This window comes from Microcaecilia unicolor, chromosome 3 (assembly GCF_901765095.1).
Source record: "Microcaecilia unicolor chromosome 3, aMicUni1.1, whole genome shotgun sequence".
NCBI lineage: Eukaryota > Metazoa > Chordata > Amphibia > Gymnophiona > Siphonopidae > Microcaecilia > Microcaecilia unicolor.
Window position 1 is genome coordinate 213,222,439 of NC_044033.1, and position 71,552 is coordinate 213,293,990.

General features: G+C 45.3%; 2 protein-coding genes across 5 annotated transcripts; both read right to left on the bottom strand.

Annotated features, from left to right (window-relative positions):
* Positions 1 to 404: 404 nt before the first annotated feature.
* LOC115466273 (myb-related transcription factor, partner of profilin-like) lies at positions 405 to 25,410 on the bottom strand. Of its 2 annotated transcripts, XM_030197427.1 has the most exons (11): positions 25,344 to 25,410; positions 24,984 to 25,182; positions 21,487 to 21,588; positions 21,233 to 21,346; positions 16,886 to 17,356; positions 16,130 to 16,210; positions 15,495 to 16,028; positions 13,809 to 13,865; positions 13,623 to 13,723; positions 6,128 to 6,248; positions 405 to 2,285 (listed from the first exon to the last, which is right to left on the bottom strand). In XM_030197427.1, exons 3-9 carry the CDS (start codon positions 21,578 to 21,580, stop codon positions 13,671 to 13,673), a joined length of 1,404 nt encoding a protein of 467 aa, XP_030053287.1. In that variant the 5' UTR covers positions 21,581 to 21,588; positions 24,984 to 25,182; positions 25,344 to 25,410; the 3' UTR covers positions 405 to 2,285; positions 6,128 to 6,248; positions 13,623 to 13,670. The 2 variants fall into 2 exon arrangements, with proteins under 2 accessions (XP_030053287.1, XP_030053288.1); XM_030197428.1 differs by lacking the exons at positions 24,984 to 25,182; positions 25,344 to 25,410 and adding an exon at positions 24,434 to 24,508.
* A 12,787-nt stretch (positions 25,411 to 38,197) lies between these two features.
* On the bottom strand, positions 38,198 to 56,477 carry LOC115464954 (zinc finger protein OZF-like). 3 transcript variants are annotated; one of them, XM_030195346.1, is made up of 7 exons: positions 56,246 to 56,477; positions 53,242 to 53,368; positions 47,980 to 48,093; positions 46,933 to 47,046; positions 45,444 to 45,548; positions 44,301 to 44,408; positions 38,198 to 39,959 (listed from the first exon to the last, which is right to left on the bottom strand). In XM_030195346.1, the coding sequence occupies exons 1-7, from the start codon at positions 56,267 to 56,269 to the stop codon at positions 38,797 to 38,799; spliced, it is 1,755 nt and encodes a 584-aa protein (XP_030051206.1). In that variant the 5' UTR covers positions 56,270 to 56,477; the 3' UTR covers positions 38,198 to 38,796. The 3 variants fall into 3 exon arrangements, with proteins under 3 accessions (XP_030051206.1, XP_030051205.1, XP_030051208.1); XM_030195345.1 differs by having other exon boundaries at positions 45,423 to 45,548; XM_030195348.1 differs by lacking the exon at positions 46,933 to 47,046 and having other exon boundaries at positions 45,423 to 45,548.
* Between the last annotated feature and the right edge of the window lie 15,075 nt (positions 56,478 to 71,552).

Genomic DNA, 71,552 nt, shown 5'->3' on the forward strand with positions numbered 1-71,552 from the left:
TCGCGTAGGCGCCTAACTTGCGTCAATTCGGAGTTACCACCCGGCTACTGCGTGGCCCGTGTGGTAATTTAATTTTTTACGTTGCATCCGCTAAGCGCACCAGAAAATATATTTCATTTTCTGGCACGTGCCGAAAATTGGACGGTAACTCTGACTTGATCCATGTAGGCGATTACCACACGGTTAATGCGAGAGACCTTACCGCTAAGTCAATGGCTGGCTGTAAGGTCTCAGACCCAAAATGGACGAATGCCAATGTTTATTTTGCCGCAAATCCATTTTTGGCAAAAATGTTTAAAAAAAAAAAAAAAAAAAGGCCCTATTTACAGGTGCACTGAAAAATGGATCTGCGCGCATCCGTAACATGTACCTACACTACCGCAGCCCATTTTTCAGTGCATCAAAGTTTTCAAGGTATTTAAAAAGCTAGTCCACAATTCCAAAGCTACATGAGTACAGGAATTGTGAGCTTGGGCTTTTATCCCTTTCTATGACGTCAGAGCACTTGTTGGTGTTAATTTTATGTCTCTTATAATACTCTTTAACTGTCTTTTTTTCTCTCAGAAATTTATGCTGGATTTTTGATGTTTTCTTTTTTCTCTACTCCTATACGTATATACTCCTTCCTATTCAAGTTCCTTGATGGCATGATCATCAGTTAGGTGTGTTCAGTTTTAGTCAACTTTCATCGTTCTGAGACTGCCGCAGGAGGTCCTGGCAGCCATTTTGAGATTGAAACCAATATAAACACGAACAACTAGAGACTGCTCCTGCTTATGTTGGTTCCAATCTCAAAATGGCTGCCGGGACCTCCCACAGCAGTCTTATGAGGCAGGACGTCCCAGCAACCATGCTCCTACTTATGTTGGCTCCAATCTCAAAATGGCTGCCGAGACCTTCCATGGCAGTCTTGCAAGTGTGCCACAGGAAGTACCGGCAACTATTTTGATTGAGGAACTGGAGGGGACAAGGGCAAATGGGGACTGCTCTTGCCTGGAAGAGACCACTAGACAATGTAAAGGTATGCCCAGTGAGGGCCCTTGGGTGGTGGGAAGGTGGAGGGGTTGTGGTGGTGGCAGCTGGCCTGGGAGTAACCGCTCTCTAAATGGGTGGGAGAGGCCCCATTTTCAGCCAAAACCATATGGCAAATTTTGGCTGCTGATGTGGTTTTGTTTGAAACCGAGAACCCCAGTTTTGTTCGCCCTCTAGCGTCAGATGCCTTTTGCAGCTTTTTCTTCTACATTTCAGTTCTAGTTGTGTCCTCTCTATAATCAAATACATGGTTTATAGCATAATAATAGTACATTATCTTCAGGAGCCCAGCCTACAATTTTTAGTCCTCTCAACTTTTTCAGTGGTTTCTGTGGTTTATCTGATCTCCAGTGTGGATTCCTTTATGCATTTTGATGTCGAGTGTAAAAGTTTTTATCACATTTAAAAAATATATCATTTTTCTCTCAGGAACAATCTCTCCAAATGGAGTTTTGCACATTCCATTAACCTCAGTCTTAAGCCAGGGCATGGCCAATATAATCTCAGTCTCTCAAATTTACTGCTAACTCTTAGCACAGTACTTGCTGTGTTCCAAAGACAGCTTTCTTCTAGCGTTCATAAGACGTAAACATATATAGGCAACAAGAGCACTTGGAAATTCTTTTCAATCAAGACCGTGGCAGCCAAAAACCGTTGCTCAGTTTTATGAATTCTCAGGCTGCGTCTGTGCCTGAAACATTTGCCACATTCAGAACATTTACATGGTTTTTCTCCAGTGTGGATTCTTTCATGTATTCTGAGATCAGATTTTTGATAGAAGCGTTTATCACACTCATATCTTTTCTCTCCTGTGTAAGTTCATGAATCCTCGTATTTTCTTTTCGTCTGACACATTTATCACATTTGAAACATTTATATGGCTTTTCTCCAGTGTGGACGCTTTCTTGTCTTTTTAAGTACACTTTTAGACTGAAGCTGTTACCATATTCAGAACATTTAAACAGTTTCTCTCAAGTGCGGATTCTTTCATGTGTTCTTAAGCTCCATTTTTGAGCAAAACGTTTATCACATTCAGAACACTGAAACAGTTTTTCTTGGGGGGCAATTTTTCATTCTTTCATGTTCTCTTAAGCTGTGTTTTACACTTAAGCTTTTATCGCATTCAGAACATTGTCTTGGGGAAATTTCTCCAAATGGGTCAGTTTTGCAGTGCAGTTCCTTTCATGTCCTCTTAAGTACTCGTTTAGACCGAAGCTTTTATCACATTCAGAACACTTAAACTGTCTTCTCCCCTGTGTGAGTTAAATTATATTGTGCAATTTAGTCAGATTATCGAAAACATTTTATCACATTCAGAACACTTAAGGTTCTTATTTTAAAAGCATCCCCAAGATTAAATGGCAGCATTCAAACCTCAGATAGCATGAAGCTAAGTATGTCCAGATGGTAAGTCGGCGGGGAGAGTGGTCTGGGCGGGCCCACAATGCAGACACGCATACCCCATTTCACATAGGGAATGCATGCCTGCACTGAAAAACATAAGCATCGGAACTTACACTTGACCTGAGGCATATCTAAGTGCCTGCTATACGGGGGCAGTTGTAAATCTAGACATCTGCCCCCCCCCCCCCCAATCACCTCCTCAATGTCTGCAGCCTCCCTGGCTACCACCACCCCTGATTCCAGGCATCCCCTGACAACAAAACACCCTCCAATTCCAACCCCCCCCCCCCCCCGACAAGGAAGACCTTTCCTGCGAAACAGCACTGCATGGCAAACCACCCTCCCCCCTATAGGAAAGCATCCACTACAAGGTACCCTCCCTCCCAAAAGAAATCCCCATCAGGCAGTATTAAACATCTTAAAAAAAAAAGGGGTCCCTCTTATCCCTCACCCTTGATACCACCCTGACCTTACCAGAGGTCCCTTAGGTCTAGAGGGGTGGGGGCAATACACAGTCACTCCCGTCAAGATGCTCTTCTTATCCAAAATAGCCACTGTGAGCTCTATCAATATTGTTGTGTTACCACTAGGGATTGGGCTTCCCAGATCCTAGGGACCCTGGTAAGGCCAGGGTAGGGATTGGGGGAGGGATCCTTTTGTAGGTTTTTAAAAATATTGTGCAGGGGGAGGAGTTTCTTGTGGTGGGCATTTCCAAATACATTGGGGGGGGGGGGGGGGAGGGTGTTGCACGAGATGCTGTTTTGTGAAGGAGGGAAGTCCTCATTGGGGGGCCTGTCTTCAGGGGAAGGAGGCTGATATTGGGTGTTGCTTGCATGGGGGGGGGGGGGGGGGGGGGAGGGGAAGGCATTGGTGCCACAGATGCAGCAGCAAATTTGAAAGTTGCTCCCACATCTATGTGAGAGGAAAAGTACATTCCCCCTCCTCCCACCCCCATATGCAGTCTTCTAACATCAGTTTCCTCTGGACATGGGGGGGGGGGGGGGGGGGGGGCTTGGGCGTGCAGCCCTACTCCTATTTCCAAGGGGCTTTATTTCCGGCAGAGTTAAAAAAAAAAAAGCATGAGAATGTAACACATCCTGAAATCAACATGTGAATTCCCATCTACAGGTCCTTTCTAAAATCTGCCTCCCCATGGTTTCTTTACCATGTAAGTCATTTCATTATATTGTAAGCTTGATGCAGTGCCGAAACATCACATTCAGAACATTTGAACGGTTTCAAATATTTCTCACATTCAATACGCTTAAACATCTTGTCTTGCCTGTGAATTTTTATATGGACTCTCAGGTTTGACCTCCTAGTAAACTTGTCCTCACATACAGTACATTGAAATGGTCTTCCCCCTGAGTGAATTTTTATGTACCTCTCTCACTCTGCCATGCAGGCAAAACCTCTCCCATACTGACTACATTTTAATGGTTTCTTTGGCAGGTGAACTTCTGTACCTTATGGGTTTTGGTTTCACAGGGGATCTTCTCACTCTCGATACCTGCATATTTTAACCCCTCTCTTTGGTACTGCTGGATACACGTGCGACTTGATCTCTCAGTCATTTTGCCCCAAGATTCAATCTTTCCTTAGTACTCATTAAAGTGTGAATCTGTGATGACGTTTTCCCAACTATCAGCACTTTGACATACAGGTGAAGGGCGCCCATCTTCTGACACAAATCGGTAGATGGGTGTCCTTCTCGCAAGGTCACCCAAATCGGCATAATCGAAAGCCGATTTTGGGCGCCCTCAACTGCTTTCCGTCACGGAGACAACCAAACTTCACGGGGGCATTGGCAGTGTAGTGAAGGCGGGACTGGGGCGTGCTTAGGAGATGGGCGTCCTCGGCCGATAATGGAAAAAACAAGGGCGTCCCTGACGAACACTTGGGCAACTTTATTTGGTCCATTTTTTTCATGACCAAGCATCAAAAAGGTGCCCGAACTGACCAGATGACCACCAGAGGGAATCGGGGATCACCTCCTCTTACTCCCCCAGTAGTCACTAACCCCCTCCCATCCTCAAAAAAAAATCTTTAAAAATACTTTTGTGCCAGCCTCTATGCCAGCCTCAAATGCCATACTCAGGTCCATCGCAGCAGTATGCAGGTACCTGGAGCAGTTGTAGTGGGTGAAGTGTACTTCAGGCAGGCGGACCCAGGCCTATCCCCCCCCCCTTACCTGTTACACTTGTGGTGGTAAATGTGAGCCCTCCAAAACCCACCAGAAACCCACTGTACCCACATGTAGGTGCCCCTCTTCATCTCTAAGGGCTATGGTAGTGGTGTACAGTTGTGAGGTTTTTTTTTTTTTTTGGGGGGGGGGGGGGTTGGGGGCTCAGCACACAAGGTAAGGGAGCTATGCACCTGGGACCCTTTTCTGAAGTCCACTGTACTGCCCCCTAGGATGCCCGGTTGGTGTCCTGGCATGTCAGGGGGACCAGTGCACTACGAATGCTGGCTCCTCCCATGACCAAATGGCTTGGATTTGGTCGTTTTTGAGATGGGTGTCCTCGGTTTCCATTATCGCCAAAAACTGGGGACGACCATCTCAAAAACGACCTAAGGATGACCATCTCTAAGGTCGACCTAAATTTCATGAGTTGGGCGTCCTTGTCTGTATTATCGAAACGAAAGATGGACGCCCATCTTGGTTCAATAATAAGGGTTGCCATGCCCCTTTATGGGGCCGTCCTGCGAGGACGCCCTCATGAAAATTTGGGCGCCCCGTTTGATTATGCCCCTCATAGTCTCTTTTCTTCGCTGAGTCTCTTGACTTTGTACAAGATTTGGGCAGTAGCTGGAATTTCTTTCTTGTTCAATACATTAAGGGCAATTCTGTAACTGGGTGCGCAGTCACATGAGCCTTACATGCGTAAGGGCTGCTTTAAGTGGCATTTATGTGCTATTCTATAAGGTAATGTGCAAATGTTATAGTGTAAAAGTGCAAGGGGGCGTTCTTGTAGGCAAAGCATGGGTGCAGCTTATAGAATACTATCAGTGACGTGGTTCGCATGATTCGCTTAGGCACATAAAATAATGAGTGGAGTGGAATAGTAGACGTGAATCGCTTGTTTACTCTTTCCAAAAATACTAGGACTAGGGGGCATGCAATGAAGCTACAAAATAGTATATTTAAAAAGAATCAGAGAAAAAGTTTCTTCACTCAACGTGTAATTAAACTCTGGAATTCGTTGCCATAGAATGTAGTAAAAGTGGTTAGCTTAGCAGGGTTTAAAAAAAGGTTTGAATGGCTTCCTAAAGGAAAAGTCCATAGACCATTATTAAAATGGACGTGGGGAAAATCCACTGCTTATTTCTAGGATAAGCAGCACAAAATATTTTGTACTTTTTTGGAATCTTGTGACCTGGATTGGCCACTGTTGGAAACAGGATGCTGGGCTTGATGGACCTTCGATCTGTCCCAGTATGGCAATACTTATGTAACAACCTACACCTGCCACTGACATGCGTAACTGGTCCCACCTAAATTTCGGTGTGCCCAAGTAGCTTTACGCAAGTCTCCTATAATGGCTAAGGTGCATCTAGACTCCATTACAGAACTGGTAAATGTTCAGCACACACCACCGAGGCACCTACTTATAGAACTGACCCCCCATGAGTTTGTCTCGCTCCTCTCTGGTTTCTCTCTATCACCTGGAATTGTTTGACTCTACTATACCTGCTTGTTAGTCAGCTGAAGGATCTGGGCTGTCCTTGGAGGGGGTCTTTGTGTGTCCATTTCTCTCTCTGCTGTCCAATGTACATTCTGCATCCCTCACTATTATTCTTGGATCCTTTATCTGTTGGGTAAAAATAAAAGTATGATCATTAACTTTACAGCTATGGAAAAGGGCACGTGGAGAAGACATTTTATAACAGGGCGTCCAGGTGAAATGGTTGGAAAGTGCTTATTTTAGAATGAATAGGGATTAGGTGCTGTCCTGAGTTTGCTTCAAAATGTGGGACTCCCCTTCCTACATAATAGTCATAGTGGGTCAGACCAATGGTCCGTCTAGACCGGTATCCTGCTTCCAGCAGTGGCCAATCCAGGTCACAAGTACCTGGCAGAAACCCAATTAGTAGCATTATATCTTGCTACCAATCCAGGGGCTTCCCCATGTCCATCTCAATAACAGACTATGGACTTTCCTCCAGGAACTTGACCACACCTTTTTTAAATGCAGATACACTAACCGCCGTTACTGCATCCTCCGGCAACGAGTTCCAGAGCGTAACTATTTTTTCAGTGAAAAAATATTTCCTCCTAAACGTTGCGCAAAACAGGAAGTTACGTTAGAAGGCAGGAGCTGGCAGAGAAGGGAAAGCTCTGGAACAGGCCTGTGGGGAAACAAAATGCAGGAACTGTGTGAGGGAAGGCGGGCAGTGCTGGAGGGAGGGTGGGCTGGAGCTGAAGGGGACAGAAGTGCTGGACCTGTGGGGGAGGGGTGTTGGAACTGAGGGGGGTGCAGCACTGGAGGAGAGCTGGAGAGAAGGGAGGAAGCTGAAGGGGACAGGTGCTGGAGCAGAGTGAGGGAGACAGGGTGAGATGCTGCATGTTAACGGTATATTGACACAGGTGGGGCAATGCCAGACATGGGATGAGGTATATGGACACAGAGGGACGATGCTAAACATGGCGGAGAATAGGAACATAGAAAGGAGATGCTGGATTTGGAGGGCAGAGGGACAGAGGAGTGATGCTGGACAAGGGGGAGAGGACAGGGACAGAGTGTTGATGATGAATGCAGGGAGATGCTGGACAGGGAAGTATAAGGGACACAGAGAAGAGATACGCTGAACATGCAGAAAGAAGAAGTGTCAAATGAGCAGGAAACCCTGGCAAGTTGAGAAGACAGAGGGAAACAGAAGAGCCTGGGACCAAACATGATTTGAAACATAAAATGACTAGAGAACAAAAGGTAGGAAAAAAAACCTATTATATATTTTGTAATTAGAATATGTCAGTTTGAAATGTGTCTGCTGCTAGAGCTGGTGTTAGATATGGCTAGGGCCCAAGCCAGAAATTTGGGTGGGGACCCCAAAGCCCAGTACCATCCCATGCCTTCTTCAGCTTCCAGAAGGCTTAGGGCTCTCTCTGGACAGGAGGCAGCTGTCCTAGCTGAACTCCCCTAACATGTGTGATCTTTATGTTTTGGTGTGGGTTCTTGGGGTTTTGGTTTATTATACGTTTATCATTTTTTGTTAGCTATTATGTAATTGGCTTTTGTGTTCTGTGTGTGTGACTGAGGTATTCTGTTAGCACAAATTTTCTACGTAGCATTCTGTAGTAATTCGGCTTGTTCAAGTTTCTCCAATAATGGAGGGGATACTTGCGAGGGGAAACAGGGGTTTTGTTGATCCTTGTTCTATATTGTTTGTGATTTATAAAACGACAGCTGTACAGAATATCGTTTCTTTTTATACTTCAATAAAATAATTAAATATAAAATCATAACTTTGAGGCTTCTGCAGACAGGATCAGATAGAGCTCACGGAGACAGGGACAAACTTTGTTCACGTGTCACAGAAGAAAATCCTGGAGAAGGACCACAATTGACTGGCAAAAGTACATACAAGAATGAAGTAGATATAGCACCGTTCATGGAAGAGAGTGTGTACGAACAACTTGAAAATCTAAAGGTGGAGAAAGCCATGAGACCGGACGGGATCCACCCCAGGATATTGAAGGAGCTCAGAGAGGTTCTGGTGGGTCCTCTTAAAGATTTGTTTAATGAATCCTTGGAGACGGGAGAGGTTCCGTGGGATTGGAGAATGGCGGATGTGGTCCCTCTTCACAAAAGTGGTGATAGGGAAGATGCTGGAAACTACAGGCCGGTAAGCCTCACTTCAGTTATTGGAAAAGTAATGGAAGCGATGCTGAAGGAAAGGATAGTGAATTTCCTGGAAGCCAATAAGTTGCAAGATCTGAGACAACATGGTTTTACCAAAGGTAAATCGTGCCAAACGAATCTCATTGAATTCTTTGACTGGGTGACAGGAGTATGAATCATGGACGTGCTACAGACGTAACCTACTTAGATTTCAGCAAAGCTTTTGACACGGTTCCCCCACAGGAGGCTCTTAAATAAACTTGACAGGCTGAAGATAGGACCCGAAATGGTGAACTGGATTAGGACCTGGGACCGGACGGGATCCACCCCAGGATATTGAGGGAGCTGAGAGAGGTTCTGGCGGGTCCTCTTAAAGATTTGTTTAATATATCCTTGGAGAAGGGAGAGGTTCCGTGGGATTGGAGAATGGCGGATATGGTCCCTCTTCAAAAAAGTGGTGATAGGGAAGAAGCTGGAAACTACAGGCCTCACTTTGGTTATTGGAAAAGTAATGGAAGCGATGCTAAATCAAAAGATAGTGAATTTGCTGGAAGCCAATAAGTTGCAAGATCCGAGACAACATGGTTTTGCCATAAGTAAATCGTGCCAAACGAATCTCATTGAATTCTTTGACTGGGTGACGGGAGAATTGGATCATGGACGTGCTATAGACGTAATCTACTTAAATTTCAGCAAAGCTTTTGACACAGTTCCCCACAGGAGGCTCTGGAATAAACTTGACAGGCTGAAAATAGGACCCAACGTGGTGAATTAGGAACTGGTTGATGCACAGACGCCAGAGGGTGGTGGTTAATGGAATTCGCTCTGATGAGGGAAAGGTGAGTAGTGGAGTGCCTCAGGGATCAGTGCTGGGGCCGATTCTGTTCAATATATTTGTGAGTGACATTGCTGAAGGATTAGAAGGTAAAGTTTGCCTTTTTGCAGATGATACTAAGATTTGTAACAGAGTGGACACCCAGGAGGGAGTGGAAAACATGAAAAAGGATCTGCAGAAGCTAGAAGAATGGACTACGGTCTGGCAATTAAAATTCAATGCGAAGAAATGCAAAGTGATGCACTTAGGGAGTAGAAATCCATGGGAGACGTATGTGTTAGGCGTTGAGAGTCTGATATGTAAGGACGGAGAGAGGGATCTCGGGGTGATAGTATCTGAGGATCTGAAGGCGACGAAACAGTGTGACAAGGTGGTGGCCGTAGCTAGAAGGTTGCTAGGCTGTACAGAGAGAGGTGTGAGCAGCAGAAGAAAGGAGGTGTTGATGCCCCTGTATAAGTCGTTGGTGAGGCCCCACCTGGAGTATTGTGTTCAGTTTTGGAGGCCGTATCTTGCTAAGGATGTAAAAAGAAATGAAGCGGTACAAAGAAAAGCTACAAAAATGGTATGGGATTTGTGGTACAAGATGTATGAGGAGAGACTTGCTGACCTGAACATGTATACTCTGGAGGAAAGAGAAATAGGGGTGATATGATACAGATGTTCAAATATTTGAAAGGTATTAATCCGCAAACGAACCTTTTCCGGAGGTGGGAAGGCGGTAGAACTAGAGGACATAAAATGAGATTGAAGGGGGGAAGACTCAAGAAAAATGTCAGGAAGTATTTTTTCACGGAGAGTGGTGGATACTTGGAATCCCTCCCGCGGGAGGTGGTGTAGATGAAAATGGTAACGGAGTTCAAAAATGCATGGGATAAATATAAAGGAATCCTGTTCAGAAAGAATGGATCCTCAGAAGCTTAGCGGAGATTGGGTGGCAGAGCCGGTGGTGGGAGGCGGGGCTAGTGCTGGGCAGACTTCTATGGTCTGTGCCCTGAAAATGACAGATACGAATCAAGGTCAGGTATACACATAAAGTAGCACATATGAGTTTATCTTGTTGGGCAGACTGGATGGACCGTACAGGTCTTTCTCTGCCGTCATCTACTATGTTACTATGTCATTCTCCAATCCGGAGCTCTTTCAAAGCTAGTGAGCTTGTCCTAGTGCAGACACTTAACAGCTGTCATAGCGCTTGGGGAGAGACAATCCCGCTGGGAAAACCAGAATACTCTTGACAGAAACGCCTGGTGTCTGGCCTCCCTGTTTTTCCAGGAAGCTTTTGGCCTGCCTATGTTCCAAGCCAAGTATTTTCCCCTCCACTGTTACTGCCATCAAAAGAAAACTGAATTTGGGTCCAGAAGTCTATAACACTAAGTGGTCTACTAATTAAAAAAAAAAAACAACCCAAATGTGTAGAAATGCCGTCTCTTCTGAACGAATCACCGACTACCTCAGTGTCCCCTGCTGAGATGGTGTTACGTCTCTATGCCTGTCATGGGGGGGGGGGGGGGGGGGGGGGGGGGGGGAGAAGGCAGTTAAAAACAGAGACTGGAACCCCATTCACTGTTCACCCAGTCCACAAATCTCCGTTACTACTTTCCCAGTCTACAAATCCTCCTAAAGCCACTGACCTTGTTTCAATGGGCTACGGTGCTGATACCTCACATCGATCAATACACAAAAGGCAGTTGACAAAACGGTGGACCCCCAGTGTGCTTGTTTAGGCAGTCGTACGCAGGAGTCTAATTAGGAAGCAAAAATGCTGCCTAGAAATAGAAACCCCGAGTTAGGGTTTTTGAACGGAATTTAAATCTTCTCGACCTGTTGACCCTGACTCAGCCTCTCGAAACGTTGGCCATCGTTGGTCACGGGTTGGCTTCAGTTACAATTGGAAAGAAGAAGCTCGACAGTTAAAGCTAAATACTTTTCACTGATCTCTTGCCAGTTTTGGAGTTTCTAATATTCAACAAGTTTGCTGTTTTCAATTTAAAAAGAAGGTTTTTTTGCCAATGATGAAGAAGTACTGTCCTTCATTGCACAGCCGGGAGCTTCTTGAGGCTTTTTCCTACTTTCATAACAGAATCCTTTTTGAATGGTTACAGTCTTCAAGAGAATCTCCTGTTCTTTGGTGTAGTATTTATATTTGGGACTCTCTACCCCTAACTATTTCTTTGTTTCTTCTTATATTATACCAATGTGATTGTTTTCTGAAGACCTCAGTCAGGAGGAGTGATGGACCATGCGTTTATTCCGCCAAACCCTTCTCCTTTCATCACTGGTTTTCGTTATTTTTAAAAAATCTTTTTCTCATTTTAATAATTCTTTGCTCTTTTTCTTCCTTGTATGTCAAACTCCCAAGATTTCATTTTATGGGTATTTTCAAAACATTTTTAAACGTTGGCAGGTGGTCGATGTGATTCAAGAAGGGTGGGAGGGAGGTAATTTGGAACAGAAGTTAAAACTTTAGAGAACAATTCTGCATTTTTACTTTGAATACAGTGACACGAGGATTAAACGCTGAGTTGGAATGGATAATATTAATACAGTCCCGTGTTCTGATTGGTGGACTAATGATCTCATATAAAACAGGTGCTCAGAAATGCCAACGCCATCTTTGCTGTCAAGAGAAGTTACTGCATTGGCAAGGACGGCTTGAGAGCTTTATAGGTAAACGCATTGTTAAGGTTTTTTTTTTTTGCTATACCACAAAATGGAGCTTATTTTTTTCATATGATTTTTCCAGTGGGGTGGATCCTTGATACAGCTGGATGGCAAAACACGATTTCATGTCGGACTTAAAATTCCCCCGGAGCCGACAACTTGTTTCAACTGAACAATAAAAATGTTTGAAAATGTTTTGAAAATACCCATAAAGTGAAACATTGGGAGTTTGACATACAAGGAAGAAAGAGAGCTAAGAATTATTAAAAAGATTAAAAAAAAAAAAAAAAAAAAGTAACGAAGACCAGTGATGATAGGAGAGGGGTTTGGTGGAATAAACGCACGATCCACCACTCCTCCTGACTGAGGTCTTCAGAAAACAATCACTGACTGAGTTTACACATAAGCACACATTGGCATAATTGACATTTTCAAGCTTATGTTAAAGACTTACCTTGTATTATAGTTGGTTATTATTATATTACTAGTAAAAAAAGCCCGTTTCTCATTGAAATGAAACGGGCACTAGCAAGGTAATGACCTTCTGCCATTAATGTTCTCCCCCCTCCTCCATCTCAGGACCCCCCTCCCCCGTCGTCGCAGCACCCCTCCCCCCCCTCGTCTTAGGACCTCCCCCCTCTATCCGGGCCCCCCTCTCCTCTGATGTCCGGGCCCCCCTCCTCCCATTTCCGCTGGCCAGCGCCTCCCTCCCCCCTCCTCTACCCCCCCCCCCGTCGTCGCAGCCCCCCTCCCCCCCCTCATCTTAGGACCCCCCCTCCCATTTCCGCCGGCCAGCGCCTCCCTCCCTCTGTCTCTGTGGCCTCCGACAGCAAGGAGGACATGTGCGGGTGCCCCAGCCCTTTGTACGTGGCAGCTACTGTTTAAAAAGTTTTACCTCCTGCTCGTCTGGCAACACTGAAGTGCATCAAGTACAGACTCCGCTTGTTTCAGCTGTTCCTCTGGTCTCGCTCTCATTTCCTGTTTGCAGAAGGGCAGGACCACAGGAACTGCAGAAACAGAAGCAAAACCAAAGGGAGGCATATTTTCAAAGCACTTAGCCTTCCAAAGTTCCATAGAAACCTATGTAACTTTGGAAGGCTAAGTGCTTTGAAAATATGCCTCAGAGTTCCCTCGAGGGCGGGGCAGTGATCAGGAGTGCGATTACGAACCCTACGAACACTACACGGCTTCACTGCCACGGAGTCAGCTTCAGAACGTTGGAGGTGCGAATTATTATATTAGATATCTCTGGTATTTGAATTCCACTGCTGTTAAATGTGTATATTTTTTGATACTGTTTCATGGTAGTCTATTATTAGGTTTCAATTTGCTGTTTCCAAGTTTACCTCATTTAATGTATATATGTTTATTCTTGGTTATTTTATTATTGTTATGCTGTTAACAAAATTTTAAGTTTCATGTTAAAACTGTACCTGCTGTACAACGCCTAGGCTGAATCTGTTCATTAAGGCGGTTAATAAAGCCCAATAAATAAATAAAATTCAGCCATTTTTAAGCAAGGCTAAACAGTAGCTGGAGCACACAGGAAACCCAAGTGCTAAATCTACCGCCAGCCCCCTTTCAGTGCGGTTTAGTAAAAGGATCCCTATATTTGATAATTATTATTATCTATAATAAGTATTTCCACACTGGCGTTATTCCTTCTTGGGAGACAGCAGTACCAGAACCTTACGGCCACTTTAAGTGCAGTCGTACGTCTTGCAAACAAGTCCAGAGTAATTAGACACAACAGATAAAAATTATTATATACATTATAAACAAACAGAGAAGTGCAAATGATGGCTATATGTTACATTTGTGTGCAAAAACTTTAAAAAGTCCAGTACCGTAGAAAAGAACAAAGGTTGGGACAATCCGCAACAACCCGGCGATCTTCATCTTGTTCCAAGCTCTCCATCCGATGGGACGTTTTGACTGACCTGTGGCTCTGCAAGTAGAAAGAACCGTTAAGAGATGCATATAAACAGCCAGCCAGTAGCACACTGCAGAGGTACGTAAGTCTGACACCTTACCTGCAGCTAGGGGGTTGGAGCTCTGACAGGGGGGAGCGGCTGTGGCTAAGGGGTTACCTATAAAGGTTAAAAAAAATTGCATTAACGAGGGAGGACCTTGTGTGTGCAATACATTCCTTGAAAAACTAAAGGGTTAACAACTCGAAACATGGTTAGTTCTCAGCTAATAAACTATGTTGAGCGGTTTAATCTACTTCATAACTCTCAAAGTGGGTTTAAAGCTTTTCACAGCAATGAGACATTACTTATATCATTGACTTCTGAAGTTAAAAAGCTTCTTTGTTGTGGAGGAAATACGGTACTTTTGCAATTTGACATATCAGCTGCATTTGATACAGTAAATCATGTTTTGTTACTGAATTTACTTTCAGCTTTTGGTCTGGCAGTTTGTTTTTTTTTTTTTTTTAATGGTTTAAATCATTTCTTACCCAAAGACATTATTCTGTAATAAAAGAAAAGTCTTTATCAAAACCTTGGCATTCGGGTTCTCCTCTGTCTCCTGTGCTGTATAATTTCTATATGAGTACATTGGGTCAACTTTCTTTTGGGGTCGAATGTTAAACTCTGGTCTTACGATATTTTTCTTTTGGTTCTTGTAGATATGGTTATGGAAACGTTTTACTCTAAAATACTTATGTAAAGAGATAGTAGCTTGGTCTAAAGCATTGAGACTTAAATTGAACTAAGATAAAACAAAGATCCTTTGGTCTGGGCTTGACCATTCTATTATTCCACAGACTGTTACATTAGATAATGTTTTTTTCTATTAAAGTTGATTGGGAATCTGGGGCTCCTTTTGCAGCACCTGGTAAAACGGAAGTCCTGCTTTCCTTCAGGAAATGGCCGGGCGGCACATAAAGCACTTGGCACGTGGCCATTTCGGGGGGGGGGGGGGGTGGTGGTGTGGAGCCTTTACCGCCAACCCAGTGAGCTGACGTGACGGTAAGGGCTCCTGCGTTAACCTACCGCAGTGGCCGGCCAGTACTTCCTGTACAGCGAGCGGTTAAGCTTCAAAATTATTGTGCACTTGTCGATTCTTTCAGTACTTGATTATGGTAATTCCCTGTACGTGGGACTAATGGTTAAACAATTATCTAAACTTCAGATGATTCAAAACTCGGCAGCCACAATGATTTTTCGTTGCTCACGTTATGAAAGCAGTTCTCCGCTGTTGGTTAAGTTCCACTGGTTGCCGGTTCGAGCTAGAATCCATTTTAAAGTACTGTGTCTCGTATTTACAATTTTTATATGGAACCTATTCTGCTGATTTTTTTTAGATAGTTTTAAGACTTTAAAGAAATTTTGCTTCATCAAATGTATGTAACTTTTTGCTACTGGCTTTTCCATCTGTTAAAGGCTTTCGATTTAAAGCATTATTTTCTGTATCTTTTTTTTTTCTGCTCTTCGTTTTTGGAATATTTTACCAGTACAATTACATTCTATAATGAATCTTTTTACTTTCCAGAACGCTTTAAAAACATCTCTCTTTTTTAATTATAATAGTTAAGTTTTGTTTTAGTTTTTTTTAGAAGTTTAATTTTTTAACATCCCAATTTCTGCATCAGTTTTTATTCTTTTGTTACCTCGCCTTGAATTCCATTTTGGAAGATCTGATAGGTTATAAGACAACTTAACAATCAAAAATGCATATAACTAAGATAGATATTAGATGTGGAAGATACTTACTGTTGTTTGCAAGGCTTGAAGACGCTGGGGGAGGAAGTTGACCAGTATTGTTGGCTGTGGAGAGAAAAAGAGCCAGGGGTGGATAAAGCGCATGACAGAAAGATGGAGCCATGGATAAGGAAAACCTACCCGCTGCACCTAGGAGTGTGCTACACAATTCACTCCGGAGCTCTCTCAGCTCCTGGCACAGCATTAGGGAATGTCTCTGCTGCTCTTCGAAATGCCTTTCGGCTTGTCTCCTGGACTCCTGCAGCTCCTGTAATATTGCGTTCCCCGTTAACTTTAGCTGTTCGACCGTCGCCTGTACCCCATTGGCAACCTGGCCCAGCAACCTGTGGACGCCAGTATTCCATTCCTGCTGCTTCTCCCACACCTGGCGCAGCTCAGGCCGTGGCTCTCTAGCAGGAGGCGATGTTGCCGGGTGATTCTGGGGTACCTCTTTGGCCACAGGATTCAGCGGGGGGAGGGTGACGGTCACAATTTCCTCCTCCTTCTCCTCTTTAACTTCCTGGGTGGGTAATAAGGGCTCCGTTTCTAAGCCAATAAAGAAAAACAACAAAAAAAACAATACCAATCGCATACCACTACTACCCTATTTAACTAAACCCCCTGCGTACCATAATCACACAACTCACCCTCCTCTTCGTGTTTCACGCTGCTACATGGAGCTTCCATTTCTGGCACCCCTTTGGAAGTGCCCTCCTCCGGATCTTTCCCTACAAACAAAATACAAGGTAAGTTGCAATTACACACTTAAAACTGTACCAGCACCCTATGGACCAGTTTAAAAAAGCATTGAAAACTCATTTATTTCTTCAGGCTTTTGGTTCCTCTGATGTATAAATCATTTTAATACCATGTAAATTTTAATCTGCTGTATGTTTGAATTGTAGAGGTTTTTTTCTATAGTTTGTTGTGTAAAGAAATAATTTTTATTGCTTTATTTTTTTATATTTTGTATGTGATTTATTCCCCGCTTAGACTTTTAAAGATATGACGAGATTTAAATTAGATATTCATCTGTGATACCTGGATCTACTACTTGACAGAAATTAAAGTATGTTTTTTATCCTTTTGAATTCATCCCTCTTCGAACCATTATTATACATTCTTCCTTACTCACAATACATTATCCTAACTTACACCATCTCCCTGTTCCCTACCTCTACCACCTTCCTCCCTTATCCTTTTTATTGTCCACCTCTTTATATGTTTAGATGTTTTATTCATTTTGCTTTATCTTGTAAATTTGCTATATTATGTAAGCCGCATTGAGCCTGCTGACAAGTGGGAAAGCGCGGATTATAAATGTTATAATACAATACCATACAATAGCGGGTTATAAATAAAGTTTTATTATTATTATAATGTTCCCCCCTCCCCCAACTCACCATTCTCTTCTGCATTGGTGGGCACCTCCGCCGTGTCCATCCCACCGCACAGCTCCATAACCTGCTCGTAGTGGATGGTGGACATCACGCAGTCCTCCAGGGAAGTCAGCTTCAAATCGCAGCGAGGGTCCCCCCCTGTACGATTCGCGTGCTTCCACGCCTTGCGGGACTTTACTCTGACACGCCCGCGGATATCTTGCCACCGGTGCTTACACTGCTTCACGGTGCGCTTTTTAATCCCCAGGGCGTTCACATCCTCGGCGATCTTTTTCCAGATCTGGTTTTTCTGGGCTACAGACAGCCGGGATTTTTTAGAAAGGCGGGTGAAGTCTTCGCAGACGCGACGCACTAGAACATCCAACTCATCGTCGCTGAATTTTGGCGCACGCGTCCGCTTTGTTATACTGCTAGGGGTGGAAGTATGGCTATCGATTTGGTCCTCCTCCTGCTGCATATCCTCCTCTGTGCCTCCTACCAACACAAAAAAAAGAAAAAAAAGAAAACCACGTTAGATGGTAAGCTTGTACAACTTTTGTCCCCCTCCCATGTATGGGACAACCAATGCATGTCACCCTCCATGTCCAGGGGCGTAGCCAGACCTTACAGTGGGAGGGGGCCAGAGCCCGAGGTTGGGGGCACATTTTGAGTGCCGCCCCGCTGCCACGTCTCACCCCCCTGCCGCTGTCTCGCACCTTCTTGCACCCCCCCTCACCTCACAAATACCTTTCCTGGTGGGGTCCCCAACCCCCACCAGTCAAAGCCTTCCTTCAGCACTGTCTCCAGCACAACCGGGTTCCTGCCCTTCTCTTCTTGCTCCTCCTGTCCTGTGCACATGGAAGCTCCTTTTCGTGAAACTGAGGAGCGTCAGCATGCACAGGACAGGAGGAGCAAGAAGAGCAGGACAGGGACATGGCGCTGAAGAAGGCTTCGGCTGGCTGGGGTTGGGGACCCCCGCCAGCAAAACCAGGGGCTCGGACATAATTTGCCCCCGTAGCTATGCCCCTGTCCATGCCTCTTACCAATTAAAAAAAAAAAAGAAAAACCATATGTTACACGCTGAGCTTGCACGGGGGAAAGAAAAGCAAGATCAAAGGCATTGTGCAGACCCATCCACCCAAAATATTTCACACTCACCAACACAATGGAAAACTATTGAAGTGGGAAAACATGACAACACCCCCCCCCCCCCCACCGTAAACCGCAGCAAACCACAGGGGATGCAACTCTGCAAACTGCCATGATGCACAAAGATCTGATTACTGCAACATCATAAAAGCTTGCACAGCTGATGTGAACGGCTAAGAGGCCAGTATTATAAAAATATCAGGCTTTTAAAGTGCATTTGCAATAATTTCCTACACAATCGCCTTTATGGCGCTTTTGCGGTGGACATGTATGACGCACGCCTTTGACGCGATTGTCGCTTTTTTTCTCTGGACATGCATGTAACATCGACGCTTACCAAGACACTGTTGCATGCATGTGTTAAGCGCATTATTTACTGAGCTACTTGCAGAATTTCTGTGCATTTCATTTGCATGCAGTATCCTTTGAGCACAGAAGAACACAGTCTTCGCAAGCTCAAATCTGTTCACTGTCGTTGCCTTGACTTTCTTTCATCTCAAGCTATTCTTGATCCACTTCAATCTGGCTTTCGCCCCCTTCATTCAACTGAAACAGCGCTTGCTAAAGTCTCCAATGATCTGTTCCTGGCCAGACCAAAAGGTCTCTATTCTATCCTCATCCTTCTCGATCTATCTGCTGCTTTTGATGCTGTTGATCACAGCCTACTCCTTGATACGCTGTCCTCACTTGGATTTCAGGGCTCTGTTCTTTCCTGGTTTTCTTCTTATCTCTCCCAGCGTACCCTTAGTGTATACTCTAGTGGATCCTCCTCTACTTCTATCCCACTGTCAGTTGGTGTACCTCAGGGATCTGTCCTGGGACCTCTTCTTTTCTCCATCTATACTTCTTCCCTTGGTACTCTGATCTCATCCCATGGTTTTCAGTATCATCTTTACGCTGATGACTCCCAGATCTACTACCTCTCCACACCAGAAATCTCAGCCGAAATCCAGGCCAAAGTATCAGCCTGCCTGTCTGACATTGCTGCCTGGATGTCTCAGTGTCATCTGAAACTAAACATAACCAAGACTGAGCTTCTCATCTTTCCCCCTAAACCAACATCTCCTCCTCCCCCATTCTCTATTTCTGTGGATAACACTCTCATCCTTCCTGTCTCAGCTCGTAACCTTGGGGTCATCTTCAGACTCCTCCCTCTCCTTCTCTGCACATATTCAACAGACTGCTAAAACCTGTCGTTCCTCGCTCTATATCATCAGCAAAATTTGCCCTTTCCTTTCTGAGCACACTACCAGAACCCTCATCCACACTCTTATCACCTCTCGCTTAGACTATTGCAACTTGCTTCTCACAGGTCTCCCACTTAGCCATCTCTCTCCTCTTCAATCTGTTCAAAATTCTGTTGCACGACTAATATTCTGCCAGTGTCGTTATGCTCATATTAGCCCTCTCCTCAAGTCACTTCACTGGCTTCCTATCCGTTTCTGCATACAGTTCAAACGCCTCTTATTGATCTATAAGTACATTCACTCTGCAGCTCCTCAGTACCTCTCCACTCTCATCTCTCACTACATTCCTCCCCGGGAACTCCATTCACTGGGTAAATCTCTCTTATCTGCACCCTTCTCCTCCACTGCTAACTCCAGACTCCGTTCCTTTTATCTTGCTGCACCATATGCCTGGAATAGACTTCCTGAGCCGGTACGTCAAGCGCCATCTCTGGTCGTCTTCAAATCTAAGCTAAAAGTAGTAAGTAGTAAAGCAGCCAGGAACACAGCGAAGATGACACAAAAGCAGTCTTAGACGAAGTATAAAAGTCCACTTTAATAAACAAGACCAATCCAATGCAGTAATTCTAAATGATGTAGCAATTCAAAATGACTCGACACGGCCATGTTTCGGCCAATCAGCCTGCCTCAGGAGTCTTAATGTTCTAGATTAAAACAGGGGTGTAGCTGCTATGGACCCCCTTGCTGACACCCCTCTCAACCCCCCCCCCCCCACCAACGCCGTCTGTACCTTTGCTGGCGGGGGACCCCAACCCCCGCCAGCCGAAGTCTTCTTCCTGCATTTGGTTTCTTCTGAGTCTGACGTCCTGCTCCACATACAACGTGCAGGACATCAGACTCACAGAAACAGAAACAGAACGAAGTCTTGTGATCTGCAGGGCTTTGTTCTGTTTCTGTGAGTCTGATGTCCTGCACGTTGTAAGTGCAGCAGGACGTCAGACTCAGAAGAAACCAAATGCAGGAAGAAGACTTCGGCTGGCGGGGTTTGGGGTCCCCCACCAGCAAAGGTATAGACGGCGACGGATGGCTGGCGGACGGCCCGAGGGGGGGGGGGGTCAAACTTGTTTGAGGTGGTGCTGGTGGTTAAAATGTGCCCCCCACCTTGGCTCTGGCCCCCCTACCGCTGAAGTCCAGATACGCCCCAAAACACATATACAAAATATTGCAGATACAATTGAATAAAAAGACACAACCGAATAAATACAAAACTAATATAACTGAAGTACAAATCATAAAAAAGCTAAGGAAACACTACATAATATAAATCAAACAAACAAACATATCAAGATAAATATTTTCCACATTGTACATTTTTAATGTATTGACTATTGATTTAGACCAAATTAAAAACCTACGTTATTTATCAATATAAATTAACATTTCCTCCCCCCCCCTTTCATAGGCTTCTTTAGTTATTTTAATGTCTAGGAGATTTTAATATGTCTTGATTTATATTATGTAGTGTTTCGTTAGCTTTTTTATGATTTGTACTTCAGTTATATTAGTTTTATAATTATTCGATTGTGTCTTTGTATTCAATTGTATGTTCAATATTTTGTATAACATTAAGACTCCTGAGGCAGGCTGATTGGCCGAAACACGGCCGTGTCGAATCATTTTGAATTACTACATTGGACTTGTTTAATAAAGTGGACTTTTATACATCGTCTAAGACTGTTTTTGCGTCATGTTCGCTGTGTTCCTGTATCCTCTGAGCATCCATTGCTATTTCAAAATCGGTAAATTCAAACTGCGGATATAAACGCACACGGTTTATAACGGCGACTTTTAAGCGTTGGGGCCCCGAGTGATTTTCTGTTATTTCCCCCCCCCCCCCCCCCCCAGTCAGCTTACCTATCCAAAGCAGGGAAACAGATAATGGGACCAAGAGAAAAGATAACAGATATTTACCATTTCAGTGCTGAATTACTAAATAATCCTTGGTAAAGGCATAAAGGAGAAATGTTATACTTACCCGTTATAGGAAGGTGAATCTCTTCACTTGACTCTGATTTAAGATGATCCATGAGTGAGGGATCTTCCTCTTGTTTAACAATCAGGGAAACCACAGACGTTATGATCGGAAGGCCTGTGATGAAGAAACAAACATGTCTAGAAGGATTCACCTAGGATCTGATAATATTATTATTAGGAAACTGATTTTAAGCCTCCAATTTTGATACTAATGACCCATCTCCTGTGATCTGAAAATTTAAAGCATTTACTTACTCATGGTGGGATCATTCAGGCTCTCTTTTCCCTGTTGAGTGAAATATTTCTCATCTTCCTTTTTACTCTTCACCATAACATCAGGATCAGCCATTGAATAACCTGTTAATAAAATAAATAGTAAAACTATTATATTTACATGATACTTGTAAAACCATTGGGGGGGGGGGGGCATTCATCTTTTTCCTGTTCTAATGGATCGGGGAAGTATGAGTCCATCTATTTTCTTGATAAAGCCTGATGATCAAGATTATACACGAGAGGCATTGTATTCCATTTTAATGCACTTTTTCCATTTTATTTCAAATTTAGCAAAGTACAAAGATCTTAGAGATTCACATTCCCCAAGTTGATACACACTCCAGTTACTGAACTTAAAAATAAAAAGTCTTCCATCTTTATCATCTCATGCTAAATACAGAACAAAAAAAATTCAGGGGTATATCAAATATCAGAAATACAAATAGTACCTCAAAAGGTCATTCCTGGTAATGTGCTTGTATAGAATACACAATACTTATTTCATTTATTTATTCATTCTTGTATCCCACAATTATCCAAAAATGAGTTTCAGTTCAATGTGGCTTACGTTTAACAGTTGTTAGAGATTACACCGATTCAATTACATTTACAAGATTGTATGATGCTGTGTTTTACAGTGGTTGGCAAGATAGCTATTAATACGTATGGAATAATCATTGGGTTTCTGGAGAAGATATGTCTTTGTTTCTTAAATGAAAAGATGCATTACAGTTAGAGGTTGTGTAGTGTTTTGTTGTTCCAGAATGATTAGTGTATATTTTACTCGTAGAATTTCCTGAAGAGGTAGGTAGGACTAATGCTAATAAGCACGTTCTCATAACATAATATCTCACACTGAGGAGATGAAATCTAACACACTAAAAATAGGAGATGAAATCTAACACACTAAAAATAGTCTCCAACACCTAAGCACAGTCCATGACAAAATTATGCCAAAATCCAAGAAAGAAAATATCTGTTTCTACTTCCAAATTCAATAATATAAGTTAGCTGGCAGATACTGGATGCTGGGGGGAGAGGGGGAAAAGTTTTGGTTTCAGCTGAAAATGCACTGACTACCTATCAGTATGCTCCAGGTGGTCTAGTGGTTTCCCCGGGCAGGAGCAATCAGCAGTAGTACTGCAAGACTACCACTAGGGGCATAATATTGGCTGATGTCATCAGCAAGAGCAGGAGTGTCCAGGATTGCTCCTGTTTGCCTGCCTGGGGACCCACAAGACCACTACGAACCTGCAAGTAGGCCCATGAGAGTCGGGGGATCCTTTGGCACAGTGTGGATGGAATTCACCACTAAAAAGCTCTTCCTCCCCTTATCCCCACCCTCCCCTGCCCCGCCCCTTCATCCCCAGCCCCCCCTTCCCTTTTCCCTTCCATCCACGGACAGGCCCTTCTCCACTTCCGTTCCCTCTCCATGGGCAGCCCCCCTTCCCTCACCCCGTGTCCTCACCCTGCCTCTCCCCTCCTGTGCCGCCCCTTCCCTCCTCTCTTTCCCCCCACCCTCCCCCCGTTCCCAGCCATCCCTCCCTCTCCTGCCCCCTCCCCCTTCCATCCATGGGCTGCTCTTCCCTTCTATCCACAGTAGGGTTACCATATGTCTGGATTCCCCTAGACATGTTCTCTTTTTCAGGGGACTGTTGGTGTTCCAGGCGATTTTTACCAGCTTGCCTATTTGTCTGGGTTTCTGGACAGGCAGGCAGGCGGGCCTCGGGGTGCCCTCCCTTCCCATACCTTATAGCACCCTGGTGGTCTAGTGGCCTCTTCGGGGCAGCAAGAAAGAACTCCACTCTTTCCTACCTGGTGCTGCCACTGACCTGCTCGCTGCGAGGCCACCACTTGAAGTTTCGGCACACATTCTGAAGCAGTGCCAGGAGAGAGCGGGTCAGCGGAAGCGCCAGGCAGGAAACAGTAGGGTTCTTTCCTGCCCCAAAGAGGCCACAAGACCACCAGGGCGCGATAAGTTAAATGAGGTGAGGAGGATGGAGTCGTGTGGGTGAAGGAAGGCTGGAAAAAAGATAGGGGAGGGGACATACGTGGGGGAGAGGGAAAAGGGGGAAATGCAACATATGGATAGGAGGAGAGGAGAGGGGGGGATTTTTGTCTATTAGATTGTAAGCTCTTTGAGCAGGGACTGTCTTTCTTCTATGTTTGTGCAGCGCTGCGTACGCCTTGTAGCGCTATAGAAATGCTAAATAGTAGTAGTAGTAGATACGCTGCTCATGGATGGGAGGGAAAGGAGAGGAGGGACATGCTCATGGATGTTTGCTTTTTTCAAAATGTACATCTTTTCATTTTGTATTTAGCCGAGTGCAGAAGAAAATGCATTTCTATTACTTTACCAGTACACTTTCACTGCATGTAGCATCTGGCTTTTTTTTTTTGGGGGGGGGGGGGGGGGGGGGGGGGGGGTGTCAAGGTGACTGTGTGGGGCGGTGGTGGGGTTGCATTTTATTCTGTGTCCTCTTTTTTGACAGGGCAAATATGGTAACCCTAATCCAGTGTTTCCCAAGTCCAGTCCTGGAGTACCCCTTGCAAGTCAGGTTTTCAGGATATCCACAAGGAATATGCATAAACTTGATTTGCATAACCTGCCTCTATTATATGCAAATCTCTTTCATGCATATTGTTTGTGAATATGCAAGAACTTGATTTGCATACACTGCCGCCATGCAAATTTTTCATGCATATTCTATGTGAATGTGCATGAATTTGATTTGCATACACTGCCTGCGTTATATGCAAATCTCTGTCATGCATCTTCTTTGTGGATATCCTAAAAACCTGACTGGCATGGAGTACTTCAGGACTGGGCTTAGGAAACCCTGCCCAGGGCTGCATGATGATGCTCCGCTCCACCAACTCCCTCCTTCTCTCTCGCGCTGCAGACGGTCCCGTATTGCCTTCCTACCTCCTCGCCGGTCCTACAAAGTTACACTTCCGCTGTTCACCTGCCCTCCCTGCAGCGACTTCATTAGACTCCCTCTGCCGCCTCCTCCTGTCCTACTCACGAGGCAACAGGAAGTTGCGAGAACGAAGGACCCCGGGGCTGGCCAGAGAGCGCCTGATGGCGCCGCCGAACAGCGCGAGCCTGGGAGGGAGGAAGGTAATAAACTATCGGCCCTGCTGCACGAGGGAACTAAGGACAGGGAGGGCTGCAGGCAATGCAATGCCGAACTCGCTCGCTGGGGAAATGCGCGCAGTTAGGCACCCCATAGCGTTCGCCTATGTCTGTTGGCAATAATGCAAGAGCTCTGCCCTCTTAAAAAGAAAGCAAAGAGACTGCAACCATAAACTAAAAACCTTAACCAGGAAGCCATGTCTGATCGCAGCAGCACGAGTGTGAAGTCTGTGGGCCTCATCGAGGTACAAAGGAAGCAGATCAGAACCAAAGCCCAAGGGGGCTCAGAAAAAGGACTAGACACTAATTGGGGGGGGGGGGAAGCAAAGCTCTGACTTACCAGCAGGCACTAAAGATCCCGAGCACTGTGCTGCAGAGAAAAGACCCTCTGTCCACTCCCCGGGCAGCCCACCCTGTTTCCCCTGCTTCTGGCCTTTGCTTCAAGCAGCCTCTGGAAGTTGCAAAAAGGGTTGCGATTTCTTTACCAAAGGTCTCTTTCCCCCCTCCACTGATATCCTGCAGCTCCGCTTTTCAGGCAACTGTGAAAAAAAAAACAACAGAAAGAAATCTGAGAAGGCAGCTACTCTTAAAGGGGCAACATTCACAGTCTGACCAAAAAGAAAGCCAAATCTGCCGCTCTCCCACCTCTAAAAGCCGGAGAGAAAGCGGCCTTGCTGATGCAGTGATGCACAAAGCTTACCGTGAATGCTACGTTTGCTTTAGACGGACCGGATGGAGCCGGTCTAAAGCGAGTGTTACGTAGCGTGTAATGCACAAAGGGGTTTTGTGTGGCTTTAACCAGTGCCGTCGCGTCTCCCGAGAGCCCCATGCAAATGTATTACAAGGAGCTCATTAGCATTAAATTGAGCATTCTGTGCCATGCACAGAAAGGACCGCCTACCTTCTACATGTAATGGAGCTGTCGGTAGTGTGAGGGCGATAGGAGAATAAGCTCTGCACAAGAATTACAAAAGGCTGCTGCTGCTCCATTTGTGACCACAATGATAACAACGGGCTTGAAATCTGATGGATTTTGACCACTATGACCCAGATGCACCAAGGTCCCCATAAAAAATCGCTCTGTAAAATCTACTGCTTTGGAAATACAGAGGGATTGCCAAAGCATGCAAATGAGCTGCTTACAAAAGCAGCCAGCAGCTGGGGGGGGGGGGAGCCAGAGTCAGCTGAGCATGTGCAACACAGCCAATTCCTAAGTGTAGCTGCTCTGTACATGTTCAGAGTGGCCCTTGTATAGGGTTTTTATACAGGCAAAGAAGCTACATGTATAAAAGCTTGTGTAGCCTCTTTTTTTTCTGTTATGTGGGGTGTGCTTCCAGGGCTGGAGCAGCGGCTAGGGGCAGACCAGCGTTGGGGCTACAGCGTCTTCCCTGCCTCCCCCGCCGCTAGGAAAAAGTGGCACCTTCCAGGGGGAAAGAAACAGTCCTGTGCCGTTCTCATTTGGAAAAGTCTTTTACAATTTTGTTGAAGACGCTGCTGCTAGTCACAGAAAGGTCCGTTAGATGAAAAAAAAACAGGTCAGGGCTCAAGTATGCAGCAATCTCCCCTGCTCTGGTGCATCTTGTTTCTCCCTTTCTCCTACTTGCGAAAATGAAGCTCCAGACCTCCCATTACAGGATAGATCTAAACCTGCATTATATCCATATGGCAAGTTGGCGTAGTCCAGGTATGTTTTGGGCGGGGCCAAAGATGGACACCCAACTCTGATTGCAGAAGAGGAAAGGATGTTCCTGCAGTGGCATACCAAGGGGGGGTGGGGGCGGTCCGCCCTGGGTGCACGCCGCTGGGGGGGGTGCCGCGCGCCTGTCTGCTCCGCTCGTTCCTTGCTCCCTCTGCTCCGGAACAGGTTATTTCCTGTTCTGGGGCAGAGGGAGCATGGAACGAGCGAAGCAGACAGGCGCGCGGCACCCCCCCCCCCCAGCAGGTAAAAATGCACCTGGGGGGAGTCCTTTCGCCAGGGGGGGGGGAGGTGTGTCCTTTCGCTGGGGGTGGGTGGGGGGGCACATTGGCGATCCGCCCCGGGTATCAGCCACCCTAGGAACGCCACTGTGTTCCTGTTTAGATCTGGTACTTGGCACATCCAGTTTGCAGAAAGGTGTTCTAATTAAGGGAGTAAGAAAAGTCACAGTAGGCATTTTTCTGTTCCTGGAGGGCTCACAATTTTTTTTTTTTAATTTTTTGAAGTCTTTATTAATAGATAATACAAAACATCTGAAACATAGTACAATATGCAAGCCATAGTACATGTCATTTATGTAGGCCAAAGTATTCTCAAAAGTTCACGTTTATACAATACAAGTCAAAGTGATTATTGCTCTATGTACCAAAAAGTAAGTAATTCTTATTGCATTGAAGTGTCAAATAAATTAGTCAGATTTATGGTTCCAAAACTTCACATTTTCAGAGTTTTCATTTATAATATTCTATTATTTACCCATCCCTCCCTCCCTGCCCCTCCCACCCACCCTTCCGGCACAACTTTAACAGAAACCTTAAATCAAGTTATACATGAAGAAGAAAAGAATCCCAGATCTGATGCCATCTGCCTAATTGGTTATGCCTCTCTGCTAGAAGTCTTTCCATCTCGCAGGTGTATCTCAGTTTTTGGACCCATCTAATGATAGGCGGAGTCATGGGCTGCTTCCAACATGCAGCAATTATAACTCTTGCGGCAGTTATGGCCTGTCCCACAAATATATGTTGGTTTCTGGAAAGGTTCACTGCTCCCCCAAAAAATAGAAAGAACATTGGGCTCCATGGCATTGGGCTGCCCGTCCATCCTTGTAACCTACTATGAATCGATCTCCAATAGGCCCTAACCTTCTTACAGGTCCACCATAGGTGGCCAGCTGTGCCACGTACCCCACAACCCCTCCAGCACAGCCCCGTCAATGTGGGGTAAATACGCTGAAGACGCTCAGGTGTCAAGTACCAACGATACAGCACCTTCACCGCATTCTCCCGGAAGGGCACATGAGACGACACCCTCACCACTGCCCGCTCCAACCTCTCCCATGTAGCTTCCTCCAATTCCATGCCCAGCTCCCTCTGCCAACCCTTCCTATGAAGTGTATAGCTCGGGGATTGTCTATTAATAATGTGATACAGGCGAGAGACCAGCCCAGTAGTCGTAGGAGGACCTTCACAGATAAGCTCTATCGCTGTTTGTTCTCTGGCCATAACCTCCCGAACTGCCCTTGTCTTAAGAAAGGATGCCAATTGAAAATAGGCGTATCGATCAGATCCCACTATCGGGAATTTCTCAAGAGCTGCAGAGTAGGACAACAAATTCTCGCCATCAAATAAATGGCCCCATTGTCGTAGTCCCTCAGTGTACCATCTTGTGAATATTCCCCTTGTCGTACCTGGGTAAAACAAAGGATTATAGGCTATGGGTGACAGACGAGATAGTGTTGTGCGCCGGAGTGTGAACATGCTATCCCAGTTTGAAAGGGTAACATATATTGAAGGACATAATCCTGTTTCCAGGGACCTAAGTGAGCCCGGTATCCACATAAGGGCCCCCAAGGACCTATCACCTAGGGTATATTGTTCAAGCTGCACCCATTGCCTATCCGGGTAGTCCTGGAACCACTCCACTGCTGCGCGTGCCTGAACTGCTCTATAATACCAGGCCAAATTGGGTACTCCCAGCCCTCCCCTCGCCCTATCCTGATACAGAATCGTACGTGCTAAGCGTGGGCGTTTCCCTCCCCAGATAAAGCACATTATTCGATCTTGTAGCATTGATAGAAATCTACGTGGCATGTTGATTGGAAGGGCCTGAAACAAGTAGAGCAGGCGCGGTAAGACATTCATCTTTACTGCTGCTATTCGGCCAAACCACGAGAGGGTGATATCCCCCCATCTACCCAGATCCTCTGTAATTGCCTCTCCCAAACCTTTATAATTAGCCGAAAAGAGATCTGATAGATCTGCTGTCAAGTTAATCCCCAGGTAGCGAATGCTCTTAGCCGCCCATCTAAATGCGTAGGAAGTCCTCAATGACTCCATAAGCTCCGTCGGAAGGGTTATGTTTAAGACTTCAGATTTGGACATATTAACTTTAAATCCCGACACAATCGAATATTCCTCTATTTCCCGCAGGAGCCCAGGGAAAGTGGTCAGGGGGTTAGTAACAAATAACAGAACGTCATCTGCAAAAAGGGCTAATTTATGTGTTCTCCCACCCATGGTGAGTCCCGATATGTTGGGGTCAGCTCTCAACCTGGTTGCAAACGGCTCCATTACCATTGCAAATAATAAAGGAGACAAAGGGCAGCCCTGTCTAGTGCCTCTATGTAAGGGTATCATCCCTGAGTTACCCCCATTGACACGAACACAGGCTTTAGGGGAGCTATAGAATGCTTGTATCCATCCACAAAACTGTGGTCCTATCCCAAAGGTCTCCATCACCTTGTACATAAATGGCCAATGCACCCTATCAAAAGCCTTTTCGGCATCTAAGCTTAAGAGACAAAGGGGTTTCTTCATTCTCTTAGCCAAGTATATTAAATCGACCACTCGCCTAGTGTTATCAGTTGCTTTTCTATAAGGGACAAATCCCACCTGATCAGGATGAATAACAGCTGGGAGCAAAGGTGCTAGACGGTTGGCCAGGACTTTAGCTAGAATTTTGACGTCAGCATTTAAGACAGATATAGGGCGAAAGGATCCACAATCCTTATGATCTTTATTCGGTTTGGGCAGTACTGCAATCCATGCTTCCAACATGGAGGTGGGCAAAGACTCCCCTTTCCCAATCAAATTAAATAAATCAGCCAACAGGGGGGCCAATTCAGGGGCATATTTCTTGTAAAATTCATTCGGGAAGCCATCTAAGCCTGGTGATTTACAGGAAGGTAAATGTTGAATGGCTTTTTGGACCTCAACCGGAGTTACCGGTGCATCTAGGGCTGCCCTCTGCTGGCTGGTTATAGAGGTCAGTTCACTCTCTGCCAGATAATCCAGGATAGCATTTTCAGGTGGATTGGTCTCCTGCGCATATAGTTTCTGATAAAATTCACTAAAGCGTTTCCTTATGGTCTCAGAGGTGTTCAACAACTCTCCTTTCGAGTCCCTAATGTGAGGGACCGTTCGGTCCACTCTTTGCCTACGCAGCTTTATTGCCAGGAGTCTACCTGCCTTATTAGTAAACTCGTAGGATCGGACTTTGTTTCTGGATTGTAACCAACTTAGCTGGTCAGAATAAATTGTATCCAGCTGGAGCCTCTGTCCACGCAGTTCCTCCAGAACAGAGGGGGAACCACCTGATTTATGCTGTGCCTCTAGGATCCTAATCCTGTCCAAGCACTGTGCCAGCTGGGCCCTCCGAACCCTCGCTCGCCTACTAGCTAACTGTATGAAGTACCCTCTTGAGACTGCCTTCATAGCATCCCATACCACGCTAAGGGGGGGGCCCGATTCCATGTTGAACTCCAAATACTCCTTCAGGACCTTCCTACACCCCTCTACAGCCTCCCCCTCCAGCAATAGGTCTGTGTTAAGTGTCCATCTTTGATCTTTGGCCTCAGCTCTGATACTCGACAAGGTTACCCAAACTGGGGCATGGTCTGAAAATGTAATGTTGCCAATTTCAGCTTTCGGGCCCCTCTCTGCTAGTGTAACGTCGAGGAAGATATGATCGATCCGGGAGTATGAGTTGTGTACAGGAGAAAAAAAAGTGTAGTCTTTGGTCGTCATATGAGTTAATCTCCATACATCCAGGGTGCCCAGTGAACGGACCAAAGAGCCCAGTGCCACCGAGTCCCTAGACGTTGGATGTTGAGAGTTCCCAGATCTATCCAACCCGGGGTCCATAACCTCGTTGAAATCACCCCCCATAATCAAAGAACCCCGAATAAATGCAGCCAGAGTGTTTTTCACCTTAGTGTAAAAGGACCCCTGATGTTCATTAGGGGCGTAAATCGAAGCAAGCGTGAGATCCACCTGATCCAGGACAATTTGCAAAAGTAAAAAACGCCCTCCCGGGTCCCGCCTAATTTTCTTTACTTGGACTGATATTGTTTTGTGGAACAGAATTGCCACCCCACGTTTTTTGGAGTCATCAGCAGAGGAAGCAAAGAAGGAGCATGGGTATTCTGGATGAGCTAACAGCCTCTCATGTGCCCTACGGAGATGGGTCTCCTGCAACAATACAATGTGCGGCCTAAACATCTGCATCTCTTTGAAAAACTTCTGTCTTTTCTGAGGCATATTCAGCCCCTTGACATTATATGATAAGATTTTTAAGTCTGTATTCATGCCTGGGATATTACATCAGCTTTCTCTCCCTCCAAGAGGGATCCATCCACTTCATGTCTTTGTTCTATCCAATACCAGTTGTGCTCCCTTCCCTCCCTAACCCTCCCTCCCCCTAGTGATGACCCTCCCCCTACCCATGTCCCCCCCATCCCCCCATGTCTAGCACCAACTAACGGGATCAAGTCCCAGTAGTGGGAAGCGAGGAAGTAACCCACCAGCATTCAGGCAACCCAGCCCCCCCTCCCCCCCCAAATACCTATGTCATCACCAATTTTATGGACCCAGATTGAGCAACCTTAATTACCCATCTTCATGATTGGTCCCTGCCCATTGTTCATAACCTTAAATTTCCCCTCCTCTTAATATCTTGTAACTTATGCAACTTCATTCACAAGGAGCCTCACATCCTTAATTACCATTTCCTCCATTGACTATAATATTAAAGTTCACTTTTGCTAAAGGTAGCATTAATAAACAAGAAACAAAACATATTCAAACTTGAGACAAAGAGTAACACCAATAACTCTTTGCAACATTACCAGCCAGGATATCAATTTCAGCCATTTTTCTTCTGGTAAAGTTCAGGTTTCATCCACAGCCACTTTTCTTTTTGGAATATTTCTTTTAGGAGTGGCAGGAATCCTCTGCCACTTTTGAAGCTTTGTCTTCGTGGCTGGGGCCAAAGCGCCAGGCGGTTTATTAGTCTGTACCAGGCCTGCTCCATGCAGGGATTTCCAAGCTTCCATCATCGACGTCACTCTCATCTTGACCCCCTGAAGTGAGTACATCAAGGAAAAGGGGAAGCCCCATCTATATGTTATCTGTTCCTTGGCCAAAATGTCCAGAACTGGCTTCATGAGTCGTCTTTGCTGCAGAGTGAACTGTGATAAGTCTTGATAGACAGACACAGTGGCCCCACCAAATTCCAAGTTAGACTTTTTCCTGGCGCAGTTAAGCAATTGTTCCTTTGTTTCATACCTATGGAATCGGGTGATAATGTCCCGCGCTCTGTTTTCCTGCCGCTGACCCAGGGATCTATGTGCTCTGTCGATCTCAATCTTTACCCCTTCAGCGTCGGCCCCCAGCAAGCTGGCACACAGTGTCTGTACAATTTGAATAACATCCTCTGTTTCTCCACCCTCAGGAACTCCACGGAATCTCAGATTATTTCTCCTTCCCCTGTTTTCAAGATCATCAAGCTTATATGTTAGATCTATTTGTTTTTGATCTAAAGCTTGGAGGTTGGTTTCGACTGAGTGTATGGATTCAGAGTGCTCATCCACCTTGGCTTCTACCTCCTCAACTCTGTTCCCCAGCTCACGGAGGTCAGAGCTCAACGACTCCATTCTTTCCAAAATCTCATCCCTCGATTTATTTATATCAGCTTGTATACCGCTTAGGATCTGGCGAAGTTCGCCTGAGATTCCTTTTTTAATATGCGGTTTCCGCGATTCCGCTAGTGAAAGCGCTGAGTCAGAGTCAGAAGGAGAGACCGGCGCCATTACCTCGTGGCGCTTCGCGGTTTTGGCCGGCCCGCCGTCAGCTGCCTTCTCCTGCACTTTAGCTCGCGCCGAAGTCGCTTTACTCATCTTAAATTCAATGAGGAGCAGCGGAGAACACTGCAGGCCGATCCAAACAGGTTGGTGATAGCTTTTTATAGCTTTTGTAGTTGTCGAGGAACGGGAGCTAGAACGCTAGGCAGCCATCAGCTTCGGTGACGTTACTTCCTAGGGCTCACAATTTTTAAAAAATATTTTAAAAAAGTAAAAAAAAATTACAAACAGTCACAGTGGGATTTGAACCTGCCACCTCTGGTTCTCAGCTGGCTGCTGTCTACGCGGTCATTTTATAATATAGATGGTCCTATGCTGTCATAAAGACATCCATGACCCTCATTTTTTCCCCATTCATAGTTTGTCTGCTCATGCTGAACATAGCACTTGGACATCCCCTTTCTCATAAATTTTAGGGGAACAGGCCGTATGTCAGCAGATCCAGCTCTAAAATACAAGAGACATGGACGACCATATCTGACATACAGACTTGGATGCCCTTCCTAAAATTCTGCTCCACAGCACAAAGCTGAAGTAAAATTCAGATCATTGTTTAGTCTGTGTAACCCTGCCTTCCATCTGTCATGTGCGGTTTTGGCACAAAGGTCTGGGATTCTCATTCCCTTGCAATGGAAGGATCTCCCTCCAGGATTGCTCAATCTATGATTTTCGGTATGCACAGCAGAGACCAAGGGCTCAGTGTGTCAGCAGTTGCAAAGAAACAGTGTTATCTAACTGCCTTCTGATAACGATCTGCTTACAACAGACAAACAGCTTTTTTTTTTTTTAAACAATACAGGCTTGTTAAGTAACACCAAATCATTTTTTCTGCAGGATTTTCACTCTCTCTCTCTCTTCCCTGCTTGGCAATAAAGGAGCCCTTTTACTAAGCTGCTTTCATGCTGCGGTAAATTTGCAACCTGCGTGCACTAACCATGTGCTAACATATTCTTAGAAGGCGTGTGTCAGAAGTAGAGAGTGGAGGAGTAGCCTAGTGGTTAGTGCAGTGGACTTTGATCCTGGGGAAATGGGTTCAATTCCCACTGCAGCGCCTTGTGACTGTGGGCAAGTCATTTAAGCCTCCATTGCCCCTGGTACAAAATAAGTACCTGAATATATATGTAAACCACTTTGAATGTAGTTGTAAAATACCACAGAAAGGCAGTATATCAAGTCCCATTTCCCTTTCCCGTGCTAACCAGTTAGGGTCCAATTCTTTATATGGCACCTGAAATCTCCACAAGGAATAAATTTCTGCCTAAGCATATTCTGTAAGCGGCACCTATATTTAGGTATGGTATATATATAATACGCTGAGTTGATATCACTTAAAAACTACGTGCATCCATTTACACCAAAGGAAACCACATAAATGCTGGCATGTACATTTAGGGGCAGTAAAGTTTGCATAAATTTTGCAACACCCACGAAACACCCATTTCCCCACCCATAACCACTCCCCTTTTTGGCTGCACGCATTAGGGCACGGTGCGTTACAGAATGTGCTTAGCGAGTTGTGTGTGTAAATTCTAATTATTGCCAATTAGTGCTCATTATTATTGCTGACATAATGTTAAGTTACTCAGAGTTGTACTTCTGCTGCCGTCACGGTCTTTAATAGTAAACCAGTATCGCCAGTCCTTCTAAAGACTTGATCCTGCATTATCCCCGTTGCTAGTATATTGTTATTGCTTTTCTACCACTTACAGACTCCTGATGCAGGCACTTTGCCGAAACACAGTGCCGTGTCGAGTCCTATTTTAACATTGATTAAAGACTCTTACACCATCATTACGTCTCCTGGGATTTTTGGAAGCGTCTCATTGATCACTCTACCAGTGGCGTAGCTACAGGTGGGCCTGGGTGGGCCGAAGCCCACCCATCTTGGACTCAGGCCAACCCAAAATTGTGGCAGTTACTGTGGCTGACTGGGATCCCTAAACCTTGCCAACTTAAGATTTCCTCCTCTTTGGGCAGCCAGCACTTGTCTCGAGCTGATGCTGACATTGGCCCAGCTGGTGGGGTTTGGAGATTCTTACCATCTCAAATATTTAATACTAGTAAAAAAAAGGCCCTTTTCGTTATGAAATGAAACGGGCGCTAACAAGGCAATCCCCCACCCTCCCTTGCTGTCTCGCTCTGTCCCCTCTGAGTTCCAGACCCCCCTCCCACCCTCCCTCCCAGTTCAAGGCCCCCTCACGCCCCTCCCACCGAGTTCCAGACTCCCCCCTCCCTCCTATTTCAACACCTCCCCTCCGCATTATGGACCCCTGGACCCCCCTGCTGCAACCCACCCCTTCCCGACGAAAACACTCCCCTGCCGCTGTCGTGTACCTGTGCTGACGGGGGATCCCAACCCCTGACAGCCGAAGTTCTGTTTTCGTCTGTGCTGGCGTGTTGCTTGCTGAATGATCATCTGTTGAAGTTTCTGTGCGTGCGTCTGATGTTAGACGCACACACAGAAACTTGAACAGCTGATAATTCATGAAGCAACGCCCCGGCACAGCCGAGAAGAAAACTTCGGCTGTCGGGGGTTGGGGTCACCCGTCAGCACAGTTACGTGATGGCGGGGGAGTGTTTTCGTCTGGAAGGGGGGGTCGAGGGGGTCGCGGCGGGGGGGGGGGAGGGAGAGTCCAGGGGTACGTAACGTGGAGGAGGGGCGTGAGGGGCACACGTCATGATGGTGCCTAGCAGACCACAGGAGCCACGGTCCCAGGCAGGACAGAACGTTGGAGGTGAGAATTATATAGAGAAGATTATGGGTTGGCAGGTGGGTGGGTGGGAAAGGATGGAGAGTGGAGCCGGGGAGGGGGGGGAAGACAAATTCCTTGCCCATCCACCTTGGGCTCAGGCCCACCCAAAATTAGCCATCTGACTATGCCCGTGCCCTGCTCCTCCCCTTTTTTTTAAACTTTAGAATAAGGCACAAAAAGGTGGCCTAAATGACCAAATGACCATTACCCCAGTGGTCACTGACCCCCTCAAATCCCACAGAGATGTGAAAAAAAAAAGAAGAAAACAGTACATACCAGCTTCAGATGTTATAGCCAGTTCTACTAGAGCAGCAAGCAGGTCCCTGGGATAGTGTAGTGGTTGGTGCACTGTAGAGAGAAGGACTCAGACCCATAGCCCACTCTACCTGTTACATGTGGTGGAAAGTGTGAGCCCTTCACTCACCAAAAACCTACTGTACCCACATATAGGTGACTCCTTCAGTCATGAGGTCTATTGTAGTGGTGTACAGTTGGGCACTGTAGGGGTTTGGAGGGCTCATCATACAATATAAGGGGGTAACGGTGGGAACTTTTATGTGAAGGCCACTGCACAAGAACCTGGCAAGATCCCAGAACAGTGCAATACATTTTATGCTGCTTAACCTAGAAATAAGCAATGGATTTTCCCCAAGTCCATTTTAATAATGGCTTATGGACTTTTAGGAAGCTAGCCAAACCTTTTTAAAATCCCGCTAAGCTAACTGCTTTTACCACAGTCTCTGGCAAAGAATTCCAGAGTTTAATTACACGTTGAGTGAAGAAATATTTTCTCAGATTTGTTTTAAATTTACTACTTTGTAGCTTCATCGCATGCCCCCTAGTCCTAGTATTTTTGGAAAGAGTAAACAAGCGATTCATGTCTACCTGCTCCAGTCCACTCATTATTTTATAGACCTCTATCATATCTTCCTTCAGCCATCTTTTCTCCAAGCTGAAGAGCCCTAGACACTTCAACCTTTCCTCATAGGGAAGTCGTCCTATGCCCTTTATCATTTTCGTCTCCCTTCTCTGTACCTTTTCTAATTCCACTATATCTTTTTTGAGATGCAGTGACCAGAATTGCACACAGTACTCAAGTAGCTTTGCAAATTCAAAATAATCTAATCTTAAACTACTACTAATGCTATCTTATTGTGGCTTTTTCTACAGTGTAATGGGTTTCTGACACCAGAACATCACAGCCAACAATGAGATGTGTATGACACAGAAATACATTCCTCCCCCCCCCAATAACCGGCTATCCCTGAATTTTAGCAGGACGTGGCCGGCCAAGACCTTCTGAAAATTTGTGGTTAGTGGATAGCCGGTTATATCGCGCGATATATAACCGGCTATCCGCCATTTTTCAGCACATCTGGTGGCCATATTTGGCCATGTGAATTCCAGGCCTATCTTTGGCTGGTTCAAACTTAACTGGCTAGTGCTGAATATTGGCTTGACTGGTTAAATTTGATCCGGCCCGGCATTGAATATCCAGACTCGGTGCCGACCACGAGTGTTAGCCAGGCTAACTTCTGCAGTCTGCATATTGGGTCCGTTATCTAATTTTTATCATCAGGAGTCCACCTAGTCTTAGAAACTAAAAAAAAAAAAAAATCCTAACAGGATTAACTACCTTCTCCTACAGTGGAACCATGAGCTAGTTCGCTATGGCCTACAGCTGCAGTACGAGTGTTATCTGTACCTAGAAACATAGAAACATGATGGCAGATAAAGGCCATATGGCCTATCCAGTCTGCCCATCCTTTGTAACCCCTAACCCTTCCTGAAGGTTATGCATGCTTTCTATCACCATCTTTAGTCCTAATGCCTAAGCCAGGCTTGTCTAAGTTCAGTCCTTGAGGGTCATAGGTTTTCAGGATGTACTTAATGAATATTCATGAGAGAGATTTGCATATAGTGGAGATAGTGGCCTTGTGAATCTCTCTCATGCATATTCATTAAGGATATCCTGAAAACCTGACTTGAGGACTGAACTTGAGGACTGACTTGAGGACTGAACTCAGCCAAGCTTGGCCTATACCAGTAGTATTCACTTCCAGTCCTCGAGGGCCACCAACAGGTCGGGTTTTCAGGATATCCCTATTAAGTATGCAAGAGAAATTTGCATACAATGGAGGTAGTAGGCATACAAATCTCTCTCGTATATTCATTAGGGACACCCTGAAAGCCTGATCTGTTGGTGGACCTCAAGAACTGGGAGTGAAAACCAAGGGCCTTTATCCAAGGCAGTGGTTCTCAATCCAGTCCTTGGGACACACCCAGCCAGTCAGGTTTTCAGGATATCCACAGTGAATATGCGTGAGGTAACTTTCATACAATGGAGATAGTGCACACGATTATATCCCATGAATATTTATTGTGGATATATCCTGAAAATCTGACTGGCTGGGCTGAGAACCTCTGATCCAGGTTGAGATGTGGCCAGTATGAAATATCCTTTCCTATCGTACTTCGGTTTTACCAGTTGCCTTGCTAACAAAAGTCCAAAGAGAACAAAACCTCTACAAATATCCAGAAGACGCCCAGAAATAGAGGTTGATGCAATGACTTCCACGTGAGCAGTAGTGAAATATAGAAATCTGTTTGCATTGCTAAGATGTCATGTAGGTTTTAAACAATGAGATCACCACACAAATGTACACAGAAGAACTTGGGGAGAGAACTATATTTTTAGAAATGGATTAGAACTAGTTTTAAATACATTTATAAATAGATAAATAAATCAATAAATAGATCAATATTCTGCCTCTCCCCTCCCCCCACATAGGACCATCACTTCAATGAGATCTCTAGAAACCTCTCATCTGGATTCTTTCATGTACTCTGATTCCAGTTTGATGCTTTTTTCACATTCTTAACATTTAAATGGTTTCTCTTGGGGGGGGGGCAATACCCCTAATATTCAAACCTATTTAACTGGCCAGACATGGCCACTGACCAGTTAAATAGTATATCGGCACTTAACTGGTTATCTCTGCTGAATATTGCCGGTTTGCACTTAGTGCAGAACTGGCTATATCGCATGACTCATCCGGTTAGGCGCTGCCTAACCAGATATGTTTAGCGGTCAAATAGGACCGCATACATAGCTGTCCTTTCTTTAACTGCTATAAAGTGAACTGGTTAGCAGTGAATACCAGCATAACTGGTTAACATTTTAGCAGTTAAAAACAACCCAGACATTCAGTGCCGGTCGACTAGGTTTAACGCAGCCGGCTGGGTATCAGACCCTATGTTTTAACTGTGTGCATGCTGTTGCAACAAGGAACTTCACTCCTAAGAGTAGGGTGTATGATTTCAGTCTCCCGAAGTTACTGCCGTTATTTGCCTTAATACTTGTATCGTGCCAGAGAGTATTTAGAAATTGCTTTTAATCAAGTCTTGGCATTGAGCATGATGGTCAATATTTCTGTATTTTGACTGCAATTCTTAGTACTTGAAAACTATTGCAAAGGCTTTTCTTGTGCTTCTCCTTTTAAAACACTTTGTCCAGTTTTCTTGTACTGAACTTATCAGCTGGAATAACAACGTCCCCAGGTGATCAAAACTTCTTCTCTCTAGTGTGAATTCTTTCGTGAATTCTTAGGTTACTTTTCTGACTGAAGTTTTTGTCACATTCAGAACATTTAAATGGTTTTAATCCATTGTGGGTTCTTTCGTGGACTCTTAGGTGAGAGTTCGAAATAAAACATTTAGCACAATTAGAACATTTAAAACGTTTCTCTCCAGTGTGGATTCTTTCATGAACTCTTCGGTCAGATGTGCGACTAAAGGTCTTATCACACTCTGAACATTTAAATGGTTTCTCTCCAGTGTGAATTATTTCGTGATTTCTTAGGGAAGATTTTGAATTGAAACATTTCTTGCATTCAGAACACTGAAACGGTTTCTCTCCAGTGTGTATTGTTTCATGTACTTTTAGGCAAGATTTTCTGCTAAAGCTTTTATTGCACGCAGGACATTTAAACGGTTTTTCTCCCGTGTGAATTCTTTCATGGTTCTTTAGGTCATATTTTGAACCAAAACACTTATGACATTCAGAACATTTAAACTGTTTCTGTCTAACATAGATTTCTTTGTGAAGCCTAAGGTTAGATTTTTGAGTGAAGCTTTTATCACCTTCTGCGTTTTTAAACTGTCCCTCTTTCATGGAAGCCATTTTATGCCTTTGTAGGCTGCATTTCTCACTGCAGCTTTTATCACATTTAGAACATTTGCATAGTTTCTGTCCAGTGTGGATCAAACCATGTCTTCTCGTGTCAAATTTCTCAACGAAGCTTCTCTCACGTTCTGAACGTCTGAATGGTTTTTGCACTTCATTAACTTTCTGATGAATTTTAAGCTGCGAGTTAAATGTAAAACCTTTTTCACTTTCAGTACAGGGGAGGGGCTTGCCTTGTGCGTTCGTGCTTTTCGGTTCTGTCAGAGTCGATTTCCTAATAAATCTTTCCTCGCACGCAGTACACTGAAATGGTCTCTGAATTTGCTCCCAGTGTGGGCAGTGATTGAAATTTCTCTCTTGTTCAGTATATGTATTGGATTTCTCTCCTTTTGGGGCCTCCTCTTCCTCCCTGGGTGGTGTTATTCTAGTGTCACCTCCCTCACAGTCCGCTGAAGGATCTGAGGGGTCTCTCTGTTTACATTCCTCCCTCTGCTGCCCATCACACACTGTCATTCTCTCATTGTTACTCCAGAATCCATCGTCTGTTGGATAAAAATGAGAGTGTGATCCTTAATTTTACAGCTACAGAGAAGGACATATAAAGGGAAATATCTCCACAGAGTTATGTACAATATTAATCAAGGTTCACACTCAATAATTGCTCGTATATCAGTAAATATTCACATACCAACAACCGTTGAAAATGCAACAATTCTTTAATTTTTATTTGTAAGAAAATTAGCTCATAGTCATTAAAATTTTCTTATCACGGCATTAAATACGATAATACATACACAGACAAAAAACAGTTAATGTATGGGAAACTAAATTTTCAGAGGTTTGGAAATAAGTCTGGCCGGCTCCTTGCAAACTATGAGGCATATTTTCAAAGCACTTTGGGAGGCTAAGTTCCATAGGTTTCTATGGAACTTTGGGAGGCTAAGTGCTTTGAAAATATGCCTCATTGTCAAACATAGGGGGACAAGACCTTTAATTACGGAGGTGCTAGATAACAAAGGTGGCAAAGTGTCCTCCCAAGAGGGAATCTCTAGAATATTCTATGATTACTTTACTAAAACCTTTTCAAAAGAACCGCAAGGGGAAGGCCCTGAATTACTAGATTACCTGGAGGACTCGGGCATCCCAAAGCTACCTCAGGTGGCTAGGGCACAGCTGGGAAAACCGATCACAATACAAGAAATACAGCAGGTAATAAGGTCGTTCCCATTGGGGTCCACACTGGGCCCGGATGGGCTCCCCAACGAATACTATAAGCTACTACCACCACAGGTTGGGGGGTACCTCTCAGAATTTTTCAAGGCAGTGGTGCAGAGGGGTTTTTTCCCACATGAGGTAAATACAGCCTTAATTACTCTGATTTTAAAACCGGGAAAGCCCAGCAATCGGGTGACGTCCTATAGGCCGATATCGTTGATGAATTCAGGCCTAAAAATTCTTACAAGGGCAATGGCGGCACGACTTGCACACTATCTACCAGGGCTGATCAGCCCGGCCCAAGTGGGCTTTGTAAAAGGCAGACATTCTACCTTAAATGTACGTAAATTATTGCTTGCTATGGCCCACTGTCGTACATTAGAACAGCCTTTGTTGATAGTGGGCCTTGACGCTGAGAAAGCGTTTGATAAAGTACATTGGGATTACATGTTTGAAGTTTTGAAATATGTGGGGGAGGAGGGCTGGTTTATGGAAGCGCTCCAGGCTCTCTATGAGGGTCCTACAGCAAACTTATTAATTAACTCATTTGTTTCCCCTTCTTTTAAAATTCAAGCAGGGGTCAGACAAGGCTGCCCACTTTCACCATCTTTATTCCTTCTCTATCTAGAGCCATTAATACGTACCATCGCGAAGGACCCAGACATAGAGGGTGTAGAGTTGCCATCCCAGAGTGTCAAGATATTGGCCTATGCGGACAACCTGTTGTTAACACTCACGTCCCCCCAGCAATCGCTTTATAAATTACTCTCTGTGGTGGATGAGTTTGGGTTTTACTCCGGCTTCAGGCTAAATTTGCAGAAATCGGAGGCTCTACCCTTGTTCCCTGCAACTAAGGACCAGTGGGTGGGAGGTTTCCCGCTAAAATGGGCATCAGACTTTATTGCCTACTTGGGAGTGAAGATTCCCACGGATTTAGCTAGGGTATACGCCTTAAACATTGAACCATTGAAGGTTAAGACAGCGGAGACTTTGAAAAATTGGCAAGGGCTACCGCTGTCTCTCTTAGGGAGGGTAGCATTATATAATATGATCCTTTTTCCAATGTGGATATATACATTTCAAATTCTTCCTTTATATCTATTACGGAAGGATGAACAATGGCTACATAAAAGATTAAACAAATACCTGTGGAATGGGAAGAGGGCTCGTCTGACCATAAAAAGGGCACAATTACCCAGAGCAAAGGGAGGGTTAGGTCTCCTAAGCTTGCGGTTTTTTTCCATTTCTAGCAACCTAAGGCACTTGTCGGATTGGTTTCGCTCCACATCTTACTTTTCTTGCACGATATCAGAAACACAGATGCTTGGGAAAACCCATTTTGCAAGTTGGGTGCATGGGAGGGGATATCGGGGAGACAATCTAGGCCAGGCCAGATTTATATTTCAACCACTAAAACAGACTTGGAAATGGGTGACCAGACTCCTATCTTTAGACAGTAAAAATTCCCCGCTTCTATCGATCAGAGGGAACCCAGACTTTCCGGTAGGAGACACATCTATGATATTTAGGGTTTGGGAGGTACATGGGATAACATATCTGTTTCATGTGGTAACGGACCAGGGGGAAATGAAACCTTTACAGGATATACGTACAGAATTTCATATTAAACAAAGGGATGACTTTGCGTATTACCAGCTGCGACATTATATTGCCTCTCTGCCCAAACAAGCCCTGACTGCAGAGATAGGGGACAAGCTTACTGAATTATTGGGTCTAGAGGCCCAACAAAGAGTCCCATTGAGATACTTTCACTCTTTCATAAGAGAATCATTACCGAACTTTGACTTTTCCAAAATAATTGCACAATGGAATACGGAACTGAGACTTAATCTCCAGGAGGAGCACTTACACAAACAGTTGCTATCTGTGGCTAAGCTTACAGAGAACATAGCTTGGCAGGAGTTGCAACTAAAATTTCTGCTGAGGCTGTATATCTCACCGTAGAGAGCCTGGAGAGCAACAATAGCAGACATGGACTCCTGCCCCAAATGTGGGGCTTCCGGAGCACACCTGGGGCACATGTTTTGGACGTGCCCCGGGGTGCAAAAATTCTGGAAGGAAGTGGGACTGCAGGTATCTAACTGTTGGCGCACAAGATGGAAGATAGCCCCAGGACAATTATTTGAGAGTTTTGTCAGTGCAGGGTGTATGCCAGCGAAAATGAAAGCTTTTTTAAAACGCACTGTTCTGATGGGTAAGAGAACAATCCTACAACTGTGGAGGAGTGCAGAAAGCCCCTCCCTGGCACAGTGGCGTATAGCTATGATTCAGATGTGCTCATTGGAGAAGCGGAAAATAAAGGATTTAGCATCTAACAAGGGGGACATTTTTTGTGCTACTTGGGCACCCTTTTGGGATACGCTTACCCCTACTGCCCGAAGCCGTATCTTGAACTTATGAGGGGGGGAGGGAAGGGGTTTGATAGGTTGGGATGGGGGTGTGGGTGGGCGGGCATGTTCTTGGAAGGGGGGGGGGGAAAGGGGAAAAACAAGTTTAAACCTTAATAGAGATGTTTAAAGTTCTGTAACTTTATGGATGGTCAAGATGTACATAAAATCTTGTAACTCTGTTTACTTCTACTATAATAAAATATATATATAAAAATTTTCTTATCACACGCATACACTACCTTTTTCTCACATCCACACATACCCTATTACAAAAGGACGATTAATCAACTTCATTGTGATGCACTAGTCCTTGGTTAGTAACAGTCTGATTTCATTTGTATTAGTTAGTAAGTGTTTGATGAAAACCTTTTGTACTAGGGTATGTGTGGATGTGAGAGAAAGGTAGTGGATGCGTGTGATAAGAAAATTTTAATGACTATGAGCTAATTTTCTTACAAATAAAAATTAAAGAATTTTTGCATTTTCAACGGTTGTTGGTATGTGAATATTCACAGAGTTATGTGAAGACATTTGCTTGGCAACACCTTAAAAAGAGTGGGGTTGATATGCAAATTAATTTAACTGTGAAAGAAAAAAAAAGAGACCATGTCGAATCTCTTCCTGCTGATTCTGTGCATTTCATCCTAACCTCCAGTCTCCACAGAGTTTAAGTCACTAAGGGGTCCTTTTACTAAGCCGCGTAAAAATGCACGCCAAAATAGAGTTACTACCCGGCTACCGCGTGGCTCTTGCGGTAATTTCATTTTTAGTGCACGTCCGATACACGCAACCAAAAAATTTTTTTTTATTTTTGGGCGGGTGCCAAGTTGCATTTGACGCGCGTAGGTCATTACTGCCCGGTTACCGCGTGAGACTTTACCGACCAGATCAATGGCTAGCGGTAAGGTCTCAGGCCCAAAATGGGACGCGTGACAAATTCCATTTTGCCACATGTCCATTTTCGGCAAAAATGTTTAAAAAGGCATTTTTTGCAGGCGCGCTGAAAAATGATTCTGCGCGCGCCCAAAACACGCATCTACACTACCGCAGGCCATTTTTCAGCGCCACTTAGTAAAAAGACCCCTAACAAAACACTGGACACCTTACTTGAGAGCTGGGATTCATTCAGGTTCTGGGTCCTTCAACCACAGACCCATCAGCTTAAAACAAGTCTTAAGATTCCTCCTGTACGTGTAACATTTGAAATACTTCAAAGCAAACAGCAAAGATTTTATTATAAAGGAATTTTTGGCTCACCACTCTTGGTATCAGTATCCTCCTCGCCTCCCTCCAGTTGGTCACTGACTTGAGGCTCTTCTAGTTTTAGGATCTCTATCATGAGGTCAGCACTGTAATTTTGGCTGCCTATGTGAAAAAAGGGAAAATGTCTTCACCTTTTAAAGGAATGATATACTTTGCAGATAATGTGGGATAGAACAGGGCTGCCGAAGGGGGGGGCAAGATTCCCCGGACCCTGCCTCCAAGGGGGGGGGCCCAATGCCAGAAGGTTCTGCTCCCTCGGTCTGTCTCTCTCCTACTCGTCAGGACCTAGGTGATTGCGTTAACGTGATAACCCAGGTCCTGGCACACAGGAACAGGAGAGTGACAGACTGAGAAGGAATCCTGTGCAGTAGAAATGGATCCTCAGAAGCTTAGCCAAAATTGGGTGGCGGAGCAGGTGGGGGAAGAGGGGTTGGTGGTTGGGAGGCGAGGATAGTGGAAAGCAGACTTATACGGTCTGTGCCAGAGCCAGTGATGGGAGGCGGGACTGGTGGTTGGGAGGCGGGAAATACTGCTGGGCAGACTTGTACGGTCTGTGCCCTGAAAAAGGCAGGTACAAATCAAGGTAAGGTATACACAAAAGTAGCACATATGAGTTTATCTTGTTGGGCAGACTGGATGGACCATGCGGGTCTTTTTTCTGCCGTCATCTACTATGTTACTATGAGAGAGGAGCAGACGCAGAAAGTAAGGGGGTGGGGGGCGGTGGAAGCCCAGGCGGGGCGGCAGCAGTCTTCCCCTAGGCCTGGCTCTGTGTCTCGGAAGTCATGGGATAGAAATGGCTAATAATGTAATGTAAACGACTGGGGAGGGAAGAAGAGGAGAGGGGTATGGGAAGAGAGAGAGGCTACAGGATAAGGATGGGGGGTGGTATAAAAATGAGAAGGAATTAGAGAAAAATAGAGGCCTGAAAATGAAAGCAGAAAATTAGAAATAAAGGAAAGAGGAGAAATAAAATTACCCACACAATAAATGTTAGAAGTCAGGGGCTGTGATCATAAAACCTCTTTCTTACAGTGCCTGGGCCAGAGGAGGCATCTTTCCTGTAAAACAATGTTTGGAACAGCTTACCACTAGCTTTTATACAAAATACATCACCTGCTTCATACAGTTCCTCACATGTGTCTGTGATGGTCAGGTTTCTCTTTTCCTCATACCCTTGGGACTCGGTAAATTCCTTTTGCTCAAATCGGATTAAAATGTCGGGTTTGACACTGGAGGAACCTGTTATGCACAAAGATAGTTAAATATGTTTAGATATGTTACTCCAGGACTTAGTTATCAGTGCACATGAGCTGATGACTATGCTGTTTTCATAAGCACTGCCAGCAGTGTGGAACTAAGAACAGAGGGAGCTGCTGTTCTGATCATCATCAGAAATCTATTCTATCAGTATCCTGATCATTTTAATACCAAAGTGGGCAACTCTATGTATTAAGGGCCCCTTTTACTAAGCAGCGGTAAACCCAATGCGGGCTTACCGCTCGCTAAACAGGAAGTACCGCTGGGCTACTGCAGCAGCCCGGCGGTACTTCCTACCCCTAGCGTGCCGTCATATCCGGCACTAGAAAAATATATTTATTTTTGTAGTGCCGGAGTGTACCCAGCGGTAATCTGCCCGGTTGGTGCGGGAGCCCTTACCGACACCTCAATGGCTGACAGTAAGGGCTCCCCCCTGAAATGGCCCCACGGAAAGTGCTTTGCTTGCCGCATGGCCATTTCCTGCAGGAAAGAGAGACTTCCCCTTTACCCGCTGCAGTAAAAGGGGGCCTCAACACGTGCTGACACCAGCACAGGCCCCCTTTTGCCACAGCTTGGTAAAAGGGGCCCTAAATCCATAAACAGGTGGATATTGTTACTGCATAAACAGGCTGCAAATTTCTGCCATCTGGAGTTTTTGGATACAGACTGTTTTTCAAATGCTACCACAGAAAAGAAATTAGATTCTGTCTGGCACCTCCAGCTGTAAATTGCCAGCTCCTTATTATTCTGTAACACATAGTGGGAGATCTCCTAAGCCACCACTAGAGGGCTCCCAGGACGAACAATTATTAGCAAGGAGAGAGGGGACAATATCAATAATAAAGAAAAACGTAATCCCTTTCCAGCAGTAAGAGAAGGAATTGTAGTGCTGTACAGTTGTTCAAGAACCAATGAGTCTGAAACACCAGACAGACAATTACTACTACTACTACTATTTAGCATTTCTATAGCGCTACAAGGCATACGCAGCGCTGCACAAACATAGAAGAAAGACAGTCCCTGCTCAAAGAGCTTACAATAACCACCTGGTTAGAAACACAGGGGTCAGTATTTCTTCAGTGATGGGTGAGCCCCTCCTAGGTTCTCCATGGCTACATCAAACTACACTGTTCCTCCGTCACATCACTCAACCCTGGAGAAGCCCCTTCCCCCGTGACAGTCCTTCCAGTAACCCCACCCCTCAAGAGGGAAGGGCCTTGCAAGTCTGACTCCATGCCTGGGTCTCTCAGGTGCCCCCTCCATCTCCACAGGCAGAAAGACAGAGGATGACGCCCCTCTCATCCCACCGGCGTTGAATTCCTAAATGCTGCTGGCCGCTCTAAGTAAAGAGGAATTTTACACTAACGTTTTATAGAAGGGTAAAACTGTTCAGAAGCCTCTGATTCACGATGATCCGTGAAGGGGGGATCTTCCTCTTGTTTAATATTCAGTGAAAACGCAGATGTTACAGTCTGAAGGCCTGTTATGAGGAAACCAATATGTCGAAAAGGATTCGCCAAGGATTTAAGTCTCCAAATTCTTGATGTTAATGCACATACCGCAGCAGGACATGTTTATCCACGCCTACCATAGCTGAGATAATATTTAACCATCTCTCTGACCTGGTGGTCAACTTTCTTTAATCAACTTACTTTCTAACTCCTCTTACTCAATTACCTATCTATGGGGCCCTTTTACTAAGCCGCATAGGCACCTATGCGTGCCCAATGCGTGTTGATTTTGAGTTATTGCCCGGCTACCGCACAGCCCTTGCGGTAATTTCATTTTTGATGTGCGTCCCTACATGCACCCGAAAATAATTTTTATTTTCTGGTGCGTGACACAAACCGGAGCGGTAATTGTCATTCTATGTGCGTAGACGATTAATGCACAGTTAATGTGCGAGACCTTACCGCTAAGTCAATAGCTGGCGGTAAGGTCTCGGATCCAAAATGGACGCGCGCCAATTTTGTCGCACGTCCATTTTCGGCAAAAATTTTAAAAAGGCCTTTTTTTTGTATTTACAGATGCGCTGAAAATGGATCTGTGCACACCCAAAACACGTACCTACACTAGTGCAGCCCATTTTTTTACGCAACTTAGTAAAAGGGCCCCATATGTTCCATATTTGCTTAAACCCTACGCTGTCAATTAAAATGTTATATTACGTATTGTGTATACTATGCCATACTTTGTATTGTTATTCGAATGTTTTTACTGTGTCTATTGCTCATGTTTGATTTATTCTTATTGTATACTGCCTTGAGTGAATTCCTTTAAAAAGGCGGTAAATAAATCCTAATAAATAAATAAATACTGACTGATCTCCAGACATCTCCAGTGTTTGAGGTTAATGATCCATCTCCTGTGATCTGAAACTGTAAAGCCCTTTAAATCCAGAATATTTACTTACTCATGCTTGGGTCATCCAGGTTTTCTTTTTCCTCCTGCTTACAGTGGTGAGGGAAATATTTCCCATCGTCTTTTTTAATCTTGAAAATAACATCTGGATTAAAAATTGAATAACCTGTAAATTAAAATGAAAAAAACAAATAGGAACATTATATTTAAATTGTACTTGCTGTGTTTCTCAGCAGGAAAATCCTCCCTCCTGAGCCACAGACTCCAGATTTTTTAAATTTATATTTATAACAGCATTTATACCCCACATTATCCAGAGATGTCTGGTAGAAAATGACACAGAGATAAAATTTGTCCCCGTCCACGCTCCGTCCCCACTGGTTCTGTCCCCATCCCCGTCCCTGTGGGCTCTGTTCTCATCTGCAGAAGCCTCGAACACTTATGATTTTTATTAAAGTATAAAAAGGAACGGTATGCTGTGTAACTGTTGTATTTAAATTACAAATAGAAAAAATATGGTCGTCTGCATCAATCAAACATAACAGTCCAGTTGATTAACAGGCTTCAAAGTAGAAAGTGACATGGGGACAAAGTTTGTCCCCATCCTCATGGGCTCTGTCCCTGTCCCCATCCCCTTGGTTACTGTGGGTCCCCGTCCCTGTGTCATTCTCTAATGTCTGGTTCAATGTGGCTTACAAAGATAAAGGTAACAAGCTATCAATACTTTGAGCAGATGGTTAAAAGGTTACAAATCTGTCTGTGTCCTTTGTTGATACTGCAGAAGGTGACACATTGTAGAAAGATCATAAAGAAACAATTGTACTGGACTTGCCTGAAGCCTCTAGTTTAAGGTACACATTTTGGGGGTAATATCCAGCCCACAGTGGTCAGCAGGTCGTAAGCCACAGGCTGAACTAACATCGGGGCAGGTGTTTCTTTAAAATGAGACAGTCTAGCTGTGCTTTAGAAATGATAAGTAGTAATAGTAGTAGATTTGTTCTATTCAGTGTTTATTTAAAAGCACTTTTCCGACTCTTCAATCTTGTCATTTTTGATACGTGGACATATGGGAGGAAATGACAGGAAAACAGTCGATTTGAGGATTTCCGGTACTATTGCTTTCACTCAGCTATTTCACGAACGTTAGTAAGACCCAATTGGGAATCCTCTGTTCTACCTATCTCATTCTGATGGCAAAGCGCAGGATACTCCACCCAAGGGGATATGGCTCATATGTGGTGGACGTCCCCTTCTGGTCGATCTTTTTGGAAACTGATAATTACATATATTATCCATCTACTTCAGGTTAGAAATTCCACTAGACCCAGCTTTTATTCTTTTGGGAAGGCCACCACAATATTTAATTTATCATAAGCATTTAGAATAGATCAGATAACTACTGCTTGTAACCAAGGTCTGCATTGCACAGATAATGGAAAGACTCTGTATTACCTTCCCAACGCTTTTGGTTGGACAAAGATTGGCGAGTAGCTGGATTGGAAAAATTAGTCTGGCTAGAGAAATGTAAACCTTGGAAATGATCTTTTTGGGCTCCATTCTTTCGGGATGCCCAAGCCCTGCCAGCTGCCAAGCTCTGCGGCCCGAACCTCCCCTGGTGTGAAGTTGGCAGCGTGCTTTCTATCCGCTGATCCCGGCACTACTCGCGTACGAACTCAGCATGCACGAGGAGTGCTGGTGTCAGCAGCTGGAAAGCACGGCGCTGACTTCCTCACGCTAGGGGAAGGTTTGATTCATGGAGCTCGTCAGCCGGCAGGGCTTGGACATCCTCACAAGACATTTGGAGTTCTGTAGTTTGGAGGGGGGGGGGGCTGAGGTCCCCAACACCACCTCCATGGCTGTGCCAGTTACCCATGTCAAAACATATACAATTTGTACACGTGTGCAAATGCCGCCATTCTGATTATGCGTTGTTCTGTAAAGGGCCGATTCCTATCAATGGAGCTCAAAAACGGGTCACACAGGAAACAGCGAAGGTGACTCAAGGATGAACATTGGACAATGCTCTAGTGGAATTAGAAAAGGTGCAGAGAAGGGTGACGAAAATGATAAAGGGGATGGGACGACTTCCCTATGAGGAATGGCTAAAGCGGCTAGGGCTCTTCAGCTTGGAGAAAAGACGGCTGAGAGGAGATATGATAGAGGTCTATAAAATAATGGAGTGGAATGGGTAGACGTGAATCGTTTGTTTACTCTTTTCAAAAATACTAGGACTGGGGGGCATGCGATGAAGCTACAAAGTCTACCAATGCAGTTCTTGATTCAGAATTTCTAAACGGGCTCTCTCCACTTCCAGCCCCGCACGCCATCGCAATCCAGGTCTTTCCCTCATTATTGTCTACTTCCTGCTAGATTTTCTCCACTAACCCTTTAAGGTCCATCGGATCAGTGAAGAATAAAGTCTTGTTACCATGTTGTACTCGTAGCTTCGCTGGGTAAAGCATTGCAAAACGTATTCCCTTATCGTGTAACAGCTGACATTGTTGTCCCATTCGCCGTCTCTGCTCTGATACTCGTGCTGAGTAGTCTTGGAACAGTAAAATACGAGACCCATTACAGTCCAAGGATCTGCTCACCCGGAATGTTTGCACAAGCTGCTCTTTATCTGCGTAATCCATAATTTTAGCCAGAACCGGGCTCGGGCGCTGATCTGAGTCCCTCATGACTCCAACCAGGGGCACTCTTTCTACCTGCATCTGACCTTTAGACTGGTCAACCTTCAATTGTTTGGGCAGCCACTGGACAACAAAATCCCGGAGCCCTCCATCTTTTACTGACTCCGGGACTCCGATTATCCTGATATTGTAACGGCGGCTTCAGTTCTCTAAATCATCGGTGAGTTGGGTAAGCTGTTTAGCCAGCGCTTCCACAGTTACTATTCTCCCCTCATGGGCCTCTGACCTGTCTTCTTGTCTACTAATGTGCTCCTTCCGCGCTTCGAATGCGTGCTGCTTGCCTCTCCAGATTCTCGTTAATGGAGTCAACCGACGCCTGCATTTTCGATAGGTGGTCGTCCAGAACCGCTGTTAGTTGCTTAGTCAGTTCCCAGACCGCTTCCTCCTGCAGTGTAACAACCGCGTTGTTACTTGCCGGCGCTGCCATCTCGGGGCTCGCGACCTGCACACGTTCCCTGGGAGGCCGCGGTGTTTTCACCAGCATACCCTGGCGCTCCGATGCAGATGGCTTACAAACTTTGTCCGCCGGTGCTCCAACTCAAGCCACACTCGATCGGGGGAATCTCGCTCCGAAGGGGGTAAATATAGCCAGTCAAATTTGCAGATGAGCATGCCCAGGGACGGAGCAGAGCTTACGAGCGTCTTCTCAGTCTGCTGGCATCACGTGACCCCCCCACCCCGAAACTGCCGTTGTAAGTTAAATTGCAATACTCAAATGTGGTGAACTATTGATTCTCTGAACTAGCACAAAGTCTCTGTCCATTAAGAAATGATGGGTGTCAGAAAAGATCAGCTGAGCACAATTCTACAAAAGGCGCATTCCCTTTACAGAACTGTGCTTTGTGCCGACTCCTGCAACCTAACTTGTGGAACCAGACTTACACCTGCTGAAACCTGGTGTAAAAGAGGAACCTGAACTATAGCTATGTAATACAAGGTTCCAATTTGGAGTCACGGACCAAGAAAGAGAGCTCGGTGTCATTGTTGATGATAGGTTGAAACCTTCTGCTCAGTGTGCGGTGGCGGCTAAGAAAGCAAATACAATGTTAGGTATTATTAGGAAAGGGATGGAAAACAAAAATGAGGACGTTATAATGCCTTTGTATCGTTCCATGGTGCGACCGCACCTCGAATATTGTGTTCAATTCTGGTCACCGCATCTCAAAAAAGATATAGTGGAATTAGAAAAGGTACAGAGAAGGGCGACGAAAATGATAAAGGGAATGGGATGATGACTTCCCTATGAGGAAATGCTGAAACGGCTAGGGCTCTTCAGCTTGGAGAAAAGACGGGTGAGGGGAGATATGGTAGAGGTCTATCAAATAATGAGTGGAGTGAAAAGGATAGACGTGAAGCGTCTGTTTACGCTTTCCAAAAATACTAGGACTAGGGGGCATGTGATGAAACTACAATGTAGTAAATTTAGTACGAATCAGAGAAAATTTTTCTCAACGTATAATTAAACTCTGGAATTCGTTGCCAGAGAATGTGGTAAAGGCGGTTAGCTTAGCGGGGGTTTAAAAAAAAGGTCTGGGCGACTTCCTAAAGGAAAAGTCTATAGACCATTATTAAATTGACGGGGAAAATCCGTTGCTTATTTCCGGGATAAGCAGCATAAAATGTATTGAACTTTTTCAGGATCTTGCCAGGTATTTGTGACCTGGATTGGCCACTGTTGGAAACAGGATGCTGAGCTTGATGGAACTTTGGTCTGTCCCAGTGTGGCAAAATGCTTATGTACTTATCCCGGTACCCAAGTTGGGCGCGAAGACTAATTATTCTATAATACTGCAGCAACTTTTTGGAACAGCTCTGACATGTCTGTGCCCCTCCTGTCGCCACACCCCTTTTACAGCTGCATTCTATAAAACAGTGCACAGCCATAAACGCTTGCCAAGTAACATCAGTAATTGGTTACTAGCATCCAATTATTGCTCAGTACGTGATTAAGGGGTCCTTTTACTAAGGTGTGCTGAAAAATGGCCTGCAGTAGTGTAGGCACGTGTTTTGGACGTGTGCAGATCCATTTTTGCAGCGCACCTGTAAAAATGTCTTTTTAAAAATTTTGACCGAAAATAGACGTATGGCAAAATGAAAATTGGCGCGCATCCATTTTGGGTCTGAGACCTTACCGCCACCCACAGACTTAGCGGTAAGGTCTCATGCGTTAACCGGGCGGTAATGGTCTACGAGCGTCAAATGCCTTTTACCGCCTGGTAGCGCCACATGCCAGAAAATGATTTTTATTTTCTGACGCCAATGAAAAATGAAATTACCGCCCAGGCCACGCGGTAACCGGGCGGTAAACTCGGAATTGGCGAACGTAGGCGCTTACACGGCTTTAGTAAAAGGGCCCCTTAGGATGTATCTGCAGCTTGGCCGCATATATAGAATCTGGAGGTAACCGCACGTCTATATTCGATTAGGTATAGATTGCAGTGTTGGCGGAGTACGGACGGGTGCATAACTTATAGAACACAGTACGTTACACAAGTGTATCCGAAAATAAATGGTTAACCCCCGAACAGGAGCTGTTTCTGGTCAGTTAAATCGCTTTAATATCGACACCCAAATATCTATCATTACATTCATCCACATTTTCCTACGATAGTCAGATTTACCTCGTGACATCAGAAAGCTGTGAATCTCCTTGATGATCTCCTTGTACAGCTCCTTCTGCCATTCTCCCAGAACGTGCCACTCTTCTTCCCAGAAATAAGCAGCGACATCCCTGAAGGTGACCAGCGCCTAAAACGGCCACAATTTCATTATATTCTCCTTTGAGACACCTGCGTTCTACTCAAGAGCTATGACTTAATTACTTACAAAGAGATCTTGCCATTTGGTAATGACCGGGGCAGAATGAGAACATTCAGGGCCCCCCACCCAGTCGTTACCCGTCACCCCCCTACCGCCATGCTGTTGCCACCCCTACCGCCAAAGCCAATGCCCCCGCTGCCCTGATCCTGCCTGAAGGGCCCTGGTGGTCTAGTGGTCTCCAGGGCCGCCGAGAGACTAGGCCGGCCCGGGGCTAGGCCACCCCGTGCCTCTGCCCGCCCGCCACTGCCGCCCCCTGTCGCTCCCCCTGCCGCTGCAGTCCGCAGTCTCACCTGCCTGCCTCCACGGCTCCGAGCCCCCTTCATTCAAAGCGGCAGTCGCAGATCGCGTCTCTTCTGGCCTTCCCTCCCTGTGTCCCGCCCCCGTCTAACTTCCGGTTTCTGCAAGGGCAGGACACAGGGAGGGAAGGCCAGAAGAGAGGCGATCTGCGACTGCTGCTTTGAATGCAGGGGGCCCGGAGTCGAGGAGGCAGGCAGGTGAGACCGGGGACTGCAGCGCCGGCAGACTGACCCCGGCGCTGGGCCCCCCTTGGAGGCCCAGGCCCAGGGAATTTTGCCGCCCTCTCGGCGGCCCTGGTGGTCTCTTGGGGGTGGAGGGGGAAGCATGTTATTTCCTGCCCATTGCACTGCCACTATTCCCTCCGCCTGCCGATAACACCGTGGTTTCAAAATGGTGGACGAGACTTCTTGCGGTAGTCTTGTGGATCTTGACAGTCTCGCGAGACTTCCGCAGGGAATCTCGGCAGCCATTTTTAAAATACAGTGATGCTGGGCAGGGGGAACAGCAGCAGCAGAACGGGCAGGAAAGAACGTGCTCTCTCCCGTAGAGGCCATTAGATCACCAGTGGTGTGACTATAAAGGTAGGGCTGACGAGGGCTGTAGTGTGCTGCGGGCATCCGGGCAGAGCCTCTGGGCCCTCAGCCACTGCCCAGTTGCCCAAATGGTCAGTCTTCCCCTGGGTAATGACCAGAAATAAGTCTATCATTGGTAAAGGACCAGAGAGTCCTAGAACACTTCATCAAAGGAGTCGACAGGAACAAGTTTTCTGATGATTATATTAATATAACTGCTGCATTTGATCCAGGGCCACCCGAGAGGGAGGGGGGCAGGGGAGGCATGATTCCCCGGGCCCGGTACTGGGGTCTGTCTTTTTCACCTGGGTCCCAGCACACAGGAGCAGAAGAGTAACAAACTGAGAGGAGCAGACGCAGGATGGAAAGGGGGGCTGGGGACGGCAGCTGGCCGAGTGGGGGGGGGGGGGGCAGTGGCCCTGCCCTGGGCCCAGTTCTGTCTCTGGGTGGCCCTGATTTGATATGGTTTTCCACAGCCTCTTGTAAGCCGTCTGCAATCATTGGGTATAGAGGGGGAAGTGTTAGACTGATTTGAGTCTTTTTTTTAGCTGATGGAGCTTTTCAGGAACAGATAACTTGAGATGTCTCAGAATGGGTAAAGGTTGTTTCAGGGGTTCCCCAGGGGTCAGTCCTTTCTCTGATACTTTCCAATATTTACATGATTTCTCTTTGTAAACTGCTTAAAGGGTTAGGGGTTTCATATAGGTTATATGCTGATGACACATACAGGTTTTTTCCCCCCCTATTCAAGGGTCAAAGAGAGACTTTTTTCTAAGGCACGCAATAGGCACATTACTGTTTTTAATGTGCGTTAACTTTAAAGGCTCATTAAAACTGCTAACATTGCCTTAGTAAACATACCTCTAAGTTTTAATTCTATCAGATCAATCAAATGCGAATTTCCTTTCAGAATTTGAGATGGGAGACACAGTCATTTCACTTGTACGGGAAATCAGATATCTTGTGGTCATCTTAGATTCAACACTTTCATTTAAATCTCACCTTAGAGATAAAGATTTTTTTTTTGTTTTTAAACAAAAAGGATTTGATATCAGAAGATAATATTAGAACAGTTCTACATGCATTTGTAATGTCATTATTTGATTATTGTAACTTTCTGATTTTGGGTATACTGTCCAATTTGTTAAATTTATTGGTAATAAATGGAAACAAATGAAAACATAGAAAAGAAAATAAGATGATACCGTGTTTTATTGGCCTAACTTAGGGGCCTTTTTACTAACCCGTGTAGGCGCCTATGCGTGCCCAATGCACATCAATTTGGAACTAGCGCCCGGCTACCACATAGCTCGGGTGGTAATTTCATTTATTACGGGCGCCAAAAAATAGATGTTATTTTCTGGCGCACGGCGCTAACCAGGTGGTAATCAGCATTGTATGTGCGCTGACAATTACCGCCCGGTTAACGCGTGAGACCTTACCGCTAGGTCAATGGCTGGTGGTAAGGTCTCAGACCCAAAATGGACACGTGGCAATTTTCATTTTGCCGCACGTCCATTTTCGGCAAAAATGTTTTTAAAAAAGGCCTTTTTTTCTACAGGTGCTCTGAAAAATGATTCTGTGCGCGCCCAAAACACGCGTTTACACTACCACTGGCCATTTTTCACATGTATTATCGCTGTCTGCCCTTTTGTGCCATTAAAGGCTCTTGATTTTGTTTGTATCTTTGGTTTTGCTTTGTTTGGTGTGTAGTCATGAAACCAGATAAACTCAGGTCCACAGATCCACCGGACTGGACCAGAGATATCTCACCGACCTGTATGGAATGCTTGAAGGAAGCGGCAGAGGCTGCAGCAGTGGGAGGGAAGGGACAGAGGCTCTGGGAAGGTGTTTGGAGAAGACAGAAAAGTGGAGAAGTGTGTGTGAGACAGAGTGTAGTGGGGAAAGGTTTTCCTTTTGTATGAGAATTTCTTACCTGATCGGAAACCAGGGCAGACATCTCTCTCCTGTTTTCCCTCTGAATTCTGCAGCTGCTGGGATGGATCCAGGCTGGAGATTTCCCTGTTCCTAGACAGATGAATAAGACAGGAAGAGGCTGGGTTGATTCCTGAGGGTCTCAATAAAGTCCTTCTCTGCTTGGACCTGCAGTGATTCCCAGTCCCAGGGAGGGAGAAAGTTTCTGCTTTTAGTCTTCCCAGCTTTTTACAACCTTGCAGACAATAGAGGAAGAGAAATCAGCAGAGCATGCGCAAAGCCTGAAGCCATACAGTGGGATCCCGCCTCCTTAAGGTGGCTCCCTGGCTGTAGGGTGTGCTAGGGAGAAGGAAAAAGTCAGGGTAGCCAGACCTGACTTTTTGGGTGGGCCCAGAGCTAATAATATGGGTGGGCACTATGTATATAAGTATGAGTAGTGTTTGTTGGGATCCTACAAAATAAGGCCTTAGAATGCACTTGATGATGGATTTCTAAGTAGTCTGCCCAACAGCTGCCCTGTATCAACATAAACCACGTACATACTTAATGGAAAAAACAATATTTTTAATATAGTTACATTATGCCATATCAAACTTACTTGACCAGACATAACATAAGTCTATTACATAAGTCTACTATAATGGCAAAGTCTACTATAATGGTAAACATTTCTGTAGCCTAGTGTCAGCCCTGTCCTACCCCCCTACCCTACCCATGGCATTAAATATAAGACTTTTTTTGTTAATGTCCTGGGCACTGCAATGCCCACCCCCACCCAGAAAACCACCTACACTTTTTTTTTTAAATTTTAACTTGGGCACTGCAGAGATCACCCCCACCCCAAAACCCACCAACATGAGAAATACACAACCTTTTAAAAACTTTAACCTGGGGGGGGGGGTCACGTGATGCAGTGAGCGGCGGTGGACGCAGGTTACATCGCGGCTCCGGAACTCCTCGCCAAACACAACAATAATCGCTCTCAAACTTCACAATTGAATAAAAAAAGAGCTCCTGATTAGACCTGGAATATATGGACAAATTTTTGATCCAGCAGACAATGTCGGTGAGCACTAAAACAACTAAACGTAAGGACGAGAGGCTCCGCGGGGCGGAAAACAAGATGGCGCCGGTATCCCCGTCTGTATCTCCAGCGCACGCCCCAACAGATACTCTGGTAACAGAGTTAACGGAGGCGGTTGTTCACGCACTGGACTCCCGATTTAATACCCTGTCGGAGCAAATAGCGGAGCTAAAAAATATGACCTCAGAACTTACACGCCGTACTGGCGAGCTCGAAGCTCGGGTGTCCGAAGTAGAGGATAGGCAGCAAGAACAGGGGACGAGCATAGATAAGTTGGAACAGTTGTCCATAGAGTACCAGCAAAAGCTAGACGAGCTGGAGAATCGATCTCGGCGAGAGAATTTAAGATTCGTAGGATTCCCAGAGTCCCTGGCGGAGGGGCAATTAAAGACAACTTTGGAAACATGGCTGCAGGCGCGCTACCCGGAGGCCCGGGAAGGCATGGACATTCGCTTAGACAGAGCGCACAGAATAGGCCAGAAGCAGCCACGCGAAAATCGCCCTCGGGTGGTCATAGTAAAATTTCATGATTACTCGCAGAAAGCAGCAATTTTGCGCCTATATAAAGCCAACAAAGAGGAAGCGAAATATGAAGGAGGATTAATAAAAGTATTTCAAGACTATTCCTCATCTCTCACGCAGCGACGGAGAGCGTTTACACCGGTGTGCTCGAAGTTGGTGGAACAGCGGCTAAGATTTATATTGCAGTATCCGGCCACACTGAAAGTACAGACTGCTAACGGATGGAAATTGTTTCAGACACCGGAGTCAGCTTTGGAGTGGATGGAACGTCCCCCAGCATGACTGTAATGAGGTGGCAGGTGGTCGAGAGTCAAAATTTAAAAATCGCAGGGGATTTACAAAATTAGGAGACCACCTTTTGGTTATACTGAACATCATACCGAGTGAAGAGCAATGACAAGCCGGTAGCTGATGGCGAGAGAAGCCCGTGGGTGAACACCAATACGACAAAGAGTCATAGAAGAACTGGTCTTCTAACTGTAAGAGACTGTTCAAGGGACTTGACATTATGAGGTTAATGTGCACAGTTAAATAGAGAGCACGTAATGAAGTATAGATATGTTACAAAGTTTGGTGGGGGGATTCCGGGTGCATCAAACAGACCCAGATGCCAAGCGAGGGTGGCATGAGGAAGGAGGCATGGGAAGGAATATGGGGACAGGGAGGGGGGGGGGGAGGGGGGGAGAGGGGAATAGAAGAGAAGGGGGGAGGGGAGGGGAGGGCAGACCAATTCTACCAGGTAGGAAATTCAGACATAGTGCAGGTAAAACGTATGGAATAGAAAAACGATTTATGTATAATGTGGAAGGCGCCGGGTTTTGGCTGGGGAACCTGGAGCCCAGAGTTGGGTTGGACACACTGAATAGGAGACACATAAAAAAGGCTAATGGCTAAGACTCCTCCTCTGCGTGTGATATCTTGGAATGTATCAGGGATAAATTCCCCAGTGAAGCGGACCAAGATATTAACATGCCTAAAACACCACCAGGCCTCTATTGCATGCCTGCAGGAGACTAAGTTATCAGACGAGGAACACCAGAAATTGAAACAACAATGGGTGGGGGAATGTTATTACTCATCGGCCACGGGTCATAAGGGGGGGGGTAGCAATTCTTATAAAGAGGGGCCTCCCCTGCGAATCACGGGTAGTGGAAAGAGACAAAGAGGGTAGATATGTTCTGATACACATAAATTACATGAGCCAAAATTACTATCTCTGTGGTATTTATGGACCTAATACCCGTGATTCAAGTTTTTTTTCCAACTCTAGTAAAATTAGGACTAAAATATGACACGGCACCATGGATACTAATGGGAGATTTTAATCAAGTGCTAAACCCAGATTTGGACCGATCATCGTCCTCGGCTTGGGGGGCCATGGGTAAAGGAAAAGGCTTAGATTATTTGTGTGACACATTAAATTTGGTGGATCCCTGGCGGCTGCTGAACCCTACGCAAAGAGACTACACTCATCTTTCGAGGGTTCACCGGACGTGGTCTCGTATCGACTACATATTGATATCCGCCCCCTTGTTCTCAGTAATACACTCTGCAGAGGTTGGACCGATGGCTATCTCAGATCATACACTAATTTGGATAGATGTGGAGTTGGGGCCACCCATTGAGCAACATAGGCGATGGAGATTCCCAGCATACTTAGTGGGAGACCCAGATTTCAGATCTTATTTAGAACAGAAGTGGGATAATTATATTGAGACTAATACACAGCACCAAGACACACCTGAACTGTTCTGGGAAACATCCAAAGCAGTGATGAGAGGAGAGATCATTAGTTATGTGGCTGCTAGAAACAAGAGAATATCACAAGGCATTATCCAATTAGAACGCCAGTACATACAGGCCAAAAGGAAGCACCAGCAATGCCCAACGGCGGCTAACTATGAACATATGATGGCAACTTTGGCAGGGCTTAACACACTGATACATGAACGAACGAAAAAATTCCTATTCAGTAGGCGATATCAGTATTTTAAATTTGGCAACAAAAATGGGAAATTATTAGCAAGAATGGTAAAAACATGGACGACCAAAAAACTTATTCACACATTAACAGCACCAGATGGCACACAGCAACATAAACCCACTGAAATTTTGCAACTCTTCACAGATTATTTCAAGCAGTTATATGGGGAAGACCCAGAAGCAGCGGGTCCAGCGCCAGGGGATTATTTGGAAGACTCGGGAATGCCACGCCTGGCCCAAGAAATCAGGGACCAGCTAAATGGCCCCATAAGAGCTCAGGAAGTGCAGAAGGTGGTTAAGTCCCTTGCAGGAGGCACAAGCCCGGGGATGGATGGGTTCTCCACAGAATATTATAAACTCATGGGTCATAGGGTGTGTGGGCCTCTTACACTATACTTTGAGGACGTAGTGGAGAGTGGAGCTTGGCCTTCTAGAGTGAATGAGGCCCTAATAACTTTGATACCTAAGCCGGGTAAATCCCCAGAAGCTTTAGAAGCATATAGACCAATATCATTATTGAATCTTGATCTTAAAATACTGGCCAGACTTCTAGCAGACAGGTTAGCAAAACACTTACCGTCTTTGATAGGGGACCATCAAGTTGGTTTTGTGAAAGGGAGGCACCCTGGGCTTAATGTTAGGCGAGCTTTGTTAGCGCTGGCACAGAGTCAGGAACAAAATGATCCACTCCTGCTAGTGAGTCTTGATGCGGAGAAGGCGTTTGACAAAGTAAGCTGGGAGTATCTTTTTGAGGTATTGAAATATGTGGGACTGGAGGGCTGGTATCTTAGAGCGATTTTGACATTGTATTCAGCACCCACAGCACGTGTTACAGTAAACAACATGATATCTGCACCCTTCTCAATACAAAGAGGAACGCGGCAGGGCTGTCCTCTTTCACCCCTTCTCTTTCTACTATATTTAGAACCTCTGCTACGCTCGATTGGTAAGAATAAGGAGATCACAGGAGTAACAATGCCACAGACTGAAATTAAGGTGCTAGCGTTTGCGGACGATATCCTGCTTACGCTCACAAGGCCACAGGGCTCCCTAACAGGACTGTTGGAAACAGTAGAGGAATTTGGATATTATTCTGGATTCAAATTAAATAAACAAAAATCGGTAGCTCTGCCAACTAACGAGACAATAAAAACACATTGGGAGGGATCTTTTCCGTTGCAATGGGGCATAAAAGCAATTAAATATTTGGGAGTATACATCCCAACCCAATTGAATAAGGTACACACCATCAATTTGCGACCTTTGTGGGAGATCACGAGGACAGCTTTATTGATGTGGCAAAAATTACCCCTCTCACTACTAGGGCGGGTAGCGCTTTACAATATGATCCTCGTACCTAAGTGGACATATGTGGTACAGGTGCTTTCGTTATTTCTCACCCATAAAGAGGAGGTAGACCTCCATAGAATGCTCAGGCGATTTCTATGGGATGGACGTAGAGCCCGAGTGTCATTTAAACAAACATATCTGCCAAAAGACAAGGGAGGATTGGGGGTACTGAGTGTGAAATGGATGTCGGTAGCAGGATGCATGCGACACATAGCGGATTGGTTCAAGGGAACGTCGCACTTCTCCTTTCCAGAAATGGAATTTGCAATGTTGGGCAATATGCATTTTAGTTATTGGCTGCATGTAGGACTGGGAAGGGGGGCACATCAAACAAAAGTATTGACACTCTTCAGACCTATGAAAAAAGCATGGAAATGGATTTGCAAATTATTTCAGTTAAATCCAAGGGTGACCCCATTCTTGCCCCTGGGAGGAAATACAGAGTTTCCAGTGGGCAGTTCCTCAGCCACTTTTGTCGCTTGGAGGTCAGAGGGTATATTTTTTCTATTTCAGATCATGAAGGGGGATGGCAGGTTGCGGACAGAGGAGGAGTTGCGAAGCCGCCAGGGATTAACATGTCAGGACTTTCTTGCGTACACTCAGCTAAAACATTATACAAGCTCACTCCCGCTGCAGTCACTTACTTCCAAAGTGCGTAACCAGTTGACAGAAATATATGACCTAGAAGCACAGAGGGCGGTACCTCTGAAGTATTATCATGCACAGATTAAAGAGGCGCAAGCACCAATGTTATATGCTAAATTGGCACAGGAATGGGCATTAGAACTGGGGCTTCGAGCAGGGGAAATAAACATACAATCTTGCCTCCAAACATGTTATAAAGAATTTGGGAGCACAGATATTAGAGAAACTCAGTATAAATTCTTGATGAGATTATATGTTTCCCCACATAGAGCCTATAAGGCAACCCTGCGGCAGAATGATGATTGTCCGGGATGCACGGGGCAGAAAGCACACCTAGGACATATGTTTTGGCACTGCCCAGCTGTACTAGCTTTTTGGTCCTTATTATGTACACAAGTGTCAAAGATGTGGGGGGTTATGTGGAATCGACAACCTGGCCTATTGTTTGAGAAATATGTAACCAGGGGCAGAAAGAAAATAGGCCTCAAAGCTTTTCTACGAAGAGCAGTGATTATGGGGAAGAAATCTATACTTAAATTGTGGCTCAAGGAAGAAGGACCCACGATCCAGTTGTGGCGGGCTTATATGCTCTCCTTATGCGCTATGGAGCGAAAAGAGGTTCCGGATTTATCATCCCCGCAGGGAGACAAGTTCTTCCAGTGTTGGCAGTCATTCCTGGACACCCTAACTCCACTGGCACGGAGTAGAATACTTAATGGATAGGCACAAATGTATTAGCAGAGTACTACCTGGGAGGAAGGGAGGGTGGGTGGGGGGTGGGGTAGGGATGGGGGAGAGGGGAGGGAGCGGGGCTAGTACAAGGGAAGGGGGGAGAAACAATAAAAGGTGTGACATAGTGAGACAGAGTTACATGATAGATGTACAAATGATGTTTATGAAGTTGTTGAATGTTTTGAAATGAGATTAGAATCGTACAATTGTTGCTGTCACCAATAAAAGTTTATTTCAAAAAAAAAAAAAACTTTAACCTGGGCAATTTTAAAATTTATTGTTGGTATGTTTCTGGTTGCGGTGGCCTCTTCACTGCCTAGGGCAAAAAATGTATATTTAATGATTAAATATACCTTTTTGTGCTCTAGGCAGTGAACAGCCCGGCCCCATCCTTACCCAGAAGCCCACCAGCAGCCAGTATTTTGATTACAGGAGCCCACCCCCCACCAGTCAGCGTTTTGATTACAAGAGTAATCAAAATTGCTGGCTGGTGGGCTCCTGGGTGGGGGTGGGTTCTTCAGTGCCTAGAGTTCAAAAAATAAATATATCTTTTTTGCCCAATGAGAAGTTCACCCCTACCCAGAAGCCCCCACCAGCCAGCATTTCAGTTACACTTTATGTTTAAAAATAACATTAAAAATATATTTATTTTACCTGGGCAGCTGCTTGCTCATGTTGGCAGGTGGTACAACAGAGCACTGTGCTGGTTCCTGCCTGTGTGTTGTGTGAGGCCCCAGGAAGGTGCTGCTGGGGGGGGGGGGGGGGTCGAATCCATCAACAATGAACAAAGGCTGCTGCTGATCACATCCAGCGAGGGTCCCGGTCCAGCACCCATGACCTGGCACAGTGTGGAGATGAGGAGCCATGCCGCAACAGAGCCGGAAGCCTTCCCATGCAGCACTGCGTGCGGCTCCATCGTATGCACTGCGGGGGTGGAGGAAGGAACTTGAGGCCATAGCGGTGTGGGCTTGCTGCATGCAGCGCTTCTGCCTTGTGTCATGGGAGAGTTCTGCAATCCGGCGCATCTGTACCCGACCCGTGGTGCACTGCACTGAACCCCCCCCCCCAAAAAAAAAAAACATTTAGGCAGAGAGGAGGGCGAGGACAGGGAGAACTGCCGGCTGCCACGGCAGAAAGGCTGTGCACTTTGCTGCCTAAACTGAGTGGGCCTGAGTCAAGATTGGGTCTCTTGTGGGATCAGCAAATGCTGATCTTGATCCAGCGAGGGCACTGTAGAGGAGCTGCAACACTAGCAGCAGCTGGCAGGCTTTCCCATGTGCTGCTGCAGCGCCTTTGTGTGCAGGGGGTGCGGGGCGGGCAAGACAAGGCAAAGTGAAACCGGATGGTCAGTAGTGGTGTGGGGCGGGCATGTTCATGGTGCCATGTTAGAACGGCCGATGCACGACGGACTTCCGGATCAGGACCCATACTTTGGCGCACTAAAAAAAAAAGGCTGGTACAGTAGGAGGAGGACCAGAGGAGAGCTTCCGGCTGCAGTGCGGACTGCCTAATAGCATGTGGTTGAGCTGCGACAGAAAGGTTGTATACTCCCACTGAAAACTTGCACCTATCAAAATAAATTGGGTGGGCCTGAGGCAAGATTGGCCCACCCAGGCCCACCCGTAGCTACGCCCCTGCCGGGCACATGATCATCTACTGAGTCAGACCCGAGTTCATCTGCTTTCAAGAGTACACACCAAACACCAGAGGCAAACCAATGACCAGAAGGATCCTGGGCTGCATAGAGAGGGGCATAACCAGCAGAAGAAAGGAGGTGGTGATGCACCTCTACAAGTTGTTGGCGAGGCCCCACTTGGAGTATTGTGTTCAGTTTTGGAGGCCGTATCTTGCTAAAGATGTAAAAAGACTGGAAGTGGTACAAAGAAAAGCTACAAAAATGGTATGGGATTTGCTTTGCAAACCGTACGAGGAGAGACTTGCTGACCTGAACATGTATACCTTGGAGGAAAGGAGAAACAGAGATGACATGATACAGACGTTCAAATATTTGAAAGGTATTAAGCCGCAAACGAACCTTTTCCGGAGACAGGAAGGCGGTAGAACTAGAGGACATGAATTGAGGTTGAAGGGGGGCAGACTCAGGAGTAATGTCAGGAAGTATTTTTTCACAGAAAGGGTGGTAGATATGTGGAATGCCCTCCCATGGGAGGTGGTGGAGATGAAAATGGTAATGGAATTAAAACATGCATGGGATGAATACAAAGGAATCCTGTTTAGAAGGAATGGTTCCACAGAAACTTAGCGGAGATTGGGTGGTGACACTGGTAATTGGGAAGCAAAACCAGTGCTGGGCAGACTTCTACGGTCTACACTCTGATTGTAACTGAATAGAGAGGGATGGGCTGGAGTGTAAATTTTAAGGGGCTTCGACGTTAGCCTCAGAACTTAGTACAAGAAAAGTGCTGGGCAGAGTTCTATGGTCTGTGCCCTGAGAATGGCAAGGACATATCAAACTCGGGTATATATATATATATATATATATATATATATATATATATATAAAGTATCGCATACCATGTAAAATGAGTTTATCTTGTTGAGCAGACTGGATGGACCGTACAGGTCTTTATCTGCTGTCATTTCCTATGTTACCAGGTAAACAATAATATATTTATTTATGTTGGATTTTCCAGCCTCCCTCCACCTACATGACTCCATTCACTACCCCTCCCCTCCTTTACGTTAGTGTGATGTCCTGGTGGTGGTCTAGTGACCTGTCGGGGCAGGAAATAATTCCCTCTTTCCTGCCTGGCACAGCTGTAGACCTGTCTTGCTCCTGGCACTGATTCAATATGGCTGCCGAGAGTTCAAGCAGTGACCTTGCAAGATTTCTGCGGAAGTCTGGCGAGGCCGCCGCTTGAACTCTCATCAAACATATAAATGGCAAGTGACCGACTCACCTGTAAATGCGCAGTACAGACTTCCCTCTCTGTCCCGCCATGACGTCAGAGGGCGGAACAGAGAGGGAAACGGAGTTGGACTGCTGCACGCCGCCTAGAAACGAACATCGCGCACACCAACCTCCACCCTCCTTCCCCATCCCCGCCGCCACTCCCACCCTCCTCCGCATTGGGCCCCCTGCGCTGTCAGGTCAGTGCAGGGGTTTTGATCGGCTAGTAGCTTGGCTAAGGGTATCATCATTAGATTGAAGAGGGTTGGTGAGAGGGGGGATCCTTGAGGAACTCCGCATTCAGGTGTCCATGGGGCAGATATAGCCACATTGGCTGTTACTTGGTATGATCTTGTGGTCAGGAATCCTTTAAACCAATTGAGAACATTACCTCCGACTCCAAAGTATTCTAGGATATGGAGTAATATTCAGGCACTAATCTGTCCTGCAACAGCATGAAATGACACATGTTAAAGAGAAGCCTTTTAAAATGTTCAGAATGCAATAAATGTTTCAATCAGAAAGACAATCAAAATAATGACCAATTTCAAAAATATGTGTACCTGACAAGAATGCACATTAAAGAAAGGGAAAAGCCTCAAAGAGCGCCAGATCAACTGATCTTTAGAGCTAAAGATGATCACGACGATCTGTCTTCATCATAGGTTTTTTAAGCCAATCTTTAAAAGGTTACTGCATTACAAAAACTGCGAGATTTTTTAAAAGGGGACGCAAGTGGCCAGGTGTCTATATCCAGTTTGCATCGGGCGCTGCTGTCGCTCTGCCAGCCCCGAAACTATAAAGCATTAACAGAGGCATGGAGCAAAGATTTGGGGTATGAATTGAAAGGGGTAAATTTTGTAAAATTGATAAAAGATATCCCAAAACAAGTGGGTGGGGCGGAGCTGCAGGAGAGTCAATATAGAATAATACACAGGGGATACATAGCACAGACACAAGCAGCAAGAGCCGGTTGGGCGCCGGAGGCGCAGTGTATAAAATGCAGACGAGGGAGAAATACATTGTTGCATGCATTTTGGAGTTGTGTAAAGGTGAAAATCTTTTGGAAAAGGCTCCATAATTATTTGGAGACTATAGTAGGGTACAGGTTAATCCCCTCTTGGAGAGGGGTGGTATTAAATAAAAGGGGAGCCTACGAACTTTCAGATAAGAACGCGGATCTCCTGCTGGGTAAGGCGTATGCAGTGGGGAAAAAATGCATATTGAGACATTGGATGCAAGAGGAACCACCCACCATCTGGCTTTGGAGGAATAAATTTCATGAGTTGATGCTATGGGAGGCTAGAGCAGCACGAGGTACCCCAAAGAAAAGAAAAGCATTCATTTCCATTTGGAATAGATACTTGCAACAAATCTCTCATAAAGCACGAAGTGCAGTGCTCAATAATCTGACTGAGCCATGAGATAGAAGGAGAGAGAGGCTAAAAATTTAAGGTATGGGAGGGGTTAGTGGAGTATGCATAGTTTGAGTAGACCGCCTCAGAAATGGGGGAAAGTGCCAAAGGAATCCGGTCACGTTCACCTACACTCTGATAAGTATACTGAGGGGAGAGGGATGCCGTGAAGTTAAAAGTTGGTTTAAGAGGAGGGAGGGAGGTGGGGGTGGGAGGGAGGGGACATAGTTTTGAAAAAGGTAAGATACTATGTAAATTGAAGGGTTACATGCCATAATAGCTTGGGGAAAAATTTTGATTGAAGAAAAACATTCAGCAGTCTCGTCGGTAAACATTGTTGAGACTTAAATGAGGTAATAAAATACAGAGCAATCACGAGACACAATTATTGGAGTTTAATATGGAAGTTTATGGGTTAAGATAGAATTATCTGTTATCAAACTTTTACTGTATAACAAAGAATTGCAAATAATACATCTTCATTCGTAACAATAGTTAAAACATAAAAAGTAAATATAGAATAGGATCTGGGGGGAGGGAGGGATAATGTTGTATTTCAAAAAGGGATGGCTGTACGCAATGTTGCATGGTTGAAGTGCTGTTCCACTGAGTTTTGTATAATTATTTTGAGAATGTTATGTTTAGGTGGATTGGTACTTGTGGAGATGTCATCAATAAAAACGGTTGTAAATGACAAGTAGAGGGGAAAGAGGGAGGGTTGGGGGGGGGGGGGGTTGGGAGAAACTGTCAAAAAGATTGATGATGGACTTTATCATTGTATTTCTATTTTGAAAGTTTGCTGGTGGCATTTAAGTTTCTGTCAGATATTGGATGTAGATATCTTTGTCATCAATAAAAATGTTGAAATATAAAAGGTTACTGCATTAGTTGAATCAAACTCATTGCAAACATTTCAATGTTACCAGCATCAAACAGTGTCAAACAATGTACGGTGCTTATATCCGCTACTGTGTAAATTAAATCAAACTGACTCAGTGCAGCAAACCACAAACTTTCAATGTTACAATATTGCAAGCATTGAACAGTGTCCAACAATGTACAGTGTTCAAAACTTAGGAATCTTACCTCAAAAAGCTCAATGAGTCATCTCACCTCTGCTTAATCAGTCCCCCAGACCAACGGTGGCCAGCGTTTCGCTTTGCTCAAACTTGCTCAGCTGCTTCAGGGTCTCGGAAGTCGGAGCTGTCAAAAACAGGAAAGAATCAATCAGAAAGACTGCACGCTACAGCATAAAACAACACATACAGAAAAGAAACCATTTCACTGCTCGGAATGTGATAAATGTTTCAGGAGGAAAGACTACTTGCTAAAGCACAAAATAACATATAGAAAAGGGAAACCATTTCAGTGCTCAGAATGTGATAAATGTTTCAGTCGGAATGAGGGCCTGCAACAGCATATAAAGATACATACTGGAGAGAAACCATTTAAGTGCTCTGATAAATATTTCAGACATTCATCCACCCTGCGACTGCATAACATAGTAACATAGTAGATGACGGCAGAAAAAGACCTGCACGGTCCATCCAGTCTGACCAACAAGATAAACTCATATGTGCTACTTTTTGTGTATACCTTACCTTGATTTGTACCTGTCCTCTTCAGGGCACAGACCGTATAAGTCTGCCCAGCATTATCTCCGCCTCCCACCACCGGCTCTGGCACAGACCGTATAAGTCTGCCCAGCATTATCCCCGCCTCCCAACCAACAGCCCCGCCTCCCACCACCAGCTCTGGTACAGACTGTATAAGTCTGCCCAGCACTATCCCCGCCTCCCACCACCGGCTCTGACACAGACCGTATAAGTCTGCCCAGCACTATCCCCGCCTCCCAACCACCAGTCCCGCTTCCCACCACCGGCTCTGGCACAGACCGTATAAGTCTGTCCAGCACTATCCCTGCCTCCTAACCACCAGCTCCGCCTCCCACCACCAGCTCAGGCACAGACCGTATAAGTCTTCTCAGCACTATCCCCGCCTCCCAACCACGCCTCCCACCACCGGCTCTGGCACAGACCATATAAGTCTGCTCAGCACTATCCCTGCCTCCCAACCACCAGCCCCACCTCCCACCACCGGCTCTGGCACAGACCGTATAAGTCTGCCCAGCACTATCCCCGCCTCCCAACCACCAGTCCGGCTTCCCACCACCAGCTCTGGCACAGACCGTATAAGTCTGCCCAGCACTATCCCCGCCTCCCAACCACCAGCTCTGCCTCCCACCACTGGCTCTGGTACAGACCATATAAGTCTGCTCAGCACTATCCCCGCCTCCCAACCACCAGCCCCGCCTCCCACCACCGGCTCTGGCACAGACCATATAAGTCTGCTCAGCACTATCCCTGCCTCCCAACCACCAGCCCCGCCTCCCATCACCGGCTCTGCCACCCAATCTCAGCTAAGCTCCTGAGGATCCATTCCTTCTGAACAGGATTCCTTTATGTATTCGACCACAACATCACCTTGTATTTGTTTCTCTACCGGACCTAACATGAGACATATTGGAGAGAAACCATTTAAATGTTGTGAATGTAATAAATGTTACTGTTCAAAATATGATCTAAGAAAGCATGAAATAATCCATACTCCACATAGCCTAGCTTAGGAGTGAGGTTCAGTAATGTCACGGTCTGCACAAAAGTAACTAATTTGGAGACACTGAATGCAGAAGAAAGCATGAAATATCCACACTGGCATCACGATTTCAAGAGAATTTTTGCTAATGTAGATGTTATCAACTAGGACATCCACAGTCCAGCAAATAAGAGCTGGATGTAAGTAAATTAGACATAGTAGTAAAAGAGAAAAACAGCAGAATGGTATTGATTATAGAGGTGCCCTTCCTAAATGATTAATCTGTGAATCATGTGGAGAGAGAGAGAGAAGGGGGCTGATATTCAGAGCAGTGGAGTAAGACTGGCGGGCTGTGCCATGCCCAGAAATTCAATGCCGGATTGTTTCCGCTGACCGACATTGACTATCTGGGTTATTTTTGGCTGGTTTGAAGATAACCGGTTAAGTTGATACACAGACTTAGCTGGTTATCCTAAAACTGGCCAAAGATATTCCAGGATTTGAGGCGGCCAAATATAGCCACTAAACCCGATTAAAAAATCGGCAGATAGCCGTTTAAGCAGCCGTTCTGACCAGTTAAATAGCGCTAAATATCGGGTGGAAAATCTTTAAGTACCAAGAAATGTGGCAGGTTGTTTTGGGTGCCACAGGCTTAATTTAAAAAGAATTTCCAGGCACATCTGGAGATGTTACATCCTATGAACTCCAGAGGGAAACTCTCTTTAACATAATGCAACGACTGGGATAAGTGTTAGCAATAGCTATGTAACTATTACAACCAAGTTATCAAATTCTATACAAATATAGCACCACAAATACAGACATTCAAATATTTGAAAGGTATTAATCCACAAACAAACATTTTCCGTAGATGGGAAGGCGGTAGAACTAGAGGACATGAAATGAGATTTAAGGGGGGCAGACTCAAGAAAAATGTCAGGAAGTATTTTTTCACGGAGAGAGTAGTGAATACTTGGAATACCCTCCCACGGGAGGTGGTGGAGATGAAAAAGGTAACAGAATTCAAAAATGCAGGGATAAACATAAATGAATCCTATTCAGAAGGAAGGGATCCTCATCAGCTTAGCGGAGATTGGGTGGCAGAGCCGGTGGTGGGAGGCGGGGCTAGTGGTTGGGAGGCGAGGCTAGTGCTGGGCAGACTTCTATGGTCTGTGTCCTGAAAATGGCAGATGCAAATCAAAGTCAGGTATACACATAAAGTAGCACATATGAGTTTATCTTGTGGGCAGACTGGATGGACTGTATAGGTCTTTCTCTGCCGTCATCTACTATGTTACTATGTTTAAAAGTACAAAGACCAGGGGACACACAACAAAATTACATGGAAATACTTTTAAAACAAATCGGAGGAAAGATTTCTTCACTCAAAGAATAATTAAGCTCTGGAACTCATTGCCAGAGGATGTGGTAAAATAATTTTAACGTATCTGGGTTTAAAAAAAAGGTCTGAACAAGTTCCTGGAGGAAAAGTCCATAATCTGTTATTGAGATGGATAAGGGGAAGCCTCTGTTTGCCCCAGGATTGGCAGCACAGAATCTTTCTACTCTTTGGGGGTCATTATGTAACGCTGCTACTAACTGGGTTTCTGCCAAGTACTTAAGTAGAGGAGTGTGGTAGCCGTGTTAGTTCACTCTTAAGGTTATCAATAGAAATCAAACAAAATAAAACATAGAAAAGAAAATAAGATGATACCTTTTTTATTGGACATAACTTAATACATTTCTTGATTAGCTTTCGAAGGTTGCCCTTCTTCCTCAGATCGGAAATAAGCAAATGTGCTAGCTGACAGTGTATATAAGTGAAAACATTCAAGCATTACTATGACAGTCTGACAGGGTGGGAGGATGGGGGTGGGTAGGAGGTATGCATGGGGACATCAAAGCATATCACTGATATTCTAACAGGATGGGGTTCTTAGCCCATTATAAACCATAAAGCTGTATTTCTCTCCACCCCTCACCTATCCACACCCATCCTGTTAGAATATCAATGATATGCTTTGATGTCCCCATGCATACCTCCTACCCACCCCCATCCTCCCACCCTGTC

Bases quoted from the DNA above. Each gene is read 5' to 3' on its own strand.
- LOC115466273 (XM_030197427.1), bottom strand. From the start codon at position 21,580: ATGGCTGATCCTGATGTTATGGTGAAGAGTAAAAAGGAAGATGAGAAA. The intron at 16,029-16,129 runs GTGAGTTGTGTG...TTATTGGCTTAG, and splicing joins CGTGAAACACGAAGAGGAGG to AAACGGAGCCCTTATTACCC. The intron at 13,866-15,494 runs GTAAGTATCTTC...TAACCTTTATAG, and splicing joins TTCAAGCCTTGCAAACAACA to GTAACCCCTTAGCCACAGCC.
- LOC115464954 (XM_030195345.1), bottom strand. From the start codon at position 56,269: ATGTCTGCCCTGGTTTCCGATCAG. The intron at 48,094-53,241 runs GTAAATCTGACT...TTTAATTTACAG, and splicing joins CAGCTTTCTGATGTCACGAG to GTTATTCAATTTTTAATCCA. The intron at 47,047-47,979 runs GTAAGTAAATAT...TCCTCATAACAG, and splicing joins CCTGGATGACCCAAGCATGA to GCCTTCAGACTGTAACATCT.